This window comes from Molothrus ater, chromosome 7 (assembly GCF_012460135.2).
Source record: "Molothrus ater isolate BHLD 08-10-18 breed brown headed cowbird chromosome 7, BPBGC_Mater_1.1, whole genome shotgun sequence".
NCBI lineage: Eukaryota > Metazoa > Chordata > Aves > Passeriformes > Icteridae > Molothrus > Molothrus ater.
In genome coordinates this window covers 30,807,223-30,858,826 of record NC_050484.2, presented here as the reverse complement: position 1 = coordinate 30,858,826, position 51,604 = coordinate 30,807,223, and the positions used below count along the sequence as shown (strand labels likewise).

General features: G+C 39.6%; 1 protein-coding gene across 3 annotated transcripts; it reads right to left on the bottom strand.

Moving 5' to 3' along the window:
- Positions 1-19,950: 19,950 nt before the first annotated feature.
- On the bottom strand, positions 19,951-50,252 carry SLC35F5 (solute carrier family 35 member F5). 3 transcript variants are annotated; one of them, XM_036386672.1, is made up of 18 exons: positions 50,197-50,252; positions 48,240-48,306; positions 47,024-47,094; positions 45,390-45,468; positions 42,363-42,504; positions 41,196-41,339; positions 39,241-39,303; positions 38,015-38,096; positions 36,480-36,670; positions 35,273-35,354; positions 34,860-34,947; positions 34,236-34,300; positions 33,800-33,904; positions 33,147-33,306; positions 31,583-31,673; positions 29,166-29,320; positions 28,618-28,706; positions 19,951-27,695 (listed from the first exon to the last, which is right to left on the bottom strand). In XM_036386672.1, the coding sequence occupies exons 5-17, from the start codon at positions 42,495-42,497 to the stop codon at positions 28,625-28,627; spliced, it is 1,443 nt and encodes a 480-aa protein (XP_036242565.1). In that variant the 5' UTR covers positions 42,498-42,504; positions 45,390-45,468; positions 47,024-47,094; positions 48,240-48,306; positions 50,197-50,252; the 3' UTR covers positions 19,951-27,695; positions 28,618-28,624. The 3 variants fall into 3 exon arrangements, with proteins under 3 accessions (XP_036242565.1, XP_054371400.1, XP_036242566.1); XM_054515425.1 differs by lacking the exon at positions 50,197-50,252 and adding an exon at positions 49,329-49,701; XM_036386673.1 differs by lacking the exon at positions 50,197-50,252 and adding an exon at positions 48,755-48,972.
- Between the last annotated feature and the right edge of the window lie 1,352 nt (positions 50,253-51,604).

Genomic DNA, 51,604 nt, shown 5'->3' with positions numbered 1-51,604 from the left:
TCTTGTGCAGATTTTAGATTTACAGCATTAATAGAATAACTGCATTAGGATGCCATGATTTGTGTTACTAGTCCATGGAAACACTTTAATTCCTTTTTATCTCCTATGAGATCCTTCCCATAAGGATTTCTCTAAATTATACCTTCTGTCCTTCAGTGTTGTGGATTAATAATGCTTCGCTAATGAGGATTAAATAGCTCAAGAACTCTGTGATGTGTGCAAACAGCAACACTCTAAGGCAAGATTTGTATTCAGAACCAAGAACTTTGTTCAATTTTCAAAAACCTGGAATTATGCTGCAGAACTTCTTCAGGCAAAATTTCACTGCCTTCAATAAAAGCTGTGCTTTTTCCCTCTTAGGCTCATTACATTGAAGACCAGAAGGGAACAGGCTGGTTGAATCCCATGACAATCCCCCAGTCCCCCCACAGTGAGCACATTAGCTTCTGTTTGGCTGAGATATCTGTACCCTTCTCCACCCAGAGAACTCAAGAGATGGAGGCATCATAATTTCTTTTTGTCATTCCTTAAAATGTGAGTACAGTTTCTTATTTGCACTTGTTTGATTTCTGCCTGCAGACTCTGCCTCTTGTTGTGACTCTAATTTAAGTCAAACAGCCCTGAAGAGGGGACTAACAGGCTCTTCCAGTCACCCATGTACTGTCACCTGTGTGTGGTGTGGTCTTCCTGATTATTTCTTCCTTATACCAAGATATCTGGCCCTGGTGATGTTTGTTTGTTTTCTTCCTGGAATCCAGCTTTTTACACCTCCCAGGTCAGGGTTTCCCATGAAAGGCATTACTGCCTTTAGCCCCACCAGGGTGGGACATCTGCGAGATACCTTCCAGTGTCCTATCAGATACTGCTTAGCTAATACTCATTCTTCTTCCTCCTTTCCGTTACAGAATCACCTTGGCAAATGGCATTGAGTTTCAATTAATCTCCTAAAGCATCTTTCAAGCTGCTGATTTCCAGGGAATTCTCCCTTCTGCAGAAGCATCCCATACAGGTTTTCTTTTGGTGCATTTTGTGCACGGGCTCAGATTTATCGACTAAAGTGTAGAGCAAACTGGGATACCCTGCCCTCATGCTGACCACTGCCCCAGGCTTTAATCCATGCACTTGCAGCTGGATCATTGATGGAAATGCTCAGTAGTTAGAGATGCTGTTTGTACAGTCTGAAATAGATCCAGGTTTTCCTGTTTCCCAGAGGGGGTGCCCAGCTCCAGCCCGTGATTAGCCCAAGCTCATCAGTCGATCTGCTGCACTTTGTTTAATGCTCCCACAGCCAGCCTCCCTGGAGCAATTTAAGAGTTCTGGAATAATTGCCAATGATATCTCATTTTTGAGATCTGCTAGCTCATTGTCAATGCGTGCTTCACTGAAGCTGCAGAATGCAAAATTTTGCAATAGAATATAAGAAAAATATTATCAATATCTATACAACAGCCATTATCAACACATTTGTAATCACATTCAAAATCAGGCTTCCTTCATAAGCTATATTTTTCAGAAAAACTGTGCTGATTAACATTTATTATATTTCTCTCCTTTGAATCTCTATCATTTAAATCCCTTATTAACTTTTCCATTATTTTGCCAACATAAGGATGAGGGTGTAGTTTCTTACCCATGTCAAGTTTTTTAAATCTTTTGAAAAAGCTATTACATTAGCTACTTTACCCCACATTTCCTCATTTTAAAAGAGCATCACAAGGCCAGAGATGCCATTTTAAAAATCCCCTTTTCAGTGTTGTAGAGTGCAAGACAACCAGATCTGCTGCTCTGTTTAAGTCTTCCTGCTGTGATATCAACCAAGAAACTTCACTGAACATTTCTGAATCACTACAGACAATTTTGCTGTCTTCACCTGGCAACAGCCTAACACTTGAGTGGGGTCTGAAGGATTGGGCTGTGATTTGACTGGAATATTCCATTGCATCACATGGCTGTATTTAATTTCTAAGCTCTGCTGAAAAGTAAATTTACTATGCTCTGCCTACATAGTAGGCAGGATACCACAATCCTACTGCAATCAACTGCAATAGTTCTTCAACAGGTTTCGGTCCAACCCCAACTGAATTATGAATGAAAAAAGCTGCTGAGGTGAGCTTTCCAGCTCCCCCACATCTCCTTGCTATTCCTGACCTAACAGTTGGGAGCCAGTGTGTGGCAAAGATGAATCACTTCCATTTGCAATTTGAGCAAACTGGTGTATTAGCTGTGCTGAGGGCTTTCTGGGACTCGGGCAGGTGTGAATCTGTTTTACTGGGGTTTGGTAGGAATGCAAAGAGAGAAAAGCAGGCTGAAGGTGCCAGATCTCTACTTTGTGTTACTAAAGTCCTCCTAGTTCAGCAACATCTGTATAAATAAACACACACGAGCACAGGTGGGAAACCTGCTACCCAAGCACTGCAGGGACTCTGGGTGGAAGGATTCTTCTCTGAGCTCTGTTGTCCTGGCTTAGGCTCCTCATAAGGACAGTTGTTTGCTTTTGCAGCAATAAGGGATTAAGACTTTCATGTTATGCTGAAATAAGCCTGCAGTCTTTATGCTGCAATGCCAGAGCTCTTCATCAGAAGCACAGACTTAGCAAAACACACAATAAATGTGTTATCAGTTTTACCTTATCAGAAAAGTTAACATGAGCACACTGCTAGGAAAAATCTGGCTGGTTTTAGTGGTACATGGGCTGTGTTTTCAGCACCAATTCTGATCCTGAAGTATTCTGTAATGCCCAAAAGGATGGCATGTAAGTATCTCATTTATGATAAAGAAGTGTCAGTATAAATTCTGAAGCCAAAATTGCAAAGCTGAATTTCTTGTCTGACAGTAGATTTCCAAACAATCTTTGTACTGTGGTCATGTGTCATGTTTCAATGCTGAGCTGTACAATTTATCCTAGGAATGTCATTGCACACTCTCAGAGTACTGTGAACTTCAGACATTGGTATAAACATTTCATTTAGTTGTTCTAACACTTTGCTGCTGTGATAAAGGTCTGGAATAGAGAACTGATTTGGCTTGAATGTTTGAGTAAGATATTCCACAATAGCCTCAGAGAAAACTTTCAAAGGCCAGCCTTTAAGGGGAGCTGAAAGCTGTGTGGAGATTTTAGACTCAAAGCTAGGCATGCAAGAACTGAAATTCCTCGCCACACTGGGACAAACAGCAAACCCTGTGACACAAGCTCCTGGCCCCAGGCAGCTCCCTGCCAGCAGGGCTGGGCTGGAGTCCCGCCCTGCCGCTAAACATCAGAGAGACAAGAACCAGAGGCAATCACCTGAGGCAATCCCCTGCCCCTTGGACTCGCTGCAAGACACAGACTATAGCTGCTCTTGAGCAAGATTCACCACCAAGGCAACTAGAGCAGGAGGAATGGTGGAGCAATGACCTTCTTGCTTTTAAGGCCACATTGTCACATCTTCCTTTAACTGCTGTGAAAGTTGATTCCACCTTTGGCAGCACCAACAACTTTTGAGATCCACCCTGTTCCCCAGGCTGAGTCCCAGCCCGGGCTCTCCTGCCTCACAGGCAGGACTGGAGTGCTTTGGTAACAAGGGGTAAAACCAAAATCACTGCATCTGGTGCTGCTTAGCACAGTAATAGGCATGGGTTTAGCTCTGGCTTATAGTGGGTTACATTCTCAGAATAAGGGACCTTGCCAAAGTGGTGGCTGAGCCTCAGCCCTGTAGAGGGCTGAAAAAGTGGCAGAGCCATCACTGAGCTCCTTCTTCCAGCTCCATGGGTGATCCTGGCCATTGCACAGCACTCAGCTTCTCCTCAGATTAAAGCAGAAGGAGAAAGGAAGAGCTGGCACTGTCCTCTAGGGACATTTGGCTTCTTATGTTAATGCTGACAATTTTAATTACACTTATCTTTTTTATTCCTCTCTCCCACACTGCAGGAACTGTAGCCAGCTCGGTGGAGAAGCAGAAGCAGACTGGGAGCAGCAGACACCTGCTTTTCCTGGAGGTGATGAAGAATATTATTTACCTATTGAACACTAATATGATCTTAAGTAAGAATATGCAGATTCAATTTAATAACCAGCTAGGAAAATGCACACTCTCTGTGCTTGGGATTGGATTCACAAGGCCACAGAAGAGTTTAACACATGGCTTTTTCCACATTTTGGTGTGGATATATCAGTGGTCAGCTCCATACACTTTTGCTAAGGCTACTGTTCATTTCAGATAGCTCTTGCCATTTCAGCTCTGGAAAAAAAATCTTGCTTTTTGTACCTCCATGAAGTATTATTTAAAAGTCAAAGACATATGGTTACCTGGCAACCTATAAATGACGCCTTTGGAAAAGGAACCTGGAAGAAGGGACCTATTGAATATCAGTCATCTTTCTACATTGTAAATGAAGCTCTCTCACAAAAGATCTCAAGTGCAAATGGGTCTTTCCACTCTGGGACTAGTTTAAAGTTAGAATGATTAGCAAAATACAAAAATATAAATATGTTTCTATGAACAAACAAGGATGGTAAAACCTCTTCCCTGACCTGACCTTTTTACTCTCCTAGCCTGGTCTGTAACTTCATCTGAGCTGAAAACAGGTTCAGCTCTTTCTGCAGGTGCAAATGATTAATTAATAATTAATATAAGCATAAGAACAGTCATAGAAGTGTGCCTGAGTAGCTGGTCCAGCCAGGGCATTGCAATTTTCTCCATTTCAGGCTTCAAGCCTGCACAGAAAGGCTGCCCTTGCCCATCCTATCAGGACCTCAGGGCTGGTGTCTGTCCAGGTAACAATACCTCGAGAAAACCTTTTCTCTTCCATTGCCACTGTAATCCCACAGCATAACCTGGCTCTAGATGTGAGCTAGAGTTCATGGCAAGAGTTAGAGAAAGCAGGATGAACTCTGAGGGGTGAAATGCCAATTTCAGAGCTTTCTGAGCCCCGTGGAGAGCCCAGGCACCAGGGCTGCTCTTCCCTCGTGCCCCTCCTTGCTGAGCACAGGAGGAGCTCAGGCTGCTCTCTGCAGATGCAGCAGCAGCAGCACCACTCTCCCAAGCAGCTGAACACATCCAGCACACAGATGTCTGCTTTGGTATTAATATCATTTCAGATGTACATTAGAGGGGCAGATGTACAATCTGGGACTACATCCAAATTGTCATTTAAGGCAGTAAGATAATCAGTAAGAATTTCTTCCCTTTTATTTTTGCTCATTCTTCCTCCTGCAAGGAGGAAGCAAGGAAAACAAAGAAAATTTAAAATAGCAAGCTTTTAAAAAATTAAAAAACAGAAAAAATCTAAACAAAAAACCAGACTGAAGCCTCACAGTGAATACAGTTCTATGGCACATTATCAAAGACTTGATTATCTCTGGAAGTGCAATGGCTTTTGAAGTAAACAAACCATTTAAACCTGCCATGTTGTAAAATGACTGTATTTAACTGAGGTTCAGACCCCACTTTACAGGTGGAGCCTATGAAGAAAAAGGTCTTAAATTGTGTTTAAATGTTCCTTTTCCCAGTTCCTATCAACAGTTACCCCTCAGCTCCCACAAAGGTGTCTGTTCTCTGCCCTCTGGGCTGAGAGCACTGTGGGAAGGCAGATGTCAGACAGGACATGGTGTTTGTACAGTTATTGCCCACTCATGCAAGTAGTGAAGCAGAAATGATAGAAGTTCACTTCCCTGGTAAAATTCACAGTAGGTGGGATACCAGTGATCCTGCATTGTTCCCAAATGTACACTCTTATGAAAAGAGCTGTAAGACTGTTAGGGATTTTTTCACATGTTCTTTGTGAATTGCATAGATCACCAGAATAACTGTAGGAAATAGTCTGGAAGAGAGGAAAAATCCCTGCCTGGCTTAATCCAGCCTGAAACAATATTTTCAGATTGCCTTGGATACAGAACAGTTATTGTTAAAAAATGGAGTTTTCTTCCTGCTACTTCACTTTTGCTATACAAACAAGAACAATAAAAGGCTTTGCAGTGGTGCAATCAACATTCATTCTTCCTGGCCCTTGTTCTTTGAGGCCAGAAGCTGCTGTGCTGGAAGATGCTAACAAGAAAGAGGGTTACTGTGAGGTTTGTTATCTACATTATAGCAATGACAAGTTCATCAGCACAGACAGGAAAAGGATCTGCAAGAGCCACTGTTTGTTACACACTGCTTTCATCCCTGGAGAGGCGGGAGAAATACAGAATCTTGTGGCAGAATAATGACAATAATATCAGACTCTATTTTTTCATCCCCCAAAAACCCAAGCTCCAAACCCAAAGCTGTTTTTTCCACAGAAATGTCACAGCCTAGAAATATCATAAAGCCCTTTTGATGGCTGGGAGCTGTGATACTGAATTCATGAGAGCAACAGAGTGCTGGCCTGGGCTCCATTGTTGGTGAAAGGGTGGGAAACAATCAGATCACTGCTGACAACTTAAAAGCTCAGCAGGAGGAATAAGAAAGTACAACAGGATTTCACAAATCACTAGGTCCATAGTGATAACAATGTTTTACTTACTTGTAGAGGAAGAAATAAAATTTTCCTAATCCCGAGGCACAGGCTGTGTTGTAGGTAGGTGCATTTGTCAGATCCAGCAGACATAAAACACTCAAGGAAGAAAAATAATCAAATTGGAAACAGCTGCAGATTACAGAAGTAACAAGATGAAAGTCTACCAAGTATCATTCAGCCTTTAGAATGTGCAGATGGGTGTAAAAACCCTGAACACTGTCCTAGTCTGTATTATTTAAAGTTACACTCCTAAACCCAAAGACCTTTTGTAAGATTCTTGCAGCTGAAATCAGAAATAAGACTCCAGTTAATTTTAGCAGATGCCCACAGGTATCCCATGCAGTATAATTAGTCATCTGGAACATGGGGGGGAGGGAGGGAGGAAATATTTTCTATTATAATTATTTTCATTTTCCTAAGACAAAAAAGAGCAGGAGCACATTAAACAAACATATATCAAATAACATCAGGTACACTTCTTCAGAGATTTCAACAACAACGTCTAACAGAATGCAGCTGAATGCCTACAGTATAGTATCTGCACCATGCAGTGCAATAATTATGCACAATTAAAGCCTACTGTGCAATTTTGTTGCCATAAAAGCTCTCTGACTCACACCAATTGAAAGATCTAAAACGACCTACTACGGAATCACTTCCCACAATTAAATGCCAATTCACAATTTCATGTTTATGGCCAAAATACATTTCCCACTTCGGTCTGATCTTTTTGCAGTTGTGGTGTTTAAAGCTCAGGCTCTGAAAAAGTGAGCAAGAATTAGCATTAAAATAGCTTGGAGAACACTTCCATGTTTCACTTCTAGAAAACACAGCTCTCATTCCCATCTTGGAGGCTCATAATTGGTACTGAATAATTAAGACCATCATGAAATTTTGCAAAAAAATCTTAGAAATATAGGAAAGCTGTGTTTACACTCTTTGAGAATGAATAGTGCATGTCCATTTATTTGTATGAAATCCACAGTGTGTAAGTACAGGTTTGTGTTTATTATTGGGTCTGGCAATTCTTATGGTTCCTCTGCAGAATGCATTACGAAGTGTAAGAAATTTAGGATTTCAAAGTCTTAAATTAAAAGTAAAAGCACTTCCAGGAGTCAGAAATTTCCACAGATCCCAAAACTTACTAAAAGGCCCTATGATGGGAGCTGGAAAGGGAGAAATCCCAGGAGAACATAACATAAGAGGTATTTTTGCTTCTTTTAGTGGAGAGCATCTTAGATCTAAAAGTGATATATAAAAAGAGACATAATAGATGCACTTATATTTATGAATGTCCAGCATTTCCCCCAAAAGTGTTTTTTTTTTTAATCTCCATCACCAAAAAAGGTGTTTTCCTGCTGGCTTCAGTGAGGTCATAATTTCATTCTTTGGAAAGTTTCACAACTGGGCCCTCAAGGGATCCTGAACAACATATCTCTTGCACAGAAAAACTGCTCACAAAGGATGAGCTACCAGTGATGATAAAAATGTCAAATTTTTACCATAAAAATATTATTTGGTCTAAATTTATACAAAAAAAAAAATATTACCAAGAAGGGTGTTCTGACCACGACTAAAATACAAAAGGAGAATCAAATAGAAAATCAGTTAAACAAAGATATTCCAGGATTAAAATCAGATCATTAAAAATATTTAGATGTGGTGGTTGGTTATTTACCCATCCCTTCAGGGTAACTATGCTCAATTTTTGTTAGGCACCCTATAAAGAAGAACTCAATTTGCTGTTCTCCTGACTTGCCTTCCTCAAGGGCTCCCAAGATAGTGGGACACCACCCAGATCTCATCAAGCTCACATTTGAAGAAATCCTGAGCAGACACAGAAGCAAAGATAATCTGAAATACTATCTCCATCAGCTTGAGACACCCACACACCACCAGGCAAGATGTGTAATTCCTGATAGCCTCCTGTCCCTGATAAGTTTCCTTTTCCTTCTGTAAACTGCTCCTTACTGTTATCCTTCTCTCCAAAGAGAGCCTGGCTTAGGCAGCTCAGCCAGGGGCTTTGGGAGCTGAGGGCAGCAGAGAAGCTCCAAAAGCAGCAGTTCAAAGCAGCCTGGCTCTCATTCAGGCTTGCAGTCTCAGAGTGGCTCAGGGTATCTTCTGTCACTGTAATTCTTCAGGTGCCAGGCTGCAAGCAAGAATTACCTATAAATGGGGATTTTTTTCCCCCTGTTATTTTCTATATGTTTTATTTAGTTCTCAAAAAAGAAAATTTTTGAGGGAACAGCAACTTTGGCTGTTTGAATTCACTTGCTTTAGTATGCAGAAGAGCAGTTTATACTCTTACTAGTACTATCTGAAAGACTAGTATATGTGGTAGATGAAACTGACTACATATATTATTGTTAAATTATTTTTTATTTAATACTTTATATTTCAGGTTATTTAGCTCCCCATTCTATATCTTAAAAATTTTTTACTGCAGTAAAAAGTTGCTGTGCTTGTACAAAGAAGCCAAGGTCTCTTCCTTGAAAAACTATGATCCAAGAAACATGGAGCCATTAGCTTTGTTTCACTTTCAGAGTGCACCTATTCCATCAAAAATCACAAAGCGCTATCACATTCAGTCACCCCAGGCCTGGCTTGCAAAACACATTGTCCTGCAAGAAAGGATGAGAAAGGTTTTGAATTTTAAAATTCAGTGCACAGAATTTCAAATCAGAGAGCACAGCAGACCAGAAGACCTTGTCTGCTGTTCCAAAAGGCAGGATTTTAGGCAGGATCTCTGCCCAGACAGTCAGACAGCAGGAGCAGCTGGACAGGACAGACAGATCTGTCACTCTCCGAATCTCTGCTGGTCAGAGTGACTCTGGGATACCTACAAGCTCTTTTTCCCAGCCCAGCAGTCGAAGGAGTCAGGGTTCTTTTGTTCTCAGTCTCAAGGTTGTTTATTGTTTCTTATCTATAAAATTCTTTCTCCTGCCCTGCCTGAGGTCTGCTCAGCAGGACAGTCAGAGGCACTCTGCCTGCCCCCAGGGCGATGTTATCTTTTTATACTAAAAACTACATGTACAATGTTTACAATTACTTTCCAATACCTATCACCTGTGTTAGACAGTGAGCTTCTACTCTAAACCAATCTAAAAGTGCCATCATCACAGCAGAAGATGGAGGCCAAGAAGAAGAAGGAGAAAGGCTGGACACGCCCAGATTCCTCCATCTTGCCTCCTGAACCCCCATTCTAAAAACCCAAAAAAATCTAGTTTTCCACCCCATGACAACTAACTATTATTCTACTTAGACTTTTGTGGTTTGCAGATCCTCATATAAGGTTGTTAATTGTTTTTTCCAAGGGCTAAATCAAAGGCACAGGGGTCTTGGGCTCTGTGCCAAGGTCTCTCAGCCCCCCAGCAGGGTCTCCAGTCCTCCAGGGCAGCCAGAGGAATTCCCTGGGTTCTGACACTGCTCCAGATTGGACGGATTGCTGGGGAGGGAGTGGAGGCAACACCTTTCCTCCTACACCCCTGCAAGCATCTGACCCCCCTGGGGTGTTACTGAGCAAACCCAGGCTCAGGCTGGGGGACAGAGCCACCTGCAGCTTTCAGCCTGAGCCTCAGAATCTTCCCAGCACAGGGACAAGCCCAACCCAGCCCAACACCTGCCCGAGCCAAGCCATCAGCAGCACAGCAGGAGGTGCTGGGGGTGAATTCTCAGGTTTCCCAAGGAACCTGCACCTCCAGCCCCAGGAGGAGCTCCCAAGAAGCTGCTCCATGCCCCAGGCACTGCAGGATGTGTGGGAGCAGAGCAGCTCTCAGCCTGCCAAAGCACTCGTGGGCCAAGCACCCAAAGTGGAAATCTGGGCAGCATTTTTCTGACCTTTTGACTCTACATGACCACATTCTGGGGCACTGGGGTGCCAGCTCTGTGGGGTGGTGTCCCTGCTAAAGCCAGGGGTAAGATAAATTTAGCAGGCACCTATGGAGGGCACACTGTAATGTCCAGATGAACCAAATCAATGTTAAAGCAGTCTCTGGAGACCACATAAGTAGATCAGCATGAAAGAGCTCCAATATGAGCTTATGTCAGTAAGATTATGATTTCAAGGGCATATTTTGGCAGCTCCCTCAGACTTCATGTCACTTGGGCAACAGCAAAGCACTGTGTCCACGAGAACCCGTGGGAAGTGACAACTGGAGGACAAGGTTATGGAAAGACACAGGGTATTAGTAAGATTATGATTTCAAGGGACACTCCTTTGTGAGGAAAGAATAAAGTAACAGAGCTGATCTGATGGTTTTCCCAGCCTCACCACTGCACACTGTGCTGTGAACCTACACTCCACCTACCCTGAGGGCCCCTGACAGGAGATCCTGGTGCTCACCTGGCCCTGCTGCCATCAGACACCTGAAGCATGGCTGCCAGGGCTCCCTCTCCACAGCTGGTGGCTCCAAATCCTCCATAGACAGATCCAGAGCACAGCCCAGAGCTCCCTCTGCTCGTGTCTGGGCTGTGGGGTTCCCTCTGTGCCAGACATGAACAGCTCCCCATAGCCACAGACCCCACACAGGGCACAGCTCAGCCCAGCAATGACACCTGGGCACTTCAGAAAGGGCCCCAGGGACTGAGGGAACAGGTGTGGGGGACAGCCTGGAGAGTGCCCAGGGTGGGCAGCAGGGGAGGAGGTGCTCACAGAGCAGGACATAGTACAAAATCAGCCAGGAGATGAACACAGCCCTAAAACTGTGTGAATTCAGCAAGAGCTCCTCTGAACATATATATATATATATATATATATACACATATATACATATATACAAATACACTCATACACTCACTGGAGTCTGGTTTTGCCATAATATTTTTCCTTAATTTCTATTTTGCCACACAGAATTGTAAATTCTGTCCATGTAAGTCTTTCAACATCAGTAAATATCACATGTGATGCACCTTACACACCTGAACCTGTTTCCTGAAGTGACTTTGAATGACACACTTCAGTGTGGTGATCCATTATTGCAACGTGTGCATCCTCTCCCTCTCTCCCAGGCCATGTCTGTAAGACTAAGGAGCAATAGTGAGCTGAACACCAGGTATTGTGGCAGCTATCAGGTTCAGCTTCCTGCCTGCATTGTGCAATTGTCTGGATATTTTAATAATCTGGATATTTTAATAATTGTCCATATTATTAATTAGATAACTCATACAGTGTATATTCGATAACATGATCTCTGGTTGATAACTAAACACTTGAAGAGTAAATCAGTTTCCTAATTCTTGAAGCATCCTTCCCAAGAAGGAATCTTCATCTTCCTTTCACTTGGAATGAGTGATAATCGTAATGGGTGAATAAAGCTTGACTCTGAATGCCAGACCAGCCTGCTGGTCTGGAAAATTCTATACAGCTGTTTGAGCAAGATGGACATTTACAGGCCATGGACCACAGCCAGGAAGTTCAATTAGTTGTATAATCTTCCTCTCAAGCAACTGCAGGCAAAGAAATTTTGCCAGACCTGGATTTGAAATAGCAGAACAGATGACCGGCAAAGGAAGCCATGAATTAAACTATCACACTAATTAAGAGTAAATAATTATTGCAGTGTACATAACTGATTCTTAAAAGGATGTTCTGCAGACAGAAAATTGCAGCAGGGATGTACTTACTTTGCAAAAGGATCAAGACTAGAGACTAGAACTCTCTTCAGGAAAATCAACATTACTAAGGGTCAAGGACAGTCTGCCTTTCTGTTCTCTTGGCACAATTTGTTAAACCCCATCCAGAAATTTATAACCAGCACATAGCCATGAAATCACTAACCCCAAGATCTGCACTTTAGTCACTCTGAGTAATAATGTTAATATCATTCCAAATCTAAACAATTTTGGGAAATTTTTAGTAACTCCATTCCAAGTACAGTGCAGAGAAGAACTGAAGCAGTAACTAAGAGAGAAATAGAAAGACAAAATTTAAAACTCTGCGATTTTCTTAGGGTGATGGACAACAAAGAAGTTCCATTAAATATAAAGGATTCATTCATGTGATCCACATTTGCTCATGAAATCAGCAAGGAGCAAGACATTTCTGTTGTTCCTACTCTCACTTTTACTGTAACAAGCCTCAGGTGCATCTCTTTCTTCTAGTCACATACATTTCAATTTGCTACCAAAAAAATCTACAGAAAAGTTACAAAATCAATTAAACAGAAAATAAGCACCCAAAGGAACGGCATTTAGAGACAGTTATTTACCCACTGTAGGGATTAACAGCAGATTATCCACTAAAATCAGATTTTTTCATTGATGTAAATTAGCACAGCTCCATCCAAATAAATGGGGCCATGCCTTTGACTCCCAGCTGATGATCCAGCCTGTAACAGTCTCAGAAGTGGGATTTTGTTCACCTGAACAGACACTCTGTGGGATGCCTCCGAGCCAAAAGTTGTAAGTCAGCGTTCACAGCAAGCCCAGTTTCACACCACACCTGCTGAGATGTTTCAGCTCTCCTGAATTCTCCAAAAGGCTGCTTTGTCTGCAAAGGAAGGCAAAAACCCTTCCAACACCACAGCAAATTAAGAAGGGGGAAAGGGACACCCATTATTTAAAGCCCATAAAGCACAGAGAAATCTCAGCTCAGTGGGACAGTGAACATGTGGGCGAGGGGGAATTTTTTAGATGTTTCTTCAGAGGGTTACAATTTACATGTAAGTATGTATACTTTTTGTACAAGACACACATTTCAGACTCCTGATTTCTAGAAGCCAGACTATCTCCAAAGAGTAACTTGGTGCATATAGAGACAGGAAAAAGCAAAACACAGTATGTTTGTGGGAGTACCATGTGATTAAAACCCAAACAAAAAGCACACCAGAGTACCACTAACCAGCAGTCCATTTACCAGTAGAGGAATTTCTCCTACCTAACCTGAGTTTGGTGATTAGCAGAATGCAGGAAAAGCATTTTTAGAGGTCCATGAATAGGTTTAGAGGCAGCAAGGTGGCTCAGAGGAAGTAAATATTCAGACTCAATAGATTGTGGGTGGAGAGTGATGAAATTATCTCTAGCAGGATGTTTTTCACTAGGTCAAGATTTCTCTAAGACAGAAAAGTAAATATGCAAACATCTCTTGGGTGTTTCAATGCTGTGAGGTATGTCTGGTCTAAGGGGACAGAGCATAAAAATTATTTCACTGCTGGAAGAAAGAATAGCTTAGAGAACAGTAAACACAGAAAAGGTTTGATCTTCCAGAGTTTTGGGAATTATTGATAACTACCTGAAGCAGCAGAACTGGAGATGGAGGGAGAGGACTTGCACAACCTTCACCCTATTTAACTCTCTTCTTACTCCTCTCTCCTTCTTGGCTTAGTCCTTTCCCTGGTCTCCTACAGATGTGAATTTTGGGAGCCTGAGCCAGTTCCTTAAACGCTGAATTTCAGCCACAGTCACTAACATTTCTACATCTCCATTATGGTGGCTCTGCACCCTTTGGTACAGGCACAGCTTCTGCAGCAGCAGCAGTCGAGGTAAACTGACATTTGTTACATTAGAGAAAAAAGATTTTTAGGTTTGGAGCAATCCCCACTCTCTTTTCAAACAGCTAAAAGACTTCCTTTAAAAATGTAACAAATAGTTCATCTTCCTTGGTGTCTCTCTGGTGGCATCCACACTAAAGGTCCTGGCCCAGCACTGATCTCAGTGCTGGCACCTCCAGTGGGGACTGATTAAGGACTTTGGGAAGTGAACTGACTGCTCAAGTGGCACAGGTCAGGCAGGGCAGGAGGAATTAGGGAGATTTAAAGGAATATGAGAGACAAGATGGCAATAATTGCTGCAGGGCCTGGGCTGAAAGCTGTAGCTATTGCTTCCTTAAGAACTTTGGCAGTAGTTCTTTATAGGAACTTAACGTCCTTAACGGGAGCTACAGCTTTCTGCCCAGGCCCTGAAGCAACCGTGCCAACAATTTGTTGTCTTGTTTTCACCTCCTAAAAAAGAAATTGCAATCATTACCATGATTTTAGGAAGGGGAAAACTCAAACCACTGGAAGGTGAAGGAACTTTCCCAAGTATGATATCAATATTGTGTCTAGTCACAACACTCAAAGCAGCACATAAAAGATTGAGTCCTTGGAACAGGTCAAATTCAGAAGGACACTATGGAATTGACTGTAGGAATCTAGAGTTTCTCTAAGAATTCATTCTGTTTTGAGTTTACACCCAGCAACCTTTACCTTGGAACTATTATCCTCTCCTGAAAAGCCAAGCTAAGCAAGAAGCAGAGTGTTTTCTAAACATATAACAAAATATTGTTATGTGGAACAAGCAGCTTTGTTAAAGAGTTCTCTTGAAGATCCACTTCAAGGCCAACAAACACTTTAGATTTTAAATAGTCTGGTATGTGAGGAGAAATTCACAAAACCAGGATTCTCAGCTCTGTACTTGTGCCTCTTTGCTGTACTGCTAGGGTGACTCTGCTGCCAATTTTTCAAACAATTTAGAATTGAACTGTCTTTTTTTAAACCTGTGAGAGGAGAAGGGAGGAAAAAAAAAGGGAAAAAATGAAGAATTTATAAAGGGAGACATAAATGTGTCAGTTTTAGAAATCATCTGCAAAGGGAGGAGGTAGGTTGGCAAGTATAATGGCAGACCAGAGCCAGAAAGCAGAGATACATCATTAAAAGCATTAACTAAGTGTTTTGAGGAATTACTTTGTCAGGGTGCCAATATGACATTACTATTATTTCATGACAGACTTGATGTGTCACCAAACCTTTATATCATTTAGACCCCTAAAAGCAAATTAGTGTTTTTTTAAATAATGAAATGCTTCAGTTTTGGGGTGTTTTGAAACTTTTAATCCATGACAATCTGAAGGTGATTCATCCACTATTCACAGAACAGTTGAGACTTTTAGAAAAATTGCTCTGTCTTGAAGCTTTAACAAGAACTCACCATCTTACCCCACCCTTGGGTACAAAAGGAGCAGACAAGGACAGGAATAATTTCAGCTCCGGCTGACTCCTTTTGCAGGAGCTCAGGTACACCTCATTTACTGGAAATCCATTATGCATCTAATTCCAAGGGGCTGCTCATTCCCTTCCATGGCTCTCCATCAGCTCCTGACAGATCATCCCATTGTTCTTTTCTTCTCTAGGTTAGGCTGGTCCTGATTGCCCCTTTGCATCTCACAGAGGACACTGGCTTAGTCCATCACCATTTCCTTGAGAAAAAATATTTCAGTGAGAAATATTTCTCTTTTACCCTAGGAACACATTTTCCAGGAGCTTCTCTTCCTACACTTGAAACTCACTATGGCCAACACATTCCTGTAGGAAGAGTAATGAATCCAACTCCATTTTTAAGTACTGGGGAAAACATCACATGCAAAAAGAGTGACAGATGGGATGGAGCTGTATCAGCTTTTACCTAACAGTGAAAGGGGAGGTAGAAGTCAGTCTCAGCACTTTTGTCAAAATGTCAAAATGTGTTTTTAACAAAAGACATGTGTTAAATTACTAACACATACCCATAATATTTTAAATATTTATACTATGAACTAATGACATCCTCTCAATTAGTGAAAAGTGTTTTCTGTACATTCCTTTGTGAGGAGGGAAACAAACAAAAAGGCAAGGAGGACTTAGGGAGAGGTGTGCTCGAGACCCAACTCCATCCATCACAGTCCTTGCTTCAGATTTCCTCTTTATTTCCCTTTCTCTCATGGGTTCACTTTCCTGTTTGCCTGCAACACCACAGCCACAAAAGCCATCTGCTTATAACTAAACTTTTTTTTTCCTTCCAAAGGGATTAAAAAAAAAAAAAGTAGATCTGCTGGCAGATGAGCTTCTTTCTAAGTGGGAACACTATTACAGATAGACAGAATGTTCCTTTATGTTTATGCAGCTTCTCTAGTGCTGTGTAAATGCACACTCTGCAGTGTAATCATGAATTTTCTATCACCATTAGCAGCAGGACCCCAGCAGCTAAATCAAAGAAGCCTAGAAAATGTCCCACCACTGGAAGATTCCCACAAAGAAAAGCCTCTTTAGATAATTAAGGAATCTTTATGATATGAAGATTTTCATCTCCCAGCAAATTATAACACATTAGGCAACACTGCCAAAAAAAGTCCTGAAAGCTTGCAAAGCCACAAACTAGAACTGGCTTTTCTTTCACATGATCTTGAAGTAGTGGCTGGGGGCAAGAGGAGGGGAAAGTGAGAGTAAACTATTGTTTCTTTAGAAACCTTAACTTTTGTCCAAGTTTTTGAAAATCAATATAAACGGAATACACTTGGGTTGCAGATATAAATAAAACCCAAGAATGTCTCCCACATGCATACTATTGATAGAAAAAGAAGTCTGAAAATGGGATTTAAATCATCCTTCTGAGAAGCTTTAAACCTCACCTTGTAGCAAGTGACACTGAGCTTCTGGCAAGTGGCAGTTTCATGTATGAAATGTGTCTCCTAAAACTGAAGAGCATACAGAGTAGAACAAGATAATGTGTCAACAAATTATATCCTAAAGACTGAAAGCAATCCAGAGAGCCTGACTGATTCCTTTGTATACAGAAAAGTACCGGGTGTCAGGATATCACAGAGGACAGTTTAGATCTTAGCCTAACAGAGTAACAATACATCGATTCACGCTGTGGATAAGGAAAAACAAACGAACAAATATCCACAAAACAACAGAAAAACCAAACCACAAAACAAGTTCTGACCCCCACGTCTCTATCAAAGCCTCCACTGCAAAACCTACTCCCTGTGGCTCTGTCACCACCTGCCCCAGCCATTTATGCAGCCAGCACAACTCATCAAGTACTGACAGAGCCTGAGGAAGTGATGCATTTTAGGCTTTTATGGTTTTTTTGGCAGAACCTGCCAAAAATTATTCCACATTTTACTTTATCTCTGCTACTTAAAAGGGAGGAATCACACAATGACTGGGATTCTAGCCATCGGTTAGTGTTATAAACAAAAAATCTGCCAATTTTTTTTTTTTTTTTTTGTGAGAAAAAGGTTACAAAAACTAGTCAGGCCGCTGTTGCTGCTAAAGTGCTACCTGTTTGTTATGATGATGACAAGTCCTTGTCGTTAATGGTTCTTTTTTGGATCAGTAAAGGCCCCGGCTGGGCTGCGTTGATGGCTCCTCTCCCTGAGACAGTGAAGGCCGAGGGACCTCCCAGACCGTGAGGAGAAGGGACGAGACTTGTGAGGGGGAGCATGCAAAAAACCCTCAGGACCAGCATGCCATGAGAGGCTACTACTGCAAACGTACTGAAAAGACCCCCAAAACAACGAGCCAGTATAGAGTTGGGAAATTGGAGCGATGTCTGGACGTGAGGAGCAGAGTGCTGGGCCTGCAGAGATGCTGGGGGCCTCGTTACCCCTCATCCTGAGCACGAAAATCCTCTCGGACCGGGACGTGGAGAGAGCGAAGCAACTTGGGTCAAAGTCTAGGTGGTGTCCTAAAGCTTCTCAACATTGCTGTTAGTGAACAAAGCTGTGTCTGTCCTCCTGTGAGTCGCCCTGGGACAGAGGACAGGAACTGCAGACCTGTCAAGCTTCCTAATCTTGAGCTGATCCCTTTTAATAGCGGCATTATAAAGAGAAAAAGTGTTCCGCCGTGTGTGAATTCAGTTAGTACATCAGAGAAAGAACAGCATTGTTAGTGCCAGCTTGCCTTTGAATGTATAAAGAAACTAAGTAAAGTTGCTTCAAATTCTTCGTTGGAGCTCCAGAATTCCTGTTGCTCGTCAGGGAATATGAGGTGAACTCCTTAATTAGTTAGTGGCAAAGAAAGTATCCCCTTGATTTAGTGTAAAGAGTTGCATCTCGCTATAGCTGCGCAGTAACATTTAGGATCTCGGTAAAAAAGAATTCAGCTGTAGTTAATCCAGAAAACTCAGAAAAGCCTATGGTGGAATTTTTTTTTCTTTGTGATGAACTATTTAGGTAAATGCCTATCATCCCCGAGGTTTTAATTATTAAAGACGCTGAAAGTTCAGCTGCAAGAAGAAAGGTCAGTGTCTAGCCCTGGCTAACTGCGGGAATCAGCGATGATAAACAGGTAAATTAATTATCTTTTCACCACTTACACAATAATTGCTGAGCCGGAGCCGCGGGATGGGCACGGCCGGAGCTCCCCCTGCTGCTCACAGGCTGTGCGCTCTTTGCCACTCAGGAGCTCGCCAATAAAAACCACCCGAAACACACCAAAAATCGGTGTTGGACTGTGGAAATGGCCCACCAAAAATCGGTGTTGGACTGTGGAAATGGCCCACCAAAAATCGGTGTTGGACTGTGGTGCTTTGATCCCAGCGAACAGCCCAGCCCCAGAGGGACATCGGGGAGGAAGGGGAAGGGTAAAAGCGAGCAGTGCCGTGGGCTGGGATTAAGGCAGGGAAACACGGAAAGCCACGTGGAACAAACGGAGGGTGAATTCCCTGCTCCCGGGGCCGAGCAGGCGTTCAGCCATCCCCGGGAGAGCAGGGCCCTGCCAGAGCAATGGGGACTTGGGAGGACAAACACCTCCACTCCCATGTCCCCTCTTCTTCCTTCCTACCATTCCCAGGAGAGCAGGGCCCTGCCAGCGCAATGGGGACTTGGGAGGACAAACACCTCCACTCCCAATGTCCCCTCTTCTTCCTTCCTGTAGATGGGCTTAACAGCTAGTCTGCAAGCCAAACTGAGTTAGCAGCAGAAGAAACTGATAAAATATGAGTTTATCTATAGCAAAGAAGAAAGCAAAGCCATTAGCATGGAAACTCATAAAATAAACACATAAAAGATACTGGCAGAAGATACATGCCCTAGTGAGCAGCCTGAATAATTTGTTGTAAATTCTGACCAATTAATTATTGATGTTAATGACTTTACACCAATAAAACACAGTAAGTTATTCCTGTGTCCAGTGAATATAATGAGCTGTTTTGATGTAACTAATGACTTAAGATCAGACTTTGTTAAGGGTATAAAAACTTAAGAACAACTTGTAATAATGAAGCTGCTGTTGTTGTCTCTACACAAGTGTGCGTGTATGTCGTGTATCCATCCCAACAGTGGCACTTCCTTCCCCACTGCAGGTACTGAGCACGCTGTCCCATGGTCTGGAATGTCCCCTGGTCAGCCTTGGTCCCCCATCCTGGCTGCGTCCCCTCCCGTGCACCCCAAACTCCTCCCAGAGTGGCAGCAGGAAAAGCAGCAAGGCCTTGGCTCTGTGCAAGCCCCGCTCAGCGGCAGCAGCAGCAGAAACATCTCTGCATTAGCACCCCGTGCTCAGCACAGACCCAAACCAGCCCCAAAGCAGCCATGGGGAGGAAAATCAACCCTGCCCCAGCCCAAACCTGCACTCACACCAAGCTGACACCAAATTACAGCCTTCCACATCCTGACTGACTCCAGGTAACACGAGACATCCCAAAACTCACTTTTAACCCCAGCCCTGGTGACCATTTTTTCTTAACTGATGATATAAAACACACCAAGCAGTAACCCCAATCAAATACCAATTCCTGTTAAGAAAATAAGATTTATAATCTTTATTGTTTACTTACATATAATAAATATAATACAGAACAAAAACATCACACCCATTGATTGTATTACACAGGCTGTTAATCAGAATACATTACATTTTCTTTTCATTAGCCCTTTTATAGGGTTTTGGTACTTATCGAGAATTTCAATTTATAAACCTTTTAACATAAAAACAATCTTCCAATTTCCACCTTCATGCATGTTCCAAATATTCATATATATACTGGTTTTGTTAAAAATATATAAGCACTGTTCAGTATTTGCAATATAGGACTTCAATTTCCATTCATTAGATCTCTACTAATATAGAGAATTTCAAAATAATTAATAGCTTAAATCTGATTTTAATTAAAAATACTTATTCTATATTTTTTATTTAACTGACCTCCCATCAGAACATGAAGTGACAGGACAAAGACACCCCAGGCAAAAGCCAGTGTTCACTTTCAGAGAACAAAAGGATAAAAGCTCTGGTTCTTGCTTCAGCTGCATTATCCTGGCATAATGGAGACACAATTTGGTATAAAAAGGGCAGGAGGAAACCAGATTTTCTGAAGAGATATGCATCTCCATTTCAGATTTACCACTGCCATCCTGCTGTTTTCTTGGCTTAAAAATCACTGCATCAAACCCTGATATATGTTTTTCTCTGCATGAATATCCTTGCCACTAAATGGAAATTAGATTAAAATGCTACATTTCTTTTTTATCAAAAATAGATCAAGGTTTAACACACTCTGAAATCAGGTTTTCAAGTGCAAATGCAATACACATCAGCAATTCAGGTTCTGCTTTCACAAGGAAAATGGTTAAAAGATGATGCATAAAGATGTTTCATAGAGGATACTTGGATATCTGGAACTTGCTGTGCTCCCAGAACATCTGAATTATCAGCAAACTGTACAGACTTCAGGGGAAAAAAAAAAAGTTTTCTTCAGGTGAAAGCTCTTCACTTAAAGCAGCTTCCCCTTTAAAAGTGTAACTGAGAATTCCCTGAAAGTCAGTCCAAAATGCAACACCAGAACAACCACCAAAACTACAACTGGTTTTGTGCATCTTTTATTGCACTCACGTGTCAGGGGTTTCAGAAATCAAGGTTTCCAAACCAGTTTTGTTTTACTAGTATCGACTCCAAAGAGACCTTACATGAATTTTAAATCATTACAAATGTCCCTTCAGCTCTACAATGCTGAAGTTGTACCTCATACTTAGTACATTTCTCTAATTCCACGCAGATAATGTCAACTCCAACACCTGGCTGTACTTTCCATGTAGCCTTGTGTAAGCAGCCTCTCATGAGTGCCAATTCACAGAGCATTCCTTTGTCACTGCATTGGATGGACTTCAAAATAACCAAACCACAAACAAAAAGTACCTCCTAAGTCTCCAATTATAATTTTTTTTCCATGATTTTTTAAACAATCATAGGGCTTAATTTAAGCCTTCAGCTTCAATATGAAATGATTATTTCAAATACCCAACCAGAGATCAATCCAATAAACTACTGCCTATGTGGAATTGGGCTATGCAAGAAATTACCCCAATGATTTTACAGCATATGCTTCCTACTTTCCTACTAATATTCTTGATTTTTAATTAACATTTCTGTCTTACATTTTTTTAGGTTTTTTTTCTTCTTCTTCAATAGGAAAGTGACATTGGTTGGAAAGCCTTTGCTGTCCCCTTAGCTAGAGGAAAAAGTAGATTCTAAAGTATTTTAGAAATTACTCATACTGGCAGTGGAACTAACTTAATTGGTATGCAAGAGGTCAGATTTAGATAGAAGAGAAGCATCACCTGTGACTCAGACAAGGAAGACTTGTGGACTGACCACATCAGTAACACATTGACTGGTATCATTGATAAAAATACAATCATTTGTATATAATATAAAATTAGTTCTGTGTTAAATGGCTAATTCCCCTCAGCTTGATAAGTATGGGGGTTTCATTGGTTTTATGTGGTTGGATTTCTTAGAAAAAAAAAAAAAAAGTGGGTAAAAAAAATCAGGAACATATGTGAAAAACTAAATAAACACCCCTGAATTTTTATTTCTGAGGCCATTTCAGTTTCCAGGCATATTTCTTCTGTGGAACATAAAGAAAATTTGAGGACCTTTCCTGAAAAAACCTTAAGAAGTTCATTAATAAAAGAAAGCGAATATTGGATGCAACTTCATAAACTGAGATGCAGTTAAAGGACTCTGAACTTGTGGAACTAAACAGCTGCCTTCTACAAAAATCCTCAGAGAAAAGCCCTTTATGCTTTTTAAAAGTAGGAAGTGAAAGCCAGATGGAATTGTGGATGCATTCCACATCATGACAGGCATATCCAGAAAAAGTCTGGTTACCTACTAACACCAGATGTAATGACAAGAGTGAGAACACAAATCTCTAAGTAGTCACAACACATGTCAGATTTATATTTTATGTCAGATTTCTAACACCACAGAGGACTAGGGCAGTCAAAATACAATTACGCTGGCTTTACCTAGAGAGGAAATTCACTTTGCAATGAATGCAACAGGGCATGGAAATGGAAATGTCAAAGCAGAAATCATCAAGAGGAAGCTGATGCTCAAGGCTGATGACTATGAACACATGTTCTCACTATGGACAAAAGAAGTGTACAGCAAAGTGCAGGGGTTAATATTTCTCATGCTGCTGATTTTAGACAAAAGTCACTTAGCAAGACAAATTCACCTTCTAAATAATTAAGCTGCATACGGGCTATGTGGAAATACCATTTGTGAACAGTAACAGTAGTGTGTTTACCATCTTTACCAGCACTAAAAATCCTCCTTTATATTACTGAGGTCTTAAAGCAAACCACTCCAAATACATGCTGCAGACAGAAATACTGCAAAGGCATAAAGGTCAACCTGACTGCAGAGCTCTTTTCAATAAAGTTTTACTTTATTAATGCTGTCTATGACTCTTGTGGGCTTTGGATCAGATCCCATTCTGGCCAAAGTAACTTTACTGGAAAAACAAACAAGATCCCCCAAAGTGATGAGACTTTTTAAAAATTTAATGATAAAAATTAATATATTTATGTTAGAGATTTATACTGATCTATCGCAGAATCAGATTATGTGTTATTACAGCACTGCCTAACCCTAAAAGTTAATGTCACTGTCATGCCAGAAGTGCAGCTTCAAAATCAGCAGAGTAACTATCCATTTCTATGGCAAAGAGGACAATTAAATAGAAAATCACACACATTTCATTACCTTAGAATGGATGTTTCTCCAAAAAGTAACAAAGTGTTGGGCAGAGTAAAATTTATTGACATCTTTAAATGCTCTTAACATTCTCATCATGATTTACCTGATAAGCCTAAGGAAATTCAACATGGAAGTTACATGATGTGAAATGTTTGAGTGAAACCTGGAAATGTTTGTAACGATTTTAAAAGCAGGAATTAGTTATTGGCTCTCACAACATATGGTATCATCCATATTTCCCTGAGAAATCATGCCCTGAAATGATCATGTAAAAGAAAATACAACATTAATGAAATTGTGGATTAGAGAGGGAAAAATGCATAACAACAGTTTATGAATCACATAAATGCTACTGGAATTATAACTATTAAATCACAGGCTACATGTGACAGCCAGAACAGAAATGGTAACTTAACTCAAAACTTATGCCAAGTAAAGGAAACTGATTCAAAGTACCATCTTACAGTTAGCAATATAACCCAACACTGTGATATTAACATCAGTTTGTATCTTGATTTTTGAGCATGACAGTTCTTCACTTCATTTACACTCTGCCTTTCTGAAGTCTATTTCCATATGAAATTCAAAGTGTGTCCATAAACTCAGCCTATCTCCAAAATTTTACTGGTTTTCCCCATCATCTGAGAGCTCAGTTTAGCTCAGTAACATAATTTCCCTAAGACAGGAGGATCTCCAGTAGAGAATATGAAAGACAACATTCAACATTAAGAGAAATGGAACCAAGAATTATAAAGAAATTGTTTTGCCACCTTATTTAAAGCCATCACAGCTGTGAATAGCAGTACCTAGGCAGGAGCATTGTGACAGGAATGACAAAATACAGCATCACACACCAAGAAAAGCAATTTGCAAGCCCTCCTGTTTCTGTTAGTACATTCCAAGGAGGTCTGCCATGAATAGACCAAGAATCACCTGCAGTTCCCTGCAGGGTTGAACACCAGCCCTGCTCAACACCCCATTTCCACAAATACCCAGAGGGACAGCCAGGCTGTGCCTCAGCCTCCAGCTTCTGAGCCTGTGAGCAGTCCCTGCAGCCAGCCAGACCAGTCCTGTCCTACAGCCCCCACCCCTTACAGGCATTCCCAGAGGCCAGAAGCCAAGGAGCAGGATGCAGTGAAGACTGGGAAAGTCAAAGAGCAAGCCCTCAGTGCCTTCAGGAGCACTCATGTGGCCCAGACTTGGTTACAGAGGTGGCATTTCCAACCCTTGCTGAACCAGCACTACATCTGCAGCAGCCCCTTGTAGGGAACACATTTTCAGTGTGACTGAAACCCAACATGAAGTGGCCAGAAAAACTGAAATTCTTTTCTGCTTTTGAAGTGCAGCACACTGCTTATCAAACTAGGCAAGACTCACCAAAACCCTAAAAGCAAAGGCATGCTCTGTAGCATTTGCTTTTGGCAAATTATCTTAATTTCCTTCATATATAAAAACCAAACAGCCCCAAAACCTCAACTGCACACACAGAAGAAATTGTTGGTTGTCTCAAAGGATTACAGGAATGAGTTCAACTGTTTGACAGAGCAACACATAGTATTCATTCCCCATTTTGCAGGCCTGGGAAATCACTGTTCCTTAACCAGTGGGTGACAATCAAAGAAATGCTCGACATTATTTTTCTAAAGCATATGTGGTTCCTACAAGAAGTAAGTCAGAATGAAACCATTCCCAAATTGAAACAATAAGAGAAATGACAATGTACCCTACTACACAGGGTATATTGCCATTCATGAGAGAGCTCCTTCACATTCCAGTTGTGTCACAGGGAAGAAAAACCCAGCACGTCTCCATTGCATCAGAGGTACCTGAGAATCAAAGCTAAATCTCTTGTGCATTTTCCAAGCATCCATTAGAGAGCTATGCAATTTATATTTCAAATCAGACATTTATATTTATAAAATATCATTGTACTAAAAATCACAAGGTTTTGTAGAAAAAACTCCATCACATTCTATTAAATGCAGGAACAATGTTGTATATCATAGCTTCTGTAATTAAAACTGTAACACGTTTCCTGTAACTACAGGGGCACCACTGTTTAAAAATCCTTTCAGCAAGGACAGTTTGTTTTGTTCCTACTATTTAAAGAATTGTAATTTAATGCAAAAACACAGCTTAAGCTACCTAGTGCCAGAAGATAAAAATATTTTATATCTTATTTAAAAAAAAAAAAACAACACATTTTCGTGAAAAACATTTGGATAGCCCTGACTTTGAATGTACTGAATGTTCTTCATCATTCCTAGGGTCAGAGACAGAAGAATATTTTCTTAGTACTTCTTTTCTTAACCTCTCAAACTAATGAATAATGAAAATTAACAGTCATATACATGGGAGGCTATGATGATCTTTGACTTTAAGCCATGAACATAAGGGCAAATATAAATAGCAACTGCATATTTGACATTATAGATCCAATCCTGTTTGTGTGAGCAATTGCAAAAAACAGTCATAGAAGATTTTGCTACAAATACTGTCATTGCCATCTGAAAGCAAACTTGGTTTTCCCAGGCTTAATGCACAAATGCCATAAGTCCCAGCTGATTCAAATTTGGAGTTAATGCCTGGTATCAAATATTCTGCAGCATCTCACTGAAACATTTCATTAACTGAAAAGAGCCTTTTTTTTTATTGTAAGTAGGCATTAACAATACTTTTTGAAAAAATGTTAAAGCAAACATCCTCTAATTTTGTCATAATTTGGAAGGAAAAATCCAAAACCTAAGGAAACTCCACGGATCAAGAAATGCCTGAAAATTTGACGAAAATAAAATTAGTTCAACATACTGCATTTGTGACCCCTCTACTTGTGGGGTTTGGAAATTTAACTGTGAAATTTAATTGACTTTCTTGTCTCTTTTGGGTTTGTGATTTTGTTGTGGTTGGTTTTGGATATTTTTGAATTCTTATTTAGGGTCCAGGAAGGACTTACTATCTCATCTTAAAGACATGCCTCAGATCACCAAAGTTTGTAGTGCAATCCAGTATTAAAAACAAGAAGGAAAAACTTGTTAAAGGTTAAATCCTTGAACAGAATAGCCCCAGGTTCATTTTGTCTTCCTACTCTACACACATTTCTTATATTAAATTCCAGCTGCTGGCTCGAATTCTTCTATAAATGTAGAGCTTAAGCATGTTGCTTTCCTGCTTTCCCTCTTAAATAATAGTTATATTACCAAAACACCAAAATTGCTTTTGGAAGGATTACTACTGAGTGCCAAAACATGAAGAGGCATTTCTGCTATGTCATCCTTCTGTATTTGTGTGGAGGGACAGTAGAAATACCCTACATTATTATTAATCTTGTTATGTGGAAGAAAATACTCCTGGCTAAAAATCTATCTTACATTCATTATAAAAAACTCAAATCCATCAAAAGCCAAAATTAACTTTGATCTAAGTGTCTTATAGGCCAGGAGCTGAAAAATAGCATTGACTAATTTCAAATATTCCTGAATATAATTATAATAGCTTCTCTGGATTCAAAAGGATTAAACACCGCAGTGGAAGGAAGATAATTATCAGTTTTAGAATAAATTTATTAATACAGCTGGGGGGAAAGAAAAATCAATGCAAACAACCTTTCCTCTTCATATTGCTTAGCAGATTAGTGTAGTGCCAACCCACTGATTAAAAACTTCCACAATTAATTTGATCTCTTTCACAATGTGGCAGCTACACCTTAAAATTTCCATGTCTGAGAGACAACTGGGACTGAGAATGGGTTACAGAACCAGTCTGTTTTAAACCATGTATAAGAATGTATACCCAAATGTATTGTAATTAGAAATATTTAACTATTCACTGAAATTTTAAGCATTCCTGATTGTTGGGCAGTTTTTTTGATTTTTAAACATCAGCACCCATTGCCATGACAAGGCTACTCAAAATGGCCTAGGACATTGTATATGTAGTGTTCCAGGACCATACAAAGATCCTGCCTCAGGAATTATAGGAATGCACTTAATAAATTATTTTTCTATTTTAATCTATTAATATGCAAATAGTTTATACAACATAAAAAATTTAATTTGTACCTACTACAGGTAACATATCTATTTAGCTTTTCATCTGAAAGCCTGTAAGACTTGATGACCTGCAAACTTATTTACATAACTCACTTTAAAGTATCTTTTAAAAATAATATTGTCCAGCATTTAACAAAATTGTGACTTAAAAAAGAAATAAATCACTTAACAGCATTTGCTTTCTTGATTTTGTCAAGTAATGTCACCAGCTCAAGTGTTATAAGGCAGGTTGGTTGCTCAGATGGACTAAGACTCCCATGGTGACAGGCATGTAGTAGATCTGTTCATTTATAAAATCAGATGAAAGCAAGAAAGAGAAAAAGTTTAGAGTTTCAAAAGAACTGAAACTTCTATTTTTACTACAAATTCAGAATAGGCACTGAAACATGATTCCTTAGGGACTTTTCCAGAAGATTGTCTCTTCGCTGGGCATCATTCCATTTTTAAACTAAGAAGAAGAAGAAAAAAATTATCAGAGGTACATAACTCAGGATTACAAAAGAGAAATTACCATAAATATTTGTTTCCATCTTACAAACAAAGGAAATAAGTCCATGTCTTAAGACATCACAATTACTGTTTTGGTTAGGATATTTTAAATTTTATTATTAGACTTAAGCAACGTTGGAAAATAAAAATATACTTCTCATGTAATTCTGTACACATTATTGAAAACCCTGAAGCACAGGGCTAGGAGAGCTCTAAACTTTGTCTGCTTTAATGCTCCAGGCCAGTACTGACAAACCATGTAATGTTCCTTTTAGAGATTTGTGCTACCTCCTCTTAAAAGTGGGATATTTTGCAAACTCTTTAGCTATTCCAGTCTACTTTCCCTATGCTTATAATGAGAAATATTTAGCCTAATACTTAATGGAATTTCCCAACTTAATTCTTATCATCCACAAACACAAGGGCTCCTTTCCACTTTCTGGACCAGTAATGATAAAGTCTGGTGATCTTTAAACTTCCCTGAATGGTGCTGTGTTTCATGGGCTGCAGCAGCCCAAACTGAAACGCCAACACACTAAAGAGTGAATTAATTACTTCAGATGTCTTCCAAACACATCACCCATGCCAAGAAGTTGTATGGCTCTTCTGGTGTATTAACTCACATCCAGTTTTAGATGAACTTTGTAATACTCTTTAGTAAAAAACTACATTTCAAAACCATTGACCAAGAACTGTGAGAATAATGCTTGGCAACAAGTAGTAATAATAACTTTGAAGATACACTTTAAAACTCTGTCCATCAATATAGAACAAGACTGACTGCATGCTCGTTAAAAACGTGTCCTTGCATAACACAAATGGCACCATGAAAACCAAACCTCAAATTTCTGTGCATTGTTTGAGGTTTATTGAAGGTTTACCTTTTGTCTATGAACAGCAGCCATCTCCATCCTGTGAAACACTATGCATAGGGATGAGGCTTTCACACTGCTCACTCTCTTCTGGCATTCTTAAAAGAAACACATTTATTTCAAGTCATACAGGAATATTAAATTGAGTGTTATGAAGCCAACATAAGGGACCAAATATGCAGCTGTTTGAACTTTAGCCATTAAAACCATGCAAAGATTCCTTAAATTTATCAAGTGTACTCAAATTTGCACAATTTTCACTGCATGTGCTGGGTACAGAAAAATATTACAGATGCATTAAGGGAAAAAATTGTGACAACCACTAGGAAACTTATTTTAAAAGGTAAGCAGATTTCACATCTTTCCATTTTCTGAGCATTACATAGGTTAATTGTATGAATGGATTGGCAACTACTGCTATTAAGAAATTAGTACACCTGAATATAAAATCAGGTAAAAATAAACAGAGCATGAATATTGTGGCTTATAAAATACTATAGGATTATAGGATATGGGAAAGGCTAAAGAAACAGGATTATAGTTTGTGACTGCCCTACCTCTGAATTCGATGTTTTCTACAAATAAAGGCAAAAATTCTTCTGATTCCCACCATCACTGGATCCCAGTTGTTATAGTGACACAAGAGAGTTGCAATGAAAAATGAAAAAAATACAGGTACTGCTCCTGCAAAAAATAACCAGGAAAACTGCACCTGGAATTGAAACACAAACATCATTCACTAGATAGCTCAAAAAATAATTGACATGCTGTATATTTGGAATGATTATTATTGTAAGTTTGAGATGCAGTTTGAGTTCTTTCAAACAGTGTGAGTTATTTTGTACAATTTCTATAGTTACTGCTTCTTCTAAGAACTGCATAACCTGTTCCCACTGATTAATTCTTAACAATGGAAAATTCTGTTTGCACTGGGAGCTGAATGAAGACTGTTATTTCCAAATAGTCTCAGGTTTAGGTTTTTACTTGTGTTTCTGGTGCCAAGGAGAAAGTCTCCTAGACCTTCCATGGGTTGGAAAGCAATGATCCATAAAGCCTACTCCAACCCAAATTGGTTGGAATTCCATGGTTCTGTAACTCCAAACCAAGGGCACAAGGACAGGAAGAGCCTGGGACCTGCCTCTCAGGATGACAGAGCCATGAGCCGTGGGCACAGCCCCCCCGTGTGGAACGAGGATCCAAAACTGAAGACTTTGGAGAAAACAGATTCAGCTTTGGCACCTGGCACTGATGATCCTCCTCAAAGACCTCATCAACTGCATTTGTTAAGCCCTGTGTTTCCCAACTGATTTCTAATGACATTCAGAACACGTAAGTTGCCAAAAGGAATTAGTCATTAGAAACCTGGTTACAATTTCCTAAGATTCAGATTTATGTTAGAAAATTACAGAAAAATAAATACCCAGAAAGTTAGTAATTATGAATATTGTATAATTACCACCCTATTTGACAGTCTTATGAAGGCTGCATGTATTGATATTTTAATCTTTACACTACATGGTGTGATTCTTGGGATGTCCTGGGCAGGGCCAGGAGCTGGACTGGGTGATCCTGATGGGTCCCCTTCCAGCTCAGCACCTTCTATGATTCCATGATTATTAGCCATGCCAGTGGCATTCTTGTGCAGGGTTCTTTTAAGTAAACACAAGGCTGGCCTGAGGCAGGGCAGCTAAAATTTCTGTCAGGTTATCTGAGATGTGGACACCTGAGACTTCAGCGAGCACAGGGCTTGGTTTAGGATATTCTGATGTCTGTATGACAGAGACAGACTTGCACAAATACACCTGTCCAAAAAACTTCAAAGTCTGCAGCACTTTGCCTTTAATCAGGGTCCTTCACTTGTGCCTCTAATACTAGTAATTTATTTTAGAAAATGTAAGACAGAAAGGATTACTTCCCACAACATGAGTTAAAAAGGTAATTTGCCCTTTTGTTACCAATGTCAGCTGAAAGTCATCCAATAGAGCTTGGGAGATGTTTCTGCTATTTGAAATGCCTCCATGTTGCACTAGTACATGAAGAATAAATTAATTTTACAAGATCTGGACTCTGTGTTTATTCAGAATAAACAGTCTAGAGATTAGACTGTTTACTGGGAATTAGAAAAGTATAGTCCATTTTTCAGTGCATCCCAGAAGAAAGTTAGATGAATCACTTCAGAAGACAACCTAAAATTTTCATATATTGAAATATGTAACTATAATATACACCTCTACCAATGTTAATACATTGGTATTACATTGGCACATACACACACATCTGTGTATATCTAAAATGTGTACTGACACACAAACCTACATATAAAATTCTTAATTTATACTACCAGCATTAGCTCCCATGTATTGACCTCATGGAAGTGAGTTTTGAGGAAGGAGTCTACAGGTGTTTTATGCCTTATTTCTTTTACAGTTATCATAAGTTATTTACCATCCCATAACAATCTATATCTCAAGTGTGCATTGTGGATGTTTTAAGAGCAACACAAATACAACTGTCTTACCAACAAATGCTTTATTATTGTTGGAACCACTGCAGTGTTTGCTCTGTTTCCATGCTGGAATATGCAGGTAAGACTAACACAAAATATACTGCCTATCACATGTTCATTACAGAAGTATTTATTCAGGGTCTGACTCTTTTTGACTTTTTTTTATATTTATCCTTTTATTTTTCTGACTTATTTTCCAAAATCCACACTGACATGAAGTAAAAGCAACATAAAAGTTGTGTTTGGGGTTTTTAACTTCATTTTTATGTGCACAAAGTTTCAGAAGTCTAAAGGTACTCATTACACTTTGCTTGCAAAAACACTGAACAGCAAAGCCTCTTTTTGGCTGGAAACATTCCAAATGCAAAACTCAACTATTTTCTTGTACCAAATAAACAAGTACAAGCCTAAAAGAATTTAATTAGAGGAAATTCTGTAAACAATGATCAAAATTTAGTGGTATCTTACCTTTTGCATGCACATGTCAGCTATTATGGACAGAGGTATTGTAAGGCTTAGGGCAAGTGTGCCTATCAGTGATGAGGTAAGAAAGCAGCCCCTAAAAGACAATAAAATCGTAACAATTATAGAATTTAATGACAATAAATAATAACTATAATAATGAGGTCTTACTTAAAAGTTAAAAGACAACCAAAGTAATACATCAAAGAGGAAGACATTTGATGAACTGTTAGTTACTGTTTAATAATCAAAAATTAACTCACACCATCACACTCCATCATAAATCTGTGAAAGTGTACAGAATTCTTAACTACGCAATGCATGTCTTCTGGGCTGAGGTTTAATTCCCATACCAATCTTCTGAGATGATGGAAATTTCCCTATTTCACATGTGCTAACTTCATCTAGAAAAATCTGCATTTTGTTTCCATACCCTGATTCTCTAGAGCATAAGAGAGTGCTTCTGAATTACAACCAACCTGTCCACAGAAAACTGTAAATGCATAAATGGTAAAAAAGCCAATAAAAATTTATCAGGAAGTTTAAAAAAAAAAACACAAAAAGTCACATCTATCCCTACATTATGTAGTTGGTAATATGTGCTTGGGTGGAGTAAACAAGTAGGTTAAATGATATTATTTACTTCCAAAAAAATTAAAGAAGACTATACTAGCGGCACACTGGACTGGTAAAGAATGATATCAGCACAAACTCTGTAATTAGTCCAAAACTCTCGGGAAAAAGAACTGGAAGTAAAACTAGCTCTTAAATTGACTGGAATATCATTCTGAGTAATTAAACAAATATCATGTATGTAAAAAGTCTGTGCACACCCATGTACTTAACCCTATGCTAGTACTTGATTTTGGAGAGACAATGTTTGAGGTTTGGGAGATTTATGTGTTTGTTTGTTATTTTGCCTACATTAAAAGTACACTTAACCTGACACTGATACTGAGCTGCAGTTTAATCTTCCAGGATGGCATTAACATCACAAAAATATTCTATCAACAAACCAGTTCAATTGCCAAGGAATATAGGCTACAATGCATTTACACCTAGGACTTGTGTAAAAGTTTGTCAATAAACAAAAAATTAGTAAAATTCATACATAACTTTAAACTTGAAAAAACAAACAAAAATCCACATCCCCTAAAAGAAAAAAAAAAAGTTTTTGTTGAACTCCATCTACTCCACCTCGATCTTTTGTTGCAGTATTGCCACAGAACTGTTACAACAGAATTCATCCTCTACTTCTGCTACTGCAACTCTGTAGCACAGAGCCTCTTTAATATTAATTCAACTCTGTAGCACAGAGCCTCTTTAATGTCAAATGTTAATTCTAGAATAAGTAAAGCACACAGAATTTTAATTACTGCAAGCACACATCAGCTAATTTTTAAAGTTAGCTGTTGTCTTAACAGGACATTGTGACACAATGGTGAAACTGCACATGTGGACAGGAAAAACAGGAAAAAGAAAAGGGCACAAAGCCCAACCTAGACAGTTCTACATCTTAACACAGGAAAGATAATTCATGTCAAATATATTCAATGTATGGAGTACATACCACAGCCAGAGGAACTCTGACAAAACTGTTCCAATAAGGCCATTTATGACAATGCACATCCATATCAGTTTATTAGGAAACTCAAATGCTTCAAACCCAGTATAGTGAAGCAGGAAGAACCCTGGCCACAGCAGCAACAGATTAAACAGTCCTACAAAACCTGGATATAAAAACAGTATTAAGTAAATCATAATAAATTTTCTTCAACATAACCAAAATCTCAGCTAAAATCTGCTATTTTGACTATTCTATATATGCATATAGAAAAGCAGCCAGGAAGCAATATTTGAAATGTTGCAAAGGAAACAAATGTAAGAAACTCAACCTGAAATTCACAAACTAAATTTGCATCAGATATTTACAGGTTTGAAATTGAAAAGAAAATAAAAATTAAGAAATCTCATTAAGTCAGTGGGGCTGTCTGCATACCGTAGCTACAGGAAGTTCCTCTCCCTGTTAAAGCTCTAAACAAGAAACAATTCACACAAGCAGTCTCTAAAGGACTCATAATCATGGGAGTAAGAGGATTTCTCTACTTCCTTGGCTTTTCTAAGCCCCTTTACCACTCAGACAAAGTTCAGTGCCTGAAAGCATATGATTTAATCAGACATTCAATTAAAGCTTTCAACAGAGTTAGATACTTTTGGTCTTACCAAAGAACATTGGTATGTCAAGTTTATCTTCTCTATCTACTTTCCTTTTTATCATGACTATGTAGACAGCATACAGCATTGCTCCTACAAGAGACCAAATGGAACCTGGAAAAATGGAAAAAATACTCCCTTGAGATATGCTGAACATGTTATGTACAGTAGGATCAACTCTCCTAAACTTCTGTTGATTAGAATCCATTACTAAATGAAAATCATGGGAAAATGGAGAAAGCTCTAAAATAGAAATACTTTCCCAATATATGCATAGAGTGAAAATTTATCATAAATGGCATGTTTTAGAAGTTGAAACTAAAAAGCCAGATTGTGAAATGTTACATGAGTAAGAGATACAGATCTTGTTATATGACTACTTTGTACTGTCAAAAGATGGTACTGATCACTGCATATTCCAGGATTAAAACCCATAAGTAAATACCTATTGTATCTTTTCCAGCAGATTTTTCAGATCCAGAAAGGTTAACAAGTACCACACCACCAATGCTAGCAAAAAAAGAAGAAATGCAAAACATTGCTTGAACTCAGGAATTTCTTTACAAAAACAGATAAAAGAAAGAGAAAAACAAATATACAGTTCTATCTTTTGGCATTTTTAGTTAACCAAAACCCACTTCTGGAAAGTCAAAAGAAGCTCTCAACTGCTAAGGCATGATCCCAAATTAAAACCAACCAACCCCACCTTTAAATTCCCAGAACAATGCACCAGGCATTTAATGAAACAGGCTGACAACACTGAGTGTCAAACTTTTTCACCATTACACAAAGCTAAAACAAACCACAAATAAACCACAAGAAAATAAGTTCATCTATTTCCAACAGAAATTAATCTAATTTCCTACAGGAGAATGATATTTGGAAATAGTTCATGATATGAAGCATTTAAGAATCCTTAATTCAGTTGCTCAATTCATCTGTGAAACAAGGATTTTGAAAAAGTGATGGGCATAATTTATTGTCACAGATAGCACAGGTACAGCTGGTACAGTTGTCCTCTCACTGTACCAGGGAGTTTTGGACCAAATGTTCCCTCCCATTATCTTACCTTAAAATAACAGCTAATAATTTGGACAGGGTAAACCGATCTCCACTGTTGCTGGGAAAGACTGCAGCTAAGATTAATGTAAAAAGCCCTGCAAGAGAAATTCAGAGGAGTTTATACAACTAAGTTTTGCCAGTAGTTTGCTCAGAAAACCACACAGCTTCAAAGCTATTATACTCCAATTACATTTCTTTAATATACAGAGGTAGCTGCAGAAGTACACACACAAAAAGCAGGGGAAGTATGAAGGTACTCTAAAAAACCTCTGCAAATACAAAATGAATTTTCTAAACATACATATTCAATGCCTTTAGGTCAAATCCACAGTTAAAAATGTTACACAAACCCATTGTAATGAGATTTCTATGTTATAAACAGAGTTGTAGTGCACATCTGGTGGTGTAAATAAAACTTACCAGACGTTGATGACAAGATATTAACTATGGCAACTTGGGTATCTGACAGAGCTTCTTGGTATGAGAAATTTGCCAAGAACCACTGGGGAAAAAGAAAAATAATTCTCTTATTATATAGGTAGCAACAACAGAGTTTAAGTTTCTCAGCGCAATAAAATCCTACTTTAAAAAAAACACTCCAGTTATTTAAAAAATAAAATCAGAACTAGATTTTTAGCTTAAAGAGACTTCTAACTTCTGTTAAAGTGGAAGGCACATTAAAAGACAGTAGCAAACTTAGAACTGGCTCAAACCAACCACATGTTGGTACATGTTTAATAACAAAATACCATACTTCAGAACTTATAAAGAATTAAAATGACATTATAATAGCTAGTCTGTAGTAACTAAAGATACTTTTAACTTGTTTTGGAGTGCTTCAAGATGATAACTGCACAAGGGCTGCAAAGAAATTTCAGTAATGCATGTGGCATTAGTCATCCTAATGAGGTTCTTTCAAAGTACTTAAAACCAGCACACATCTCCACTGTTAAAAACAAGATCTCTTACATTCAATGCCTAAAAAATATTTCTTCATTCCTCCATAAAGGTATAAAATGGCAAATGTTTTCTTACTTCTTGATTGAGATCTCACATATATCCAAAGGGAAGCAACCACTCTCTAGTCTTATGTAGAAACATTCATAAATACCAAGAAGAAACACATGTACATGGCAGTAGCATCCATGAACAGAATAAACAGGATTTGTTTTGAACATGAGGACACTACCCCAGAAAAAAACCCACTGTTTTCTGGTACATGCATCAGTGGTATTATTATTGTTGATGGTAATAATAACAATAAAAATAATGCTTAAATAACTACTTCCTGAGGAAAAGCCATGATGAGTCCACACTACACAGAATCCATTTGGCAGCAGCAGTGAAGGTGCTTCTAGACAAGGCCTCACTGATCTGCCCTCTACATTTTTCTGTCTCAAAAATCCTGCCTGGATTCTCTCTCTCCCCCCTGAACTGAGGCATGATGCAGCAACAGCATCACCAGAAGATCCATAATTAAATCGAGCACAAGGAGAGTTTTACTTCTTATTGTACATTTATAAAATAAGGTTTAAAGAATACAAATCATCTCAATACTTATTCCCTCTTATTATACAAGTTTTAAATGCATCTTTACTTAAGTTTTCTGAAAGAATGGAGCACATACCACGAAGCAAAAGAAAAAGCTAATTTTTGCTACTTGGCTTGCAGTGAGCTTTCCCACAGTTTTTAAGATGGATTCCTGCTCCTTCACTGTTGGGTAGGACATGCGGGACAGCTTTGCCTCCAAAGCGTGGCTTGATGGCAGCTGCCGGATCTCCATGATGTTACTGAACCTCACACGAGGCTTCTTGGGTGCTTCAGAGGCAGAAAAACAGAAAAAAAAATTAAAAAAATAAAAATATTCGTGTTATTATTAAACTTTTTGAGCCAACACAATATCCAAATAAAATGATGATATTGTAACATACCATTGATTAAAATACTGCACAAATAACAGGTTCTTATTCAATTAGAAGACATGTCATCATGATTTATTAAACTAATATTCAGCTATTCAGGAGACCACTAATAAGACAAAGCACAATTAATTACTGTTTTCAATCAGTAATCTATCCACCCACGAAAACCTCATTGAAAAGCACCACCCCTGCTCCCTGTAAAAAACATCAACAAAAGGTAACAACACATTTTTAGATAGGAATTATTCCATCTTAAAAACCATTATATATATAGATATATATATAATATATATATATATGATTTTCTTTAATTGTCTGATAGCCAAACAGCCAACACCTGCACACAATTACAACTAACTGCAAGGACAATGTTTCATTTACAAGATTAAAGTCCAACAGCCCTCAATGCTTAGCAGAGACCATAAAGTCACTTGCCCTTTTGAAATCCACTCTCTAACTAATCTTGCAAACTAGGAGCAGGTTTTATTTAGAAGGTTATTTTAGTATCATTAGCTTCCTCCATAAAGAAAATATTACACTAAACACTACAGGCAAATATTAGCTTAAATCAATGGGAAACAATACCTAATTTCCTAAAAAAAGTAAAGGGAAAGCTGCAGCTGGAACAATTCTGAAGTGATTGGTGCATGTTGCCACAGGAAGCAGAGCCTACCAAAGTGTGCCATGGAGAAATTAAGAGAGCTTCCCTTTGATAAGCAGGAACTCTTTAGCTGAGGACTGCCTAACTGGATGTTCTGAAGCCAACCTTCCCACAACTGTCTGGGACAGCTAGGCCTTTTTCAGGTACTATCACAAGATAGTGAGGCTTAAATAAAACCAGAATGCACATAGACTATTAAAATTCTTACTTTGACTGCTTTGCTCCTGCTCTAAAAAGGACAATAGCTTGTTTTTCCAGAGGCTGACTCACTGCTGCTGGTCTTACAAGCCCAGAAGGAAAGAATCACAAGTACTGAACCCAGTTGGTCCCTTGAGATAAACATAGGCTGCATCTGTAGTGACCAAGAAAGGTAAACTGAACGACAGGCCTATGTTTTCTCTACCTGAAAGTAAATATTTGAGACTGCAATTCATGCAATAAGAGATTTCAGAAAGGAGAAAAAAGGAAAAAAAAAAGGAGGGGAGGAAGGGGAAGCATGTCCTGCAACATGACAGCAGTTATACTAAACAAAGAGAAAAGTAACTCCTTCTCCAAAGAACTAACAAAGTCTTTACTCACTTTTCTCTGCATCACTACTATTACTGCCATTTTTTTCAGTTGGCAAATCATGAAACTTTACAGGAACATATAAAGGTTCACTCTGCAATGAATCAATATAAGTAAAAATATGGTTAAGCAGGATATTTCAATTATTACCAGAATTTATTTAGCAAATTAGAAAACTAAATAAAGAAAAAATTAGTTAATAGCAAGAGAATCAGACTTAAAGCAGGTCTGCACAGAGTGGATAGACTGCTTTGTCAAAATTCATGTATACAATATACTGTATGTTACACATATTGGTAAAACACAGTACTAAAAGAGAACTGTGCTCTTTTGTGTGTATCCTCATGAACACAAAGCTTATGGCCAGCCTACTGATTAAAATTACAAAATAAGTCATCAATATTACAGATATTTCATTAGCTATAGCTTCTGCCCAGATTATAAACTAGAAACATGAAATACAGACTGTATGTAGAAAAATTCAAGTACTCATTTTATTCCCATGACCCTAAAAGCCCTTATTTTCTACCCTAAACCTAAACATCAAAAAACTTTGGGAAGTATCTACAATACTTTAGGCACTTAGAAGTATTTCAAGCAATTAAAAATTTTGCTTACAAGACAAGTTTTAAGCTACTTGCTTAGATTAAGTTGATAAACTGTAAAAGTAAAGTCAATAAAAAGATCTGGTAGTTGGATTTTCATTACACTTGCTTAGGATTAAGAATTTTGGTGGATGTTTAAATTAATGCAAAATTGCTCCATTTTCTAGAGTCACATGATCTTAATGAATTGAGAAGGCAAAGATGATTTTATTCTTAAGTAGAGATAGATAAAGTTAAAAATCCCCAACAAATTACATCTGAAAAAATGTTTCTTCAAGTAATTCTGTATAAAATATCCATACAGTAATTTGCAATACTCCATTGCTTCCTCCACTCTATTACAGAGATGGTACTGAGCTGAATCTGTAAAGGTTTTCTCTGTAGAAGATATTTCTTTGACAAACTACTACAGAAGCATTCGATTAAGTGCTTTATTGAGCTGAGAACCCATATTTCTTATAGTAAGCAATACCATTATTTGCAGTAGTTATTAGTAACATTAAGCATGCAAGTTACCAATCCCCTTTGACAAAACCTATTACACTTAAAACTGCCATATTTTATGAACAGTAAGTCAAGATAGCTGTCCCATGTTGTTATAAAGCATTCACCTTCATAAATTAAGGCACTTACCAGAGAACTGTTCACAGTGGTATCTGTTGTACAAGCAGCAAAATAACCTTCAGCATCTGCAAACTAATTACAGAAATCTTAATGTAATAAACTACCAAGGCAAAGTTATTAGTAACTGTAATATTTGAAGAGTAAGGTATTTTATGACTTTTTCCATCATTCTGTCACAATTCCCTCTCTCCTCTCAGCCCTCCTTCCCCAATACCAGGAGGGCTTACAAGTTCAGTAATAATTTCAGTACTTCCTTTTACCTCTTGAACCCCACTGAGTTAAACTACCCAGGTATGAATGCAGGATGAGGCTCTTAGATACAGAAAACCTGAAAAATTCAGTCTTAGGGACACAATGCCCACTAAATGACTTGTGCATCTATTAACAAGAAGATGCTTCCTTCTTCATTTTACTGAGGCAAAGTTCCTTTCCCTCCTCCTTTCTGCACCTTAGCAAACCCATATTCCCTGACCTGCAGCTTGCTGTTCTACCATGATGGTAGCAAAATTATTAAACAAAGCTTTTAACATGGAAGAGAACTTAAAAGTAAGATGTGAGTGTTTCTCCAAGCAATCATTGAAATAAAACCATATAAATGGATGTGTTGTCCAGACTAATACACAAGACACTTTAAAGGCACTTGCAATAATTACAGAGTTGAATATTTAACTACACTCCTTGAAGGGGAAAGGAATTTTCTAACAGCATATTACAGTCCTGTCTGCACTGTTCTTTTGAAAAGGAAAAATAATGGGATTCCAGTAGCAGTGTCATGAGTGCCACACACAACATGTGACAGACTGGGCACTCTTAGTCATTGCTTTCCCGTTTGTATTTCATTACTGTCAGCAAAGAAACTAAGTTCTGTTTATTCCCAAATTACTTTATGAAGATTCTGAACAACATCAAGTCTAACACATGCCATATTACACACAAACACTTGGTATTAAAGGCTGATCTAGCAAAAATTGTATCAAGATATCAGCCAACTTTAAATGCTCTAGGTGTTTAACTCAAGAATTTTTTTAAATATTTTTTCAGTTGTTCTTTGTGCTTTGTCTTTTCTTAAAAAAATCAGATAAAAGTCATGTAACACTTTAAATATGTTATGCCTGCAACTGTCACTATCAGTGAAGTCTAACTCATCCAGAAAATCTCAAGTCAGTTTCTTTCACACAATCTATTTTCATAAAGATATGTTGATTAACAACATGTTCTTGGATCACATTTTCTGGGTTTTATGTGAGATTAGTATCAGGCCAAATGCCTTCCTGCTTCCTGAGTGCTGCTGTTCAGCATCTTGAAACACTGGCACAGAACAACTGCTCTTCCCAGCATCTCTTGGAAAAAAACCCAGTATTTCTGTCATATAACAACAATTTTAGGTTCTAGCACAAACTATGCCTAACTCTGGAATGGGCATCAGAAGGTCACTCATGCATAAAAGCTATAATATTAACAACAACAAACATGTAATTCTACAACCCTTACTAAATGTAACTTTAAACTCCTCAAAACAGTCAGCAAACAGTTCATAGTTGTGCCAGAGACAAAAAGAGTCAGTGCTAAAAATCAGCTACAAAGTTCAAGCTCGGATTCCATTGGTTGCAGATGTTGGGGGAGTTAAAGGGAACCAAGAGCCAGCAGTGAGTTTCATAAGCTCTTGTTAAGAGGAATTATCCTCTGCAATTGCCCAGGATACAAATCCAGGCTGCAGGGACCAATGGCCTGGCCCAGCAGAGCATTTCTAGCATTTCTTACAACTCCTGACACATCTCACATTGCTTCTTCTTGCCTCTCATCCTTTCACATGACAACTGTTACGACTGCCATGTCTTCCTGTGGCATGATTCAGCTTATACCTCAAATATGTAACTCTTGCTCTTCTCTAGTCTCTATTTTCAGGGTTTTTTTTTCTGTACAAACTTAGACAAATATCACATCCACAGAGTTGTAATACTTACAAAAGCTGCATGCCTTCCACGAAACCCACGAGTACACTGTTGCCTCCATGGCTTCCAAACAATAAATCCCAGGAGGTATAGAACAAACATGGATGTTTTTGCAAATGTACTGAAAAAGGGTTTGTTGTACCTTGTAAAAACATACTGTGGAAAGAAAATAATTGCAGTATCCAAAATTACCAAATAGGTAAGAGTTCACAAAATGAATGATCAAGTGTAAATATACAGTCCAGAACAGCCTGCTTCCCAAAATACCAGAGGTGTGAGTATTGGCATGGATAACCAAAGGAATCAAATAGCCCTACCTGTTCTGGGGGAACCCTCTCCCAAACTACCTCCAATGCCAACAAAAAGGAGGCTTTTTGTAAGAAACAATACCTCAGAAGGAAAACCACACGTTACTTGTATCTCACCAAGCAACTATGTATGCTACTGAACTCAAATAGCACTGAAAATACATTTACATACAAATATTTTCTAAATTGAAGACCACTTTTATAAGCAATAACATATTAACCATAAATTAGAAAAGACTACTTTGGCTAAATAACATTTCAGTATCAAAAGTGACTCTGCTAGCTCATTCAAAAAAATGTTTTATTAATATCACAAGACAAGCACAAACAATTGTATATGTTTAGTTTCAAAACTGATATAGGACATAATGACAGTTGAAAGAAATTAATTTAGGAGTTTATTAAAAACTCAATTTCCATTACTAAAGCTCTGGTTTAAGTCCTAAAACTTAACATGAAATAAATACCACGACAGTTTCAATATGGTTAATATATGAACTAGATGAAATTACTCCATGATTTGAGTCCTTTCATCCTGAACTTCTGGATGTTCTGAACTACAATTCACTACATCAATCAGCCTGGCATGTGACAGCTCATTTACCAGTTTTTGGGAACCATATGGGCATTATTTTAATCAATACAGCAATAACAAAATTAACTCCCTGATTACAGTACACAGTGATGAGTTTATGCTGTTTAATTTTAAAGTCATCAGTAGCACCTTCTGTCTCAAAAGAAACAGGCACTGAATTGAACTTATCTGTAAGTTTTAGTGGATTCAGGCTGGTGAAACACCAAGTTTGATAATTATGATTCTGCTGCATTTTTCTCATTAATTTTCCCTCAAAGTGTGTGGAACAATACTCACAGAAGTGAGTTCTGAAGAGGCCACCCAGATGACATCAACCAGGAGCAGAATGACAATTCCTAGAGCCATTCGCCTGCGCTGGGCAGATGAGCTGCTCTGGGAGCTCATCCGGTTCATGATAAACACCCACACCATTTGGAACCTGGGCAAAGGGGACAGAAATAACACACAGAAGGTTACACTGGCACACAAAAAAAATAAACACTGGGGGCAACTGTTTCATACATATAAACAGGACCTGATCTGCAAGGACACACATGACTGTGTTGTTAAAAAGCCGATCTTTGACAGATCCAGCAGGAAATTTTCAGAGATATTAGGGACAACTAGAAAGTAAATCTTGACTTTGCAAAAATTTATCAACTGCTTTAGGAATGAAGTAAGAAAAAAGTAGGTAAAACACAATTTGGAATTTACACTACAAGTTCTGCAAACAGTATAAATTAGATTGATGTGTTGTGACAAATGTCAGAAATGTGTTTAAACTTAGAGGCATTCAGCAAATATTTCAGAAGATGTAGGAAAACATTTGGGTAAATTATAAACTCTTACAACAAGAGGTGATTCAAGAAAAAATAGAATAAATAATTGTAAACTTAAAGTAGACTACACATGTAATGTGTAGTCTACTTTAAGTAGAATACAATGTATTCTACAAAGTAAAGTAAAATGCAATTTTAATACAATTACATTTAATACATGTAATTGTATTAAAAAAAGATATAGCTATTTGGTAATTTATTAAATATAGGCATGAACCAATTGTAGTGAAAATCTATCAAAAATTCATTAATGCTGCTGCAAAGGAATTCAGATTTGTGACACAGCTTTACAGCTGCCCATTGGATGGCCTAAATTTATGGAAGGCCTAAATTTAGGAAAACTTTCAATTATATTACTAAAAAGCTTCAAATACAATTGACAAAGACTGATGACTCATTCTTGTACTAGAAGTCTTTACAAACTCTCTAACGTCAGCCAAACATGTATGTGGGATTTCTATCATTAACCTTCACTTATTTATGTATATATGTTAACAACCAATTTATTAAGAGTTCATTAACTACAGATGGCACAGCATACCATAAACTCAAACACCATATCTGAGAGAACTGCTCAAGGAACTGCAATCTAAGTCATCTTTAGAGAGCAGCTTCTGACTTTCATGGTAAATAGAGGTCATCTGCTTTGCTAATATGGTTTGATAAATTTTAATTGAGCTTTGTTTCTTCCACATGGGTCAACATACAAATACTTGCTTTCTTGTCATCATTTACAAATGATTTATGAAAGAGACAGTGCAATAATATCCTCAGTAAGTGAGGAGGGTACATTATTTTTTTCCAGAACAGCCTCAGATTAAGGATTTAAGTGCCCAGATATGCACAAGCACATTGGAGATCACAGCACTGTTTTCTGCATTGACTCATATTCTATACAGTCTCTGCCATGTTCAAATCTTGACATTTTTTTCCTCCATTTCTCAAAGGGCCTCTTTCAAAAGGAAAATGAACAGGCAGAGTTCCTGAAGTATAATTATACCACTAGATCTCTGCCGATATATTCCATGTGTGGGCATCAGTTCTGGATAATTACTCTGCTTTTCTGATAAAATGGTGGGACTGACAAAAGAAAGCAGAAATCTTTAAGTAGAGAGAGGCAAAGTTATGAAAGACTCAGCAAGGAATTAGTTTCTACTTGATACAGAATAAAGGAGGAAATATTTGTTCTCAAAGAGAGAGCAAACAAATGTATTATCTTAAACTTGAAGAAACTAAAATAAAGGTTTTCAAGCTTGAAAGCTTATAAAGGTTTTTTTCAGGTTTTAGGAATTGGTTTAACAAATACTACATATTATACTCTACAAACTTTGCTTTCATACTCTACAAACTTTGCTTGTAGACTAATAGCCTACAAGCCATTACATGAAGTTATATATAGCCTAAAAATTGTTTGTGTGTTTGCATAATATGCAGCTAATGTGGAAGCTGGGCACAGAAGAGTTCAAAGAAGCTGGAAGGAAGAAATCTCATTCCTGTCAGGCTATAGCACAACACAGGGAGAGTGGGAAATGACCCTAGAAAGAGAAAGCACTGCAGCCTTCCAGCAGCTCTGTGCTGCAGGCAGGAGGGGACAGGGAGCTGGGGAAACAGGAAGGAATGGCCCAGCCTGATCAACTGGACATCTCCACATCAGATGTTCCCTCACACCTACAGCTCTGCTGCTCTCACCACAGGCTGCTTCAAAGCACACTCTGTGAACAGAGATCGTGCACAGACAACATTCACATTCTGCAGCTGTTTAATCTTGTGCTCAGCTTGTCTACCTTAGGCTTGAACAAATCCCTTGCTTTAAAATCCTTCAACAGGAGCAAAGTAAAGGATGATGGAACATCCAGCACTTCTTAGATAAGAGGTTACACATAAAGTTATTCAGAGTCTATGCATATTTTACACCATTTCTTCTGTAACTTTGCTAAGTAGATGCTAAAATTCTAAATAAAGAGCCCATAATTATGCCTTGGAAGTTGGAATTTTTTTATGTTGCAGTAAGAGCAGCTATTACTTCTCATCTGACTACCAAGTAGCTGTTTAACATTTCTGTGTGCCTAATATAGCCTTTGCTTGATCCTTCCCTAACAAGGCAAAAAGCTTAACAAGAAAAAGTGACTATGAAGTGCAGAACCATCACCTTCAAGCTAATAGTTGACTAAAAAAGTTACCAAGCAGCAATATTAAAAAGCCTGTAAAGTTCAGCAGAAATTCAAAAGCCTACTGAAACCTGAATACTAAGTTTTAGGACAGAATTAAAACCCTGTAAAACATCACACAAAATGCAAAAATGCAAAGACAGATTAAAAGTACTATTTTGAGAAGTTTTAGACAGACACATTGTCCCACTTATTAACAGTACTCACTAACTTGCAATGAAATACAATTCCACACTTTAATGTTTGGCTTCTGTACATTGAGGGTAATATGCTCTGATAGAAATGAACACACAAGAACAAGACATTTGTCACATTACCTTCCACAATAACTGTAAAAAAGGAACAGAAGTGGTGACTAACAAACTTCACACTTCATGTCAAAGCGAAGACAGTCTCCTAAAAAAAAAAAGCAAAGTGTGAAACATCATGTGCACAGGTTTATTAAGCATTTATCTTTGCAAAATACTGTCTAAAATTTCAAGTTCTACAAGTTCTTCTGCAGCTCAAGCCCTAAGTGTTGGGGACATACAGATCTAGAACCTTAAGAACTGGTCTGCATCAAAAATGCAGGGCAGCCCTGAATTGCAGGAAAACGGGATCCTTACCTATTTTGATATTACAAAGAACACAATCCCTTCCTTATTGATTGACTCTAGGAGGTTCACATGAGGAACAAGAACCTGATGATGTTAAATTCTGATTTTCTAAGCTATGCAGAGAAAGGCACTATTTCTCCAGTGCACATTCCTAAGCAAAGAATTTAAACATTAGAACTAAGAAGGTAATGGAAGAACATACAGCCTTGTTTGCCTTAAAATAATCTAGAAAGATAAAGCACCTCCATGTTATGTCTTGTGAAAGCCCAGTATCTTTCCTTCCTTAAATGGATACAGCATTTTTATTGTATTAAAACAAAACACCGTCTTATATAAAATTTATTTATCTTTTTTAAACTCAGAGCCTATAAACACATTCAATAAAATCCACTGTTATAGGAAAAGAAACATTATACAAAATAGAGCCATAAGTTTTATTGCCTGGAAGTGCTGGAATTTTTATTGTCATTATTAATGTGAAATGTTGCTAAGCTCTGTTTTAGGGTGAACAGGAGTCACACACTATGCTAAGGAGTCTCAAATTAGTATCCCCAGCAGAAGTGGCACCAAGGGCAGAATTAAATGCTTACCCAAAATTAGCTTTTGATCACCTGTCAAGCATGGCTGAGAGTTTGTAAACTGCTAACAGGGAGCAATAGCTAAATTCATGCTTTTCACCTCTTTGATTAAGAAGTAACTCATTAAGAGGGACCCCACAAGCCCCCACTGAACTCAACATTTACACACAGCAAGTTCAAACCTTTTCCACAGTTAACCAAATTATCATAACTGCTTAGAAAGACCCAACAAACTGGAAGATGCATTTTTTTTAAGACAAAAGCATGTAATTATCCATCTTCCATTGCATAAAGATAATGCTCACTGTAGATCCTGCAAACCAAGGCAATTAATCACAAAATCACAGAGTATTTTGAGTTGGAAGGGACCCACAAGGATCATAAAGTCCAACTCTTAAACGAATGGCACAGGGACTGAAGCCACAACCTTGGCGTTTTTATTGTAGGGCTTTACCCTTACAGAACATTTAATTTATCAAGTGCAAAAAGTTATGATAAGTTTAGGCCACCAGAAGACACAGAGACTGCAATAAAAATTATGGTTTAAAAGTAAATATCACATTCTACTCTATTAATAGAGCAGAAACTTAAGCATGTTTGTCCTTTGTTTCCATTATTAGGAAATAATATGCTTTCCACATGGTGTAACTTTAAGCATACCAGCTCTAATCTGACATTTAAAGGAATATTCATTTAAGAGACTTTTGTTAATATAATTATAATTTTCAGCAAACAGCAATGAGACCTTTTAAAGTCTCCTTTTTAAAATTTATTTACCATTCCAACAGTCTTAGAGTTGGTGCTGTCATCTTGCGGAAACATTTTTCAGCCAGTTACATGAAGATCTTCTGAAAAACAAACATTAAAAATTTTCTTGTCATGACACTGTACTTTGATTTTAAAATGCTGCAGTACCCTAGATCATGTAAGAAGATCCACCACTTCAATTTATGATATCAAAAGATATAGAAAGCAGTCTCACTGTGTAGTCTACAGTGCATGTGCACACAGCTGACTGCACTGAAGCCAACAGGCTCAGCAGCCTGTCCAACTCTCCTCTCCTGAACATGAAACAAGCAACTTCTGAGGGCAGGAAATAAAACTGCACCATTGATACTTCATGTGCAAGCTTATTGGGACAGCATCAAATGTTTCTTTGTGCAGACTATTTCCACATTACAAGCTCCGCCCAAGAAGAGAAAATCACATGAAATTCTCAAACTTTTATTGCACTGACAATTAGAGAAGAAAACATTATAGGCCAAAGAATTGCCAAATCATTGCAAAACAGAAGTATTGCTGTTCTGGCTGTTCCAGGAGGAAAACACACAGCCTGTCTCTCCCCTCCACCACCAAAAAATAGAAAAAAAGACGTAGCAAGAATGCCAAAAGACACAGAACATCATCTCAGTCACAAGCCATGGTGCAAGCAAGTCAACTGGAAATTCTTCCTTGTATTTACTCAAGATTATTTCATATACAAGTTGAAAGACAACATATCAAGATAAGGCTTGCAGGCAAAATAAATGGGTTTAGTTTTTCCAGTTATACCAGCTGCTCCAACAATACAAGTTCTGGGATACAACCTCCTCCTCCTTTTAACATGTTCTGTCATCATGTCTTGTTTCATATTGGATTGCTTTTGAGATAAAAGAAACAGAGACACTGCTTTCACTTTAACCAGAAAAAACAAAACAAAACAAAACAAAACAAAACTGAAAGTAAAATTATTTACATTTATATGTCAAAATCTGTAAGCCTACATTAAAGCAACATTAACCTAACACAATTCTGGTGTCTACTCAACCTCCAAAGGGTACCATGAGGTGAGAGCAAAGGCAAGAATATTCAGAAGAGATGGAAAAGTGAGCCTTATGCAACATGACTGTCACATTCACTGCAGCCCTGTCATTTTTACTCAAATAAAGCTTCCTGTAGGATCTTAGAATATAGCAAAAGAAAAGATCTAAAAAAGCAACCAAGTTTTCCATACCAGTACTGAGTTCTGCAAGTAGAGATCACTGCTCCCATCTGCATAGGAAGTTACACAAGACCAAAGTCTGCACAGAAAACACATTAATTTTACTACCAGAATAAGAGAATTTAGCTTAATCAAAGGTATGTTTTAGGACTCTGTTGATATGTAACAGTTATGCTATCAAACTGTCATGGCACAGCTGGATATTGGCATTTGAGGAATAAAAAGAACAAGAATGTTTAAACATTTTCACCAATGAAATGAAAGCTTCCTATTCAGCACTTACTCAAAATTCATGAAACAATGCTTCAAACAAATTTTCCTATATAGAACTAGTAGTGCAGAGCACTAATCTGTTTTATACCTCAGGGTCCTTACCAGCTCCCAGCCCATCCAAGCACTCAGCTCTCAGTAACTCCCCCAGCACCCCCTGCAAGGCTGTGACCCTGTTCAAGTCTGACTGAATGAGCTGGAAACACCCCAGTTTCAGGTCAGCAGAGTGAAATCTGACAAGCAGAACATACACTGACCTCCTTGTTATTCTTGTCCAGCAACATTAGGAGAAAAAACTCCATGTCAAGCTGCCAAGGCCTCTCTAAGCTTCACTACGTACAGAGGAATCCCAGCCACCAGTAGCTCCACATTTAACATCAGCTAAGGATTACAAATGACATCCATTTCACGTGCTGCAGATCTAATCTCGTCTAGTGCAAGGACTAAACATATCGTGCTTTGTCACAGGATATACAGACACAGACTCCTGATAAGAACCAGCAGGGCAGCTTGCAGAGAGACACCCTGGCAGCTGGAAGCCGAGCCTTCCAGGCAAGGGAGAAAACCACGAAATCACTGCACTTGGAGTGAACAGGAGTCTCCTTCCTGCCCACAGATATCTTTGGGGAAAAGTAGCAGGAACAAAGAGAAGGAAATGAGTAAGTCTTCCTAATGCACTCAGAGAAAAGTGAATGCCTAAGAGAAAAGATATATGGCTCAAGCCCTGGGGACCTCGGGGGAGGAAGAATGACTAGAAACTCACAAGTAGAACACTGGAAACTGCAGGGGAAAAGGAAAGGGAGCTGCAGCCCAAGCAGAGGAAGCACGTACCCCTCACAGCCCCAGCCAGGCAGGACAGCTGTGCCAGCTCAGAATCACTGAATCTATTCGGTTGGAAAAGAGCTCTGAGATCATCGAATCCATCCCATGACCAAACACCACCCTGTCAACCAGACCGTGGCACAGGCTTCCCCTAAACACCTCCAGGGATGGCAACTCCACCACCTCCCCGGGCAGCCCACTCCATTGTTTAATCAACCTTCTGCACAGAAATTCTTCCCAATGCCCAACCTGACCCTCCCCTGGCGCAGTTTAACACCGTGTGCTCTTGTCCCGTCACTGCTGCCTGGGAGCTCGACCCCCGCCCGGCTCCTGTCAGGGATCTGTGCAGAGCAACAAGGTCTCCCCAAAGCCTCCTTTAACCCAGGCTAAACTCCCTCAGCTCCCTGGGGCACTGCTTACAGGAGCTGTGCTCCACACCCTCAGCAGCTCCGCTGCCCTTCCCCGGACACGCTCCAGCGCCTCAGTCTTTCCTGGAGCGAGGGCACGGAGCGGGGCACGGCGGCCGAGGCGGTGCCGAGCCCAGGGCCACGGTCACTGCCCGCACTGCCGCGGGTACAGGCTCGCTCTGGGCACAGCGGAACCCTCCACACACCCCCAGCGCGCCCAGGGCAGCTCCCCCGCGCCGGGGAGCGGAGGGCGCGTTCCCCACAGCGCTGTCACGGGCGGCCGGGGCCGAGGGCCAGCGGGACGCGGAGCACTCACACACCCCCGGCCCCCCCTCCCGCACGAAGGGACAAAGTTCCCTCCCGGGCCCGGCCCCGCTCAGCCCTGCGGGGCCTCTCGCCCGCGGTATCCCCGCCAGCGGCGGGACCCGCCCGTTCCGGCCCCGCTCCGGTTTCGGCCCCGCTCCCGGTACCTGAGGCCGCGCCGGGCCCGGTGCCCCCCGCGCTCCGTCCGGCGGCGGCACCGCCCGCCCGCGCCGGACACCCGCAATCCATCCCCGAGCCCGCGAGCGACCGCCCCGCCCGCCCCGCCCGCGGGCCGGCCCCATCGACCCGCTCGGCCAGCAGCTCCACAGCCCTGTCCTGCTGCCCGCCCCCCGCCCGGTGCGGGAGGGGCGGCGGGGACGAGCGGCACCGGGCAGGGCGGCGGGGACAGCCCTGGCCACATCTCCGTCTCCACCGTCATGCGCATCCCTGTCTTCACCACTGTCACCGTCATCATCCTTGCTCCCACCACCGTGCCCATCCCCATCCACTTCCCTGTCCGCACTACCGTCATCATCCCCATCCACATCCCTGTCCCCACTACCGTTATCGTCATCATCCCCATCCACATCCCCGTCCTCACCACAGTCACTATCACCATCCCTAAGCCCATCCCCGTGCCCATTCCCATTCCGATCCCTGTTGCCATCACTGTCACTCATCCCCATCCCCGTCCCCGTTGCCATCATCGACCCCATTCCTATCAGCATTCCCTTCACCGCCCCCATCTCCATCTCCATCCCAGGCCAAATCACTTCCCCCTTCCTTGTCCTCATCCCCATCCCCATCCCCATCCCCGTTCCCATCCCGTGTCCATCCCCGTTCCCATCCCCGTTCCCATCCCGTTCCCATCCCGTTCCCATCCCCATGTCCGTCCCTGTGGTCATCCCCGTTCCCATCCCTTCCCATCCCCGTTCCCATCCTGTGTCCATCCCTGTTCCCATCCCATTCCCATCCCCGTTCCCATCCCCGTTCCCATCCCGTTCCCATCCCGTTCCCATCCCCATGTCCGTCCCTGTGTTCATCCCCGTTCCCATCCCGTTCCCATCCCGTGTCCATCCTGCCCGCAGCCCGAGGCTGCGCTGCGGTGCCCGCTGGGCCCCGTGTCCCGCCGGGCAGCCCCGGTCTGGGCACAGACATTTATACAGCCTCTTCCAAAACTTTAACATAAGCAAAAAAATACCACCCACAAAATAACCCCAAAAAACTAAAATACGGAGGAACAGAGAAGGCGGAGGAAGAGAGCATGGAGTGAAGAACTAGAGATGGAGAAGTGGAAATGGAGCTTGAAACTAGTCTGTCAAAAAAAAAAAAAATTAAAAAGGGGAAGAAGCAAAACAGAAGTGTGCAAGACCCTTGAGAAATGTCCTAAAATGCGGTGAGGTGGTAGAATCTTAGTTTCATAGTTACCATAATCTTTACAATCTGTGATACAAAATCTCACAGGACCTGAAAGCAGTGGCAACTATTATATTTTTGCTTCACTATCAACGCACGTGTAAGAGCATAAAAAAGTGATATTGTGTAGACATGCAAGCTAAATTAAAGCAAAACTTC

Bases quoted from the DNA above. Each gene is read 5' to 3' on its own strand.
- SLC35F5 (XM_036386672.1), bottom strand. From the start codon at position 42,497: ATGGTGTGGGTGTTTATCATGAACCGGATGAGCTCCCAGAGCAGCTCA. The intron at 39,304-41,195 runs GTAAGTATTACA...TTCTGTAATTAG, and splicing joins GTGGAAGGCATGCAGCTTTT to TTTGCAGATGCTGAAGGTTA. The intron at 34,301-34,859 runs GTAAGATAATGG...TTTTTTTGCTAG, and splicing joins TTATTAGCTGTTATTTTAAG to CATTGGTGGTGTGGTACTTG.